The sequence below is a fragment of the Zea mays genome, chromosome 4 (genome assembly GCF_902167145.1).
Source record: "Zea mays cultivar B73 chromosome 4, Zm-B73-REFERENCE-NAM-5.0, whole genome shotgun sequence".
In the NCBI taxonomy this organism is placed as follows: Eukaryota; Viridiplantae; Streptophyta; class Magnoliopsida; order Poales; family Poaceae; genus Zea; species Zea mays.
Window position 1 is genome coordinate 170452638 of NC_050099.1, and position 72089 is coordinate 170524726.

A 72089-nucleotide genomic window follows, 5' to 3' on the forward strand; every position below is an offset into this window, starting at 1 on the left:
CGCCAAAGTTCTGAAGCCCGGAACATACAAGCTGGCCAACAATCAAGGCGAGATCTACGACAACGCCTGGAACATCAAACAGCTACGTCGCTTCTACCCTTAAGATGTTTCCAAGTTGTTCATATACCTCGCACCTACGCAAAGTTTAGTCGTCAAGGAAGGGTCGGCCTAGCCCCGGCAAAGCCCGACCCTCCCTCGGGGGCTAAAAGGGGAGAGACCCCCTCTGCATCGAATTTTTTCCTCGAAAAAGGATCTCTTTTTAGCAGGATTACTCTCGTGCTTCTTGACTACTTCGGAAAGCGGATCCTGAAAACGACGGAGTACACGTAAGCAGTCAAGGCTGACCGAGCCGAGGGACTCCTATGCCTCCGGGATACGGATACCTCACTCATCACCTTCTGCGATAAGTAACTCACGCTCGGATAAAGCGACTCCGTGGACCGAACAAGTCTTCACGCTCGAAGCTCTCCTGCCGAAGCAGTCCTTCAAGCTTTCTCGACTAAGTCGGGGACAGGGCCTCATGGACGGGTGAAAGTACGCGTAAGCGGCAAGGCCGACCGAGCCGAGGGATTCCCACGCCTCTGGGATACGGATACATCACTCGTCCCTTCCGCGAGAAGTAACTCTCGCTCACACAAACATCCCTGTTACCGACAGAGTCCAGATGCTCGAAACAAGAGGAAAAAAGACGCAGCTTCGCAAGCACGGCGAGGGTGTGTTTTCTGGCCTCGGCGGCCGCAGAAGGCACACGCTACAAGACGATCTGATCCTGCAGGCTCGGGTCTTCACGCTGAAGGGAGCCGTAGCACCCTCGGCATCGACGACGTCTTCAGCTATGTCCGACCCAGCCTCGGACGGCGGCGCGGTCCAGGGACCCCTCCGGGAGTCCGGCCCGAGCAGGCGGCCCGGCCGGTTACCCCTGGGGACTCGGCCAACCGGCTTCCAAGGGCGCCAGCCCGACCCGAGGCCTCGGCGGATCGACTTTGGCGTCGGCTCTGCTGACGGACAACACGGCTAGGCTTCGGCCAACCAGGTTCCCATTCTCGAGCCAACTCCGCCTCTGTTCATACTGATATCGCTACCCCTGGCCTCGGCTCATCGAAGGGCAGCCGAGGGGTCTCTTTAACTAAGCTGGAGGAGCCCCAGACAACAAGGCCGAACGGGCCGAGGGATTCCTACGCCTCCGGGATACGGATACCTCACTCGTCACCTTGACACGGGGCGACTCATGCTTGGTAAAGCGGTTCAGATAATCAACAGGCGAGACTTAGTGCTCGAAAATGAGGAAAAAACACGGCTCCGTGCCGAAATTACATACACGTTCAGGCCCCGACAGCCACAATGAACAAACACACTGGCATTCGAAGTGCCATTACGAACGGAACTCCGGTTCCCCCTCCGCAGGTACGAACAACCCCACTCCGAGGGGGAAGGCCTGCGGAGCAACGGAAGGCCGACGGACGGCGCGCCGTCACCTGCTCCAGCAGCGGCGACGACGACGACTTCTGCTCCGGGGGGTCGAACAGCGGCAGCACTGACCCTAGGGCGGATGCTGCTGCCAGGAGGCCCCCGCCCACGACAAAACTCGTGAGGCAAGGATGGACAGAAGGCCGTAGAGTTGGAGGTCAGTCCGTGGCCGGCCCCGACTATCGTGCCGGCGGAAGAACCTCTTCCAGCTGCCGTGGCGGACGCCGGCGCCGCGAGCGGCTCCGAAGCCACTCGCGTCTGAAGACCGGGCACGCTGCAGCTGCCAGCGCCACGGACAACAACCGCTCCTCCCCCCCATCACTGAGTGAAGGAGCGGGCCGCCGCCCACACGGGGGCTGACCTCAACTCGGCGCACTCCCCTCCCCAGCCCTGGTGATGAAAATCCTTGAGGCTGAGGGAGGGGCAGAGGCCGCAGCCCGACTCGCTTTCCCCCGCCATCAAGCCGGAGGTCACCATCTCGGGTGACCGCCGGTGGAGGGGAGCAGCCGGGCTGCATGATGAAAATCCTTGAAGCCGAACGATGGCTGAGAGGTACCAACTCCCATGGAGTTGCGTTCCTCCAACGAGGAGGCAGAAAAGCGGCGGGTACCCCCCATCCGGGGACTTGGAAGATGGAAAGACACGACGCATAAGGGAGGAAGAAGACATGGTTACCTTCTGAAAGGAGTCTCCCTCCTTTTAAAGGCAACTCTCCCTACGTGCGCCCCCAGACGCCGCGGGCTGAGTCTTCTCCAACACGCTCCAAGGCCCTCCCCTGCGACTCGGGGGCTGGGTCCCGCATGTCATGCAAACCAGCTCAGGGCAGAAGAAGCCAAACCGCCACGCGTGGTGCGAACGACTGTCCAGCGGTTACAAGCGACCCCCCACTTTTGCCCAGACCAACGGGCGGAAGGGGCGGGCAGCCATGCAGACGGCATGCAACCGCGCCAGGTGGACGCGCTTCTCCGATTTCTGACACGCCAGCTTGGAAGCCCAGGCCCACGCGTCAAGCAACCGGCGCGCCAGTTGCTGCATGCAAGCAACCGCACCGCCACTTGCGCCACCGTCGCGCCTCTTCGGTTGCAGAGCCTATGCCGCGACTCGAGGCGACCCAGCGGCGCTAGCCTGGCGCGTTGGTCAAAGCGACCGAAAGTGGGCCAGCAGTAATGGCGGTGGCAGGCGGGCGGGCGCAGCAGTCACGTCGTCAGCCAGGCTCACGTCTCATCCTGGGGCAGCAAGAGAGCCTCCTCCCACGGCGTGAAGACGGTGCGCCCGTGACCCGTTCCTCGAACGAATCGCGCACGCGCAACGGCCGCCTCGCCAACCACTCGCCCCGTCGCGTTAACTCCGCGGCGGGACACGCGGCGCCTCTGGCGGGAGAAGCGCGCGACGCTTCACCTTCGCCGTAATAACCGCGTCAAAAAGAGGTACGCCACGTCGTTCGATTTCGTTTCCTTTTCCTTTTTCCTCTTTCTCTATCTCTTGCAACAGGGACCGGGAAAGGGGGATACCCCGAAAAGGATCCTTTTCCGCGAAGGAACCGGGCTCCGAGCCCCCCCTACTGATCAGGGGTTCGAAGACTGGCCCTCCGAAGGGTTCAACAGTCGCCTCAGATCGCGTGGGCCCGACACCCACTACTGGTCAGGGGTTCGAAGGCCAGCCCCCCGAAGGGCTCCATGGCCGCCTCAGGCTACTCGGGCTCCGCGCCCATTACTGATCAGGGGTTCGAAGGCTGGCCCCCGAAGGGTTCACAGTCGCCTCAGACACCGAGCGAGGGATGACCAGGGGTACGTTCGATACATAACCAAGGCTCGGGCTGCGCTCCCGAGGTACCCCAGGACATTTCCGAGACCAGCGGGAACGATCTTGTAACGGAATCCCATCGGAGGGAGGCATCGAGCCCTCGGACCCCGTCGCCAGGGGACCGGGTCCGGCAAATCACCCGCAGGTACTTTTGGGCGTGCCTCTGGGCCCCTAGCCGACCCCCAACGAACGGGGCACGGACGCCCACTCGGATTACCCGCTTGCAGCTCACCGGAGACACCATGTTCGGTGCCCATCGAGGGTAACATGGCGCACTCTCCCCCTCCTCCTTGCGGAAAGGCGACGTAGGGGCGTATGTAAAAAGTCGAGTCTGTCCCTGATCGTCCTCTCGCCCTGTGCAGAGGCTCGGGGGCTGCTCTCGCAAAAACCGGCTCCGGCCAAACCGTTGACAGCGTCAACATACCAGCCCGAGAGCTTGGGCCCCGACCGTGCACCCGGGCTACAGCCAGTTCGCATGAGGGAACGACCAGACCAGCCGAAGCATTACGCAAGGTATTAAGACCTCGAAGGAGTGTAACCACTCCTCCGAGGCCTCGGGGGCTACACCCGGCGGGTGCGCTCGCGCGCACCCACCGGAACAAAATGCAACCGAGAAAGGCTGGTCCCCTTGCAAAAAAGTGCGACGAAAGCCTCCAAGCGAGTGCTAACACTCCCTTCGAGGCTCGGGGGCTACTGTCGGGGACCATAATTAGGGGTACCCTCAAGACGCCTAATTCTCAGCTGGTAACCCCCATCAGCATAAAGCTACAAAGGCCTGATGGGTACGATTAAGTCAGGGATCAGTCCACACGAGTGACTCGATCACGCTTCACCCGAGCCTAGCCTCGGCCAAGGGCAGCCGACCTCGAGAGACTTCCGTCTCGCCCGAGGCCCCCCTTTTTACGGCGGACACATCACCGGCTCGCCCGAGGCCTTGGCTTCGCTCAGAAGCGACCCTGACTAAATCGCCACACCGACTGACCGAGTTGCAGGAGCATTTAACGCAAAGGGTGAGTCAGACAGACAGTCAGGCCTTGCCAAAGGCGCCACGGCGAACTCCGCTCCGCCCGACCCCAGGGCTCGGACTCGGGCTAAGACCCGGAAGACGGCGAACTCCGCTCCGCCCGACCCCAGGGCTCGGACTCGGGCTAAGACCCGGAAGACGGCGAACTCCGCTCCGCCCGACCCCAGCGCTCGGACTCGGGCTAAGACCCGGAAGACGGCGAACTCCGCTCCGCCCGACCCCAGGGCTCGGACTCGGGCTAAGACCCGGAAGACGACGAAACTCCGCCTCGCCCGACCCCAGGGCTCGGACTCCGCCCTGGCCTCGGCCAAACGACCTCCGCTCCGCCCGACCCCAGGGCTCGGACTCGGGCTAAGACCCGGAAGACGGCGAACTCCGCTCCGCCCGACCCCAGGGCTCGGACTCGGGCTAAGACCCGGAAGACGACGAAACTCCGCCTCGCCCGACCCCAGGGCTCGGACTCCGCCCTGGCCTCGGCCAAACGACCTCCGCCTCGCCCGACCCCATGGCTCGGACTCGGCCTCGGCAACAGAAGACAGACTCAACCTCGGCTTCGGAGGAGCCCCCACGTCACCCCGCCTAGGGCACAGACCCGCCACGTCAACAGGAAGCGTCATCATCGTCCTACCCCGAATCGACTCGGGTCACGGAGAACAAGACCGGCGTCCCATCCGACCAGCTCCGCCGGATGGGCAATGATGGCGCTCCACAAGCTCTGTGACGACGGCGGCCCCCAGCTCTCTTACGGAAGCAGGGCGACGTCAGCAAGGACTCGACCGCTCCAACAGCTGTCCCTCCGCCAGGCTCCGTCGCACCTCCGACAGCCACGACATCACGCCAGCAAGGTGCCAAGACCTCTCCGGCTGCCACATTGGCATGTACCTAGGGCGCTAGCTTTCTCTCCGCTAGACACGTAGCACTCTGCTACACCCCCCATTGTACACCTGGATCCTCTCCTTACGACTATAAAAGGGAGGACCAGGGCCTTCTTAGAGAAGGTTGGCCGCGCGGGACCGAGGACGGGACAGGCGCTCTCTTGGGGCCGCTCGCTTCCCTCACCCGCGTGGACGCTTGTAACCCCCCTACTGCAAGCGCACCTGACCTGGGCGCGGGACGAACACGAAGGCCGCGGGACTTCCACCTCTCTCACGCTCGACTCCGGCCACCTCGCCTCTCCCCCCTTCGCGCTCGCCCACGCGCTCGACCCATCTGGGCTGGGGCACGCAGCACACTCACTCGTCGGCTTTGGGACCCCCCTGTCTCGAAACGCCGACAGCATGAAAATGAAACAACATTGCAGCAATAGGTACCTTGAGGTGAGACAACTGTGTTTCTAAAGAATCTTTAAATTATATCAACTACAAGTCCAAATCTTGGAATTTGTAAGCTTTTCTTCAAATCTGGTCTATATACAAAATTGAGGCAAAAAATCGCATCAAAATGAGAAAGAAAACAAATGGAGATCATATATATGCATAAACTCTTGAAATCAATCAATAAATTCAAAAACAAAACCTTCTCCATGTAGATCTCAAAAAACACCCGCCGCCGCTACATTGCTGTGACTGTTCTGGGAGATAGGGTTCTGGAACCCGAGGACGGCAAACTTTTGCATCCAGAATTGGTAGGCGAAGTTTCGACAAAAATTCAAGAATATGCAGAAAAGAGAAAGAAGGGCGAATTTAAGCCTCGGAGGGAGAATGACATACTAACTGCAGCACTAGGCAATCCTGAACACACTGGACGGGCTCGGGGAATCTCTTCTAAGATTTCCTAGAGAGAGGTGTTTCTAGAGTATGCGGCGTCATATAGGAAACACGAGAAGTCGAAAAGGACCCTTGAAGAGACTATTGATGAAAGAGTACAAAAGGCTATTAATGACGTGATGAAGAAAATGAAGAAAACAGAATGCATATCATGTGAACTCAAGGCAGGCCACATGAGTCCACCTGTAGTCCCTAGCAGCGTAGGATCTATGCAAGACTTCGTATCGAGCACCAAGTACCCTGTAGACGATATTGTTGAGGACAATCCTTGCTTTCTTCATATTCCAATCAATCGATCTGGGACAAAAACAAAACAAGCTGCTACTGGTTTGGTAAAACCAGGACTTGTTAACTACAAGGATAATCCTGTCCCACCACACTATACTGTGGTCCAAGTTCTAGAGATCACAGACAGTGGTTGTGAAGATTGGGAGATAGACTTTCCAGTTGAGGGGATCATAACTTTGCAGGAGGCAATGAACGAGTTGGTCCTTTGGCATCGACGCGACATCAAGTTGGGTGTTGAGCCGATCTTAAGCCGTCTATCGCGTCATAAGTCACCAACGCTGAATTCAACACCAATGCAACAGAAAGATAGTTCGATCATTCCATACCCCATGGTGCAGGAAAATATAGCACCAACCTCCACAAAAACCGTTGAAACAATCATATCACATCTTGCGAAGGAACTCGACGAGGGGACATAGACAAAATTGTTCCTCAGAATGTCGACGCAAACATCAAAAAGGAAGCAAAGGTTGACACCAATGTTGAAGGGCCAACTACTTCAAAGAAAATTCATCAGCAAATCGCCACTGACAATGTCAAGAAACCGGCAGAAGCAGTGACACGCTACCTGCAAAAATTGAAGAGAGTTATTGAAAGTCGCCTAGAGGGGGGGTGAATAGGGTGAAATTGAAATTTACAAAGTTAATCACAACTACAAGCCGAGTTAGCGTTAGAAATATAATCAAGTCCGCGAGAGAGGGTGCAAAACAAATCGCAAACGAATAAGGAGTGTGACACATGGATTTGTTTTACCGATGTTCGGTTCTTGCAAACCTACTCCCCATTGAGGTGGTCACAAAGACCGGGTCTCTTTCAACCCTTTCCCTCTCTCAAACGGTCCCTCGGACCGAGTGAGCTTTCTCTTCTCAAATCAACCGGGAACAAAATTTCCCCGCAAGGACCACCACACAATTGGTGTCTCTTGCCTCGGTTACAAGTGAGTATTGATCTCAAGAAAGAATGAGAAAGAAGAAAGTGATCCAAGCGCAAGAGCTCAAAAGAACACGACAAATCACTCTCACTAGTCACTAAAGCTTTTGTGGAATTGGGAGAGGATTTGATCACTTGGGTGTGTCTTGAATTGAATGTCTAGCTCTTGTAAGTGGTTGGAAGTGTGAAAACTTGGATGCAATGAATGGTGGGTGGCTGGGGGTATTTATAGCCCCAACCACCAAACTAGCCGTTTGGTGGGGCTGTCTATCGCATGGTGCACCGGACAGTCCGGTGCACACCGGACAGTGTCCGGTGCGCCAGCCACGTCACCAGGCCGTTGGGTTCTGACCGTTGGAGCTCTGACTTCTGGGCCCGCCTTGATGTCCGGTGGCGCACCGGACATGCACTGTAGAGTGTCCGGTGCGCCACTTCACGCGTGCCTGACTTCTGCGCGCACTGGCGCGCATTTAATGCTTTAGGTGACCGTTGGCGCGAAGTAGTCGTTGCTCCGCTGGCTCACCGGACAGTCTGGTGCACACCGGACATGTCCAGTGAATTATAGCGGAGCGAATTCCCGAAGCTGGCGAGTTCCTGAGGCGCTCTTCCTTGGAGCACCGGACACTGTCCGGTGTACACCGGACAGTCCGGTGAATTATAGCGGAGTGCCACTGGATTTTCCTCGAAGGTGAAGAGTTTGGCTTGAAGTCCCCTGGTGCACCGAACACTGTCCGGTGGCACACCGGACAGTCCGGTGCGCCAGACCAGGGCACACTTCGGTTATCCCTTTGCTCTTTTGTTGAACACAAATCTTGGTCTTTTTATTGGCTAAGTGTGAACCTTTAGCACCTGTATAACTTATACACTAGAGCAAACTAGTTAGTCCAATTATTTGTGTTGGGCAATTCAACCACCAAAATCAATTAGGAAATAGGTGTAAGCCTAATTCCCTTTCAATCTCCCCCTTTTTGGTGATTGATGCCAACACAAACCAAAGCAAATATAGAAGTGCATAATTGAACTAGTTTGCATAATGTAAGTGTAAAGGTTGCTTGGAATTGAGCCAATATAAATAATTATAAGATGTGCATGGATTGTTTCTTCATTTCTAACATTTTGGACCACTCTTGCACCACATGTTTTGTTTTTGCAAATTTTTTGTGAATCTTTTTCAAAGTTCTTTTGCAAATAGTCAAAGGCAAATGAATAAGATTTTGCAAAGCATTTTCAAGATTTGAAATTTTCTCCCCCTGTTTCAAATGCTTTTCCTTTGACTAAACAAAACTCCCCCTAAATGAAATCCTCCTCTTAGTGTTCAAGAGGGTTTTAGTTTATCAATTTTGAAAATTATTTTAAAATTAGGTGGTGGTGCGGTCCTTTTTGCTTTGGGCTAATACTCTCCCCCTTTGGCATGAATCGCCAAAAACGGAGTCATTAGGGCCCTTGAAGTACTCTTTTTCCCTTTGGTCATAAATAAATGAGTGAAGATCATACCAAAGACGGAGTCCTTTTCTCCCCCAAAGATGGAGAGTTGCTCGGAGTGACGGCGAAGGGTGAGTTACGGAGTGGAAGCCTTTGTCTTCGCCGAAGACTCCAGTTCCCTTTCAATACACCTATGACTTGGTTTGAAATAGACTTGAAAACACTTTAGTCATAGCATATATAAAAGAGACATGATCAAGGTATATGAATGAGCGATGTGTGCAAATCAACAAAAGAAGTTCCTAGAATCAAGAATATTTAGCTCATACCTAAGTTTGTTAAAAGTTTGTTCATCAAGTGGCTTGGTAAAGATATCGGCTAATTGATCCTTAGTATTGATGTATGAAATCTCGATATCTCCCTTTTGTTGGTGATCCCTTAAAAAGTGATACCGAATGGCTATGTGTTTAGTGCGGCTATGCTCAACGGGATTATCCGCCATGCGGATTGCACTCTCATTATCACATAGAAGAGGGACTTTGGTTAGTTCGTAACCATAGTCCCTAAGGGTTTGCCTCATCCAAAGTAGTTGCGCGCAACAATGGCCTGCGGCAATATACTCGGCCTCGGTGGTAGAAACAGCGACCGAATTTTTGCTTCTTTGAAGCCCAAGACACCAAGGATCTTCCCAAGAACTGGCAAGTCCCCGATGTGCTCTTTCTGTTAATTTTACACTCTGCCCAATCGGCATCCGAATAACCAATCAAATCAAATGTGGATCCCCTAGGATACCAAAGCCCAAACTTAGGAGTATAAACTAGATATCTCAAGATTCGTTTTACGGCCGTAAGGTGAGCTTCCTTAGGGTCGGCTTGGAATCTTGCACACATGCACACGGAAAGCATAATATCTGGTCGAGATGCACATAAATAGAGTAAAGATCCTATCATCGACCGGTATACCTTTTGATCGACGGATTTACCTCCTTCGTCGAGGTCGAGATGCCCATTGGTTCCCATGGGTGTCTTGATGGGTTTGGCATCCTTCATCCCAAACTTGCTTAGAATATCTTGAGTATACTTCGTTTGGCTTAGGAAGGTGCCCTCTTGGAGTTGCTTCACTTGAAATCCTAAGAAATACTTCAACTCCCCCATCATAGACATCTCGAATTTTTGTGTCATGATCCTACTAAATTCTTCACATGTAGACTCGTTAGTAGACCCAAATATAATATCATCAACGTAAATTTGGCATACAAACAAGTCATTTTCAAGAGTTTTAGTGAAGAGTGTAGGATCGGCCTTTCCGACTTTGAATCCATTAGTGATAAGGAAATCTCTAAGGCATTCATACCATGCTCTTGGGGCTTGCTTGAGCCCATAAAGCGCCTTAGAGAGTTTATAAACATGGTTAGGGTACTCACTATCTTCAAAGCCGGGAGGTTGCTCAACATAGACCTCTTCCTTGATTGGTCCATTGAGGAAGGCGCTTTTCACGTCCATTTGATAGAGCTTGAAGCCATGATAAGTAGCATAGGCCAATAATATACGAATTGACTCAAGCCTAGCTACGGGTGCATAGGTTTCACCGAAATCCAAACCTTCGACTTGGGAGTATCCTTTGGCCACAAGTCGTGCTTTGTTCCTTGTCACCACACCATGCTTATCTTGCTTGTTGCGGAAAACCCATTTGGTTCCTACAACATTTTGATTAGGACGTGGAACTAAATTCCATACCTCATTCCTAGTGAAGTTGTTGAGCTCCTCTTGCATCGCCACCACCCAATCCGAATCTTGAAGTGCTTCCTCTACCCTATGTGGCTCAATAGAGGAAACAAAAGAGTAATGCTCACAGAAATGTGCAACACGAGATCTAGTGGTTACCCCCTTATGAATGTCGCCGAGGATGGTGTCGACGGGGTGATCTCGTTGGATTGCTTGGTGGACTCTTGGGTGTGGCGGCCTTTGTTCTTCATCCTCCTTGTCTTGATCATTTGCATCTCCCCCTTGATCATTGCCGTCATCTTGAGGTGGCTCATTTGATTGATCTTCTCCTTCATCAACTTGAGCCTCATCCTCATTTTGAGTTGGCGGGGATGCTTCCGTGGAGGAGGATGGTTGATCTTGTGCATTTGGAGGTTCTTCGGATTCCTTAGGACACACATCCCCAATGGACATGTTCCTTAGCGTGATGCACGGAGCCTCTTCAATACCTATCTCATCAAGATCAACTTGCTCTACTTGAGAGCCGTTAGTCTCATCAAACACAACGTCACAAGAAACTTCAACTTGTCCGGAGGACTTGTTAAAGACTCTATATGCCCTTGTGTTTGAATCATATCCTAGTAAAAAGCCTTCTACTGTCTTAGGAGCAAATTTAGATTTTCTACCTCTTTTAACAAGAATAAATCATTTGCTACCAAAGACTCTAAAATATGAAATATTGGGCTTTTTACCGGTTAGGAGTTCATAAGATGTCTTCTTGAGGATTCGGTGTAGATATAACCGGTTGATGGCGTAGCAGGCGGTGTTGACCGCCTCGGCCCAAAACCGATCCGAAGTCTTATACTCATCAAGCATGGTTCTTGCCATGTCCAATAGAGTTCGATTCTTCCTCTCCACTACACCATTTTGTTGTGGGGTGTAGGGAGAAGAGAACTCATGCTTGATGCCCTCCTCCTCAAGGAAGCCTTCAATTTGAGAGTTCTTGAACTCCGTCCCGTTGTCGCTTCTAATTTTCTTGATCCTTAAGGCGAACTCATTTTGAGCCCGTCTCAAGAATCCCTTTAAGGTCTCTTGGGAATGAGATTTTTCCTGCAAAAAGAACACCCAAGTGAAGCGAGAATAATCATCCACAATAACTAGACAGTACTTACTCCTACCGATGCTTATGTAAGCTATCGGGCCGAATAGGTCCATGTGTAGGAGTTCCAGTGGCCTGTCAGTCGTCATGATGTTCTTATGTGGATGGTGGGAACCAACTTGCTTCCCTACTTGGCATGCGCTGCAAACCCTGTCTTTCTCAAAATGAACATTTATTAATCCTAAAATGTGTTCTCCCTTTAGAAGCTTATGAAGATTCTTCATCCCAACATGTGCTAGTCGGCGATGCCAGAGCCAACCCATGTTAGTCTTAGCAATTAAGCAAGTGTCGAGTCCAGCTCTATCAAAATCTACCAAGTATAGCTGACCCTCTAACACTCCCTTAAATGCTATTGAATCATCACTTCTTCTAAAGACAGTGACACCTACATCAGTAAAAAGACAGTTGTAGCCCATTTGACATAATTGAGAAACGGAAAGCAAATTGTAATCTAAAGAATCTACAAGAAAAACATTGGAAATGGAATGGTCAGGTGATATAGCAATTTTACCCAATCCTTTGACCAAACCTTGATTTCCATCCCCGAATGTAATCGCTCTTTGGGGATCTTGGTTTTTCTCGTAGGAGGAGAACATCTTCTTCTCCCCTGTCATGTGGTTTGTGCACCCGCTGTCGATTATCCAACTTGAGCCCCCGGATGCATAGACCTACAAAACATGTTTAGTTCTTGACTTTAGGTACCCAAATGGTTTTGGGTCATTTGGCATTAGATACAAGAACTTTTGGTACCCAAACACAAGTCTTTGATCCCTTGTGTTTGCCCCCAACATACTTGGCAACTACCTTGCCGGATTTGTTAGTTAAAACATAAGATGCATCAAAAGTCTTAAATGAAATGCTATGTTCATTTGATGCACTAGGAGTTTTCTTCTTAGGCAACTTAGCACGGGTTGGTTGCCTAGAACTAGATGTCTCACCCTTATACATAAATGCATGGTTAGGGCCAGAGTGAGACTTCCTAGAATGAATTCTCCTAATTTTGCTCTCAGGATAGCCGGCAGGGTATAAAATGTAACCCTCGTTATCCTGAGGCATGGGAGCCTTGCCCTTAACAAAGTTGGATAATTTCTTAGGAGGGGCATTAAGTTTGACATTGTCCCCCTTTTGGAAGTCAATGCCATCCTTGATGCCAGGGCGTCTCCCACTATAAAGCATGCTACGAGCAAATTTAAATTTTTCATTCTCTAAGTTATGCTCGGCAATTTTAGCATCTAATTTTGCTATATGATCATTTTGTTATTTAATTAAAGCCATGTGATCATGAATAGCATCAATGTTAACATCTCTACATCTAGTACAAATAGAAGTGTACTCAACGGTAGATGTAGAGGGTTTGCAAGATTTCAATTCTTCAACCTTAGCATGTAATATCTCATTTTTAGTTCTAAGGTCGGAAATTGTAGCGTTGCAAACATCTAATTCTTTAGCCTTAGCAAGCAATTTTTCATTTTCAATCTTAAGGCTAGCAAGAGACATGTTTAATTCTTCAATCTTAGCAAGCAAATCATCATTATCATTTCTAAGATTGGGAATTGAAATATTACAAGTAATAGAATCAACCTTAGCTAACAAATTAGAATTCTCATTTCTAAGGTTGTCTATAGTCTCATGGCAAGTGCTTAGCTCACTAGATAATTTTTCACATTTTTCAACTTCTAGAGCATAAGCATTTTTAACTTTAACATGCTTTTTGTTTTCCTTGATTAGGAAGTCCTCTTGGGAGTCCAAGAGGTCATCCTTCTCATGGATGACACTAATTAATTCATTTAATTTCTCTTTTTGTTGCATGTTTAAGTTGGCAAAAAGGGTACGCAAATTATCTTCCTCATCACTAGCATTATCATCACTAGAGGACTCATATCTAGTGGAGGATTTGGATATAACCTTCTTCTTTTTGCCGTCCTTTGCCATGAGGCACTTGTGGCCGACGTTGGGGAAGAGAAGTCCCTTGGTGACGGCGATGTTGGCGGCGTCCTCGTCGTCGGAGGAGTCGCTAGAGCTTTCGTCGGAGTCCCACTCGCAACAAACATGGGCATCGCCGCCCTTCTTTTTGTAGTATCTCTTCTTCTCCTTTCTTCTCCCCTTCTTGTCGTCGCCCCTGTCACTGTCACTAGATATAGGACATTTTGCAATAAAATGACCGGGCTTACCACATTTGTAGCACACTTTCTTGGAGCGGGGTTTGTAGTCTTTCCCCCTCCTTTGCTTGAGGATTTGGCAGAAGCTTTTGATGACAAGCGCCATTTCCTCGTTGTCGAGCTTGGAGGCGTCCATGGGTGTTCTACTCGGTGTAGACTCCTCCTTCTTCTCTTCTGTCGCTTTGAATGTGACCGGTTGAGCTTCGGACGTAGAGGGACCGTCAAGCTCGTTGATCTTCCGTGAGCCCTTGATCATGAATTCAAAGCTCACAAAATTCCCGATTACTTCCTCGGGGGGTCATTAGTGTATATCTTGGGTTGCCACGAATTAATTGTACTTGAGTAGGGTTAAGGAAAATAAGTGATCTTAGAATAACCTTAACCACCTCGTGGTCATCCCATTTCTTGCTCCCGAGGTTGCGCACTTGGTTCACCAAGGTTTTGAGCCGGTTGTACATATCTTGTGGCTCCTCCCCTTGGCGAAGACGGAAGCGACCGAGCTCCCCCTCGATCGTTTCCCGCTTGGTGGTCTTGGTGAGTTCATCACCCTCGTGCGCGGTCTTGAGCACGTTCCAAACTTCCTTGGCGCTTTTTAATCCTTGCACCTTGTTGTACTCCTCCCTACTTAGAGAGACGAGGAGTATGGTTGTGGCTTGGGAGTTGAAGTGCTCGATTTGGGCCACCTCGTCCTCATCATAATCCTCATCCCCTACGGATGGTACCTGTGCTCCAAACTCAACAACATTCCATATACTTTTGTGGAGTGAGGTTAGATGAAATTTCATTAAATCACTCCACCTAGCATAATCTTCACCGTCAAAGGTTGGCGGTTTGCCTAATGGAACAGAAAATAATGGAGTATGTCTAGAAGTGCGAGGGTAATGTAAGGGGATCTTACTAAACTTCTTGCGCTCATGGCACTTAGAAGTTATGGAGGGCGCGTCGGAGCCGGAGGTGGAAGGTGATGAAGTGTCGGTCTCATAGTAGACCACCTTCCTCATTTTCTTTTTCTTGTCGCCACTCCGATGCGACTTGTGGGAGGAGGCTTTCTTCTCCTTCCCTTTCTTTTTGTTGCGGGATTCTTCCGATGAAGCCTTCCCGTGGCTTGTAGCGGGCTTGTCGCCGGTCTCCATCTCCTTCTTGGCATGTTCTCCCGACATCACTTCGACCGGTTAGGCTCTAATAAAGTACCGGGCTCTGATACCAATTGAAAGTCGCCTAGAGGGGGGGTGAATAGGGCAAAACTGAAATTTACAAAGTTAATCACAACTACAAGCCGGGTTAGCGTTAGAAATATAATCAAGTCCACGAGAGAGGGTGCAAAACAAATCGCAAGCGAATAAGGAGTGTGACACGTGGATTTGTTTTACCGAGGTTCGGTTCTCGCAAACCTACTCCCCGTTGAGGTGGTCACAAAGACCGGGTCTCTTTCAACCCTTTCCCTCTCTCAAACGGTCCCTCGGACTGAGTGAGCTTTCTCTTCTCAAATCAACCGGGAACAAAATTTCCCCGCAAGGACCACCACACAATTGGTGTCTCTTGCCTCGGTTACAAGTGAGTATTGATCTCAAGAAAGAATGAGAAAGAAGAAAGCGATCCAAGCGCAAGAGCTCAAAAGAACACGACAAATCACTCTCACTAGTCACTAAAGCTTTTGTGGAATTGGGAGAGGATTTGATCACTTGGGTGTGTCTTGAATTGAATGTCTAGCTCTTGTAAGTGGTTGGAAGTGTGAAAACTTGGATGCAATGAATGGTGGGTGGTTGGGGGTATTTATAGCCCCAACCACCAAACTAGCCGTTTGGTGGGGTTGTCTGTCGCATGGTGCACCGGATAGTCCGGTGCACACCGGACAGTGTCTGGTGCGCCAGCCACGTCACCAAGCCGTTGAGTTCCGACCGTTGGAGCTCTGACTTCTGGGCTCGCCTTGATGTCCGGTGGCGCACCGGACATGCACTGTAGAGTGTCCGGTGCGCCACTTCGCGCATGCCTAACTTCTGCGCGCACTGGCGCGCATTTAATGCTTCAGGTGACCGTTGGCGCGAAGTAGTCGTTGCTCCGCTGGCTCACCGGACAGTCCGGTGCACACCGGACATGTCCGGTGAATTATAGCGGAGCGAATTCCCGAAGCTGGCGAGTTCCTGAGGCGCTCTTCCTTGGAGCACCGGACACTGTCCGGTGTACACCGGACAGTCTGGTGAATTATAGCGGAGTGCCACTGGGTTTTCCTCGAAGATGAAGAGTTTGGCTTGAAGTCCCCTGGTGCACCGGACACTGTCCGGTGGCACACCGGACAGTCCGGTGCGCCAGACCAGGGCACACTTCGGTTATCCCTTTGCTCTTTTGTTGAACACAAATCTTGGTCTTTTTATTGGCTAAGTGTGAACCTTTAGCACCTGTATAACTTATACACTAGAGCAAACTAGTTAGTCCAATTATTTGTGTTGGGCAATTCAACCACCAAAATCAATTAGGAAATAGGTGTAAGCCTAATTCCCTTTCAGTTATGGCAGATCAATCAAAAGCGGCATCAGCATCTCGTGGAGTACGCACACGGTCCCAAATAGACAATTTCTAAGTATGGGAAGAAGATGGAATGATTCATACTCGAGAATCATTACGTCTTAAAATCAATATCCTGATATACAAGAAGGAAGATGTTCCTCCTAAATTTGTGAATGGGAGGTCGTTCTTGACGATGGTGCAACTTTCTAAGTTGTTGACTCTGGAGATTAGAATGCATGAGTGGTACATGGTGGCTAGCAACAAATACAAACTCGAGGGCTTCACATTTGTTGTGCCAGAAGATGCATTTTGGATCAAAGATAATATAGATCCTGTGCGACATTTATTCTTTGATGATCTGTGGTCGTTGTACCACCGACAAAGGATGGAAACCAACTACTTAACCCTCTTTTGCTTGTAAGTACCTCTAAACTTTCATATTTGTTAGTTTTGTACACGCACACATAAACGAGAGTCTAACGATTAACACTTTTTACACGTAGGATGCAATACATGGATGATAAGAAGAAACAACTTAAGACAGGGTTTCTTGACCTGTTGATGATATCCCAAGCTCGCTACAAAGAAGTTGTTCGGAGACATGGAGAAGAATACAAAGACTTGGATGATGATGAATTTGAGAAACTCGTCAAACAGAATCAGAGAAAGAAAATGAAGGTAATGACGACATATATTGGACGAGCCATGTATAATCATGTACAATATGGCAAGGACTTAATAATAGCTCCGCACCACTTTAAGTAAGTTCTCGACATGGTTTTGAACTACAAATTATGGCAATCGTGATCTTAACATGTGTTTTCGTCTATGTCTATATAGTAACCACTACATTTGTATCATGATCTTTCCAAAGCATGGTAAAGTCGTGGTCTTCGACTCACTGAGAATGGAAAAGGATGTGTATAATGACTTCTTGAAGATTTCAGAGAAGTATGATTATTATTGCATACTTGTACTTATTACAACTTAACAAATGTATTCTTAATCTCACAATGTTATTCTTATATGTAGTGCATACCGTTTTTATTGGAAAGATCTTGGCAGCGAACATCCAGAGGACAAGCCTAATTTGTCAATATCATTATTTTCATATGCTGACAAACAACCTCCGGGTACTGTCCTGTGTGATTATTATGTATGTGAATGGTGTCGTGTCACCTTTCATTACATGGTCAATCGTGAGGATGTAAGTTCGCTATCATTGTCTATGTTACAATTTTTATGTTATATTGTTGCTCATCACATTACTCTTAGCACTGCTTGCTTTTTGCTTTCATTGCAGGTTCCTAAATACAAGATCAATGTTGAATGGTTAGAAAGAGATATGGTTTCCGTCGGCGTGGCTAAGGTTGTAAAAGACTTGCTTTACTTTATGCGCCGTGAAGTTCTTCATCAACAAGGTCTATTCTACAATACAAATGGAAATTTGCAACACTTCCCAGAACTAAGTTTGTACACGATATCACACAGTGTTTAGATCTTTAGTTTGGAACTTGAGATGTTCAGTTGTATATGGAACTTGAGATGTTGAGTTGTTGAGTTGTATATGGAACTTGATATGTGTATGAATCTGTGTATGGAACTTGATATGTGTATGAATCTATGTATGGAACTTGTTATGCAACATATATGTGTATGAATATGTGTATGAATATGTGTATGAATCTGTTATTAATTCTGTATATGAATCTAGAATCTGCATATGAATCTGGAATCTGTATATTGACATACAGTCGGACCTATATTTAAAACCGCCTGTGGTATGTGTCTAACACAAGCGGCTAGGATTAGAAACCGCCTGTGATGTGTGGCTAACACAAGCGGCTAGGATTAGAAACCGCCTGTGATGTATGTCTATCACAGGCGGTTCCTTTAGATAGAACCGCCTGTGATGTGTGTTTATCACAAGCGGTTTTTGATTGACCGCCTGTGATGTTGTTTTACATCACAGGCGGTGCACCACAAGCGGTTCCTGGAACCGCCTGTGTAGAGGCTAACTGGACCGCATGTATAGAGGTTTACTGTAGTAGTGAGAGAACATCGACGCCACAGTTTTTGAAATAGACATTTCTTTTAGAATACATCTTCAAATACATATCTTTTCAGGAGTGATCTCATCAAGATTGGATAGGGAAATAAAAATGGGTTGAGACAAAAGGAGGGGGCATGGGATGGGTGTAGTCTTTATTTATCTATCCCTATCTTCAATTCAATTATCCAAACATGGAATCAAATTATCCCACCCTTATTTCCCACTTCCCAAATTGAAGGCCATGTTGACCTAGAAAAATTTGGGCATAATCTGTTGTTAAGCTCTGCCAATGTATTGAAAAAAATGAGTTCCCTAAAAATATCAAAAGAGGATCGCATTTTGAATAAAATGAATGCAACTAAAACGGGCAACAAAAAAAAGGCTTAAACACGGGATCAAAATACTTGGAACAAGCTTTTGAAAATAAATATTGTCTGCTGGTGGCAACAAGTCGTTTTAAAACAATTGTAAAACGATATATAAAATGCTAACAGAAAACTAGATAGACCCACACAACATACAATTGTTTGTGCGTAACACAGCTAGGTTGGCCATGTTAGCCAGGACCAACTTTGGGGATGTCGTAGTGCTCGCTGAGCTTAGCCAGGTACTGGTTGAAGTCCTGCATGTGGTCCTTGTGTGACTTATTGGCGACTTTGGCCATCTTCTGCATGTCGATCTCCTGCTTCTGTTCCATGTAGCGGCGCTCTGCTGGTGTGAGATGGTCATAGTCAGGATGTGGTTTCCCTTCATCTCCATTCTTATCAGATTCAGTCTGAGATGACTCCTCACGTTGGTACTTCTTCTTCTTTTTCTTTACTCCACCATCTTTCACGTCTAGCGCTTTACCCTTCAGCTTTAGCCGTCCCCCAACGACGTTTTGGTATCCCAACATCTTGCTGTAACAAAGAAATCGAGTAAAGTTGTAGAGAGACTGCCGTTGAGCACGGGAGACGGAAGACATTGGGTCTGTTTGGTTCAGCTTTTTTCTGACCAGCTTTTCTGAGAATCTGGCTGTGGGGAGAATCTGGCTGTGTAGAGAATCTGAGTATTATTAGGATTACGTACGGAGGAAGATAAAGATGTCCATAGGACTCAGGATCTAGAAAGTGACGGATACCTACTATTGCAACGACTCAATCGATTATGTGTTTATTTTGATTTTGAATGGTTTTTATCCAAACGAATTTTATAGAAGCTGACTGAAAAGCTGAGCGTTTGGTAGTCCGTAGCAGCTTTTGGTGGCCAAAAGTTCCAAAAAGCTGAAATAAACAGGGGCATTGTATCGTAGAGAGACTGCGAACCGAAGTGATTGCACGATAAATATATATTACCTAGTCACACGGGATTGAAGCGTCCAGAGTAGGGATGGCAACGAGGAATTCCCCGTCGGGTTTTGGCTCCCCATCCCCGTCCCCGCGACGAAAAAACTTCCCCACGGGGATCCCCACGAACGCTTGCGGGGGACATTTCTTCCCCATCCCCGTTACCCGCGGGGATAAATCCCAATCGGGGATCCCCGTCCCCGCTTAAATTATAATTAGATCGTACTTCATTTGTTATTAATGTAAAACATTTTCGCTTATACACATTGTTAGATGCAAAAATCATTATGTGTACATTAAAATGAACGCATTTATATAACTAGTGATCTCTTGGCAAGATAATTATTTATTTTTATCATTAACTATTATATGAAAACGTCGTCACATGTAAGTTTAACGGGTCCCCGCGGGGAACGGGGATGGGGAATGCTTCCCCATCCCCATCCCCGTTTACCCGTCGGGGGAGAAATTTTCCCCGTTTACATCCCCGTGGGGGAAGAAATTTCCCCATCCCGTCCCCTAAGGGCACCTTTGGTAGCCGAGGATCCCAGGAGAATACCGACCCATTCCCTGCCTTCCAAACCCACGCGCTAAATTATCACAGAGCGAGAAAAAAATTATGTTTGGTGACCCAACTCCCCGGCCCAATCCGTGGGAGAGAACAGGGCTTTCGCCCCCGGCCTCACAAGGTCGGGAAGGGTTTCCTCGAGCTCACCCTCTCCACTCGTGCACCCGCCGCCACTTCCTTTCTCTCGCGCACCCGACGTCGCATCCTCTCTCGTGCAGTTGGGGCCAGCTGTTGGGCCGAGGTCGACGACGGGGTCGACCTCTCCGTGGAGACAGCCAAGGCGGCCGTGAGCCACGCCGCCACGAGCCACCACGAGCACGACGGCGAGCTCAGCGATCTGGAGTCGGATCTGGTGGGGCGGCAGAAGACTGGCTGCTCGTCGTCGCCGGCGGCAACAACGCCGGCTGCAGAGCTGATCGTGCCGCCAGCACAGCAGATCTAGCAATTCCAGGTGAAGAGAAGAGAGCCGATTTGTGCTTGCTAATCACTGGCGGAGACCTACAGTGCTACTTGCATGTGTGCGTTGCGTGCAGATCCAGCAATTCCAGGATTTTTGCCACACCATGTGTGCGTTGCGTGCTTCGAATGGATTGAAATCCAAATCCATTTCGTCTTGCCACTGCACTACACCTGCACGCCTACACCTGCACGCCCGGCCGAGCTCTTGACCGGTGGGGAACTTTAGTTTTGTTATGGTGCACAACCAATAGTTCTCTGTGTTGGTCTGCTTGTGGGTCTTTTCATTATTCATCAAGTTGCTACTTCTAGTTTTTGTTTGAACTCTTTAGGTTGTGTAACTCTTTAGTTTTGTTTGAACTCTTTAGTAAAATCTGCTATTTAGTTACCTCTGGTGTTATTTACTTACCTCTATTGTTTACTTGCTTAAATCTGCTATTTAGTTACTTCTGGTGTTATATACAAGCATGCTCAGAACTTCAAACAGGATTATTTATTATTCTTTCATGCCTAATTCCTGTATTTTAGTCACTATTTAGTATTTACATGTCCAATTCTTTCATGTCCTGAAACAGTTTTGATGTTCTTGTTTCTTAGCATTAAGTTCTTAGAAGATGAGGAATTGAATATATAGACATTTGTCTGAGTTTTTTTTTCTCATCAACAGGTGGTACAAAAGGGTTTTTCATCAACAAGTGGTCACCAAAAGAAGAACTGAAACATCAAGATGGTGTTTGCTTCTACGTTTTACCATTGAGGATATGATGGTAAACTGAAGTCATGTATTATGCTATGCATTCAGAAGATGATGCTAAACTGAATAAGCACATTAATCTGATTTTTCTATGCATTGAGACTATGTTTGTATTATTGTTATGCAATGCAATCTATGCACTAAAACGTTCAACTCTGTTTGATCTGGATGACATATTCAGAATTATAATACGTTGCTGCCAATTTGCAAAATTCTATTCAATTTGCTAGTGATGCATGGTGGGTAAATATTCAGGAGATGATCATGCTAGCTATTGGCTACTCCTTGGCTGCTGGCTTCTTGTAGCAAGGGAGGGCTATCCTTGGCTGCGGCTACCAAAGAGCAACAGGGGAGGCTAGCCCCATCGGGTGGTGCTCACCCAGGGATTCTAGGAAGCAGGGATTACACTCCCTGGGTGCTGACTCCCCTGGGCTCCCTTCCCCCAGCTGCCAAAGGAAGCCTAATAGAGGAATTCCCCACGGGGAATCGGGGATCGGGTCCCCATTGCCATCTCTAGTCCAGAGTCCGTGTCCGAGCTCCTGTTCCACGCGGTGTCCGTGTTCGTGTTCGAGTCCGAGCTCCTGTTCCAAGCGGTTTTTGGCCGTTGAGCAGAGCACTCGCCGCTGGGTCCTGGCGCGTTGTGCAGTTCAGTCTTGTGGTTGTGGGGAACAGTATTTGTCGGAGGCCCATCCTCGCGCGGTGCTCCCGTGCAAGGGCAGGTTCTCTCCTGCGGGCTGCGGTGCTGTGCGGCGGTCGCCAAACTCGTCGTGCTGCGGCGGTCGCCATCCTCGTCATGCTGCGGCGGTCGCCAAACTCGTCGTGCCTGCAGTCGGATTTGGCTCCACGGGTACGACTACGTCTCGCCCCTCACCCATCTGCTCCCTGCGGCCATGTGGAATCCCCTCCTCTTCCCTCTCCAAAAAATCTGCGACCGGTCTTCTCACCGTTGAGCACTCGCACAGCGCCGTCGTCCTGCTGCTGCTGTTCCAGGTCATCGTGTAGGTACCGCCAACCACCTATATCTGGCCTTCGACAGCGGATTTCATTTCCCCTCTCTCGATTCTATAGGGCCTAGCTGCGAGGGCTCCTGTTCCCTCTGGAATCCATCGCCGAGCAACCTCTAGCCAACGTATAGTTTCTCTGCTCCGATCTGCTCACCGATTGTTCACCTGCTCGGCAGCGCCTACCGATCCGCCGTCTATTTTTTGTGTGTGTCCTTTGTAGGGCTCTTCTGCTGCGGATCCGGCCAAAGCGCGGTAGTCTGGAACCTGTGTTGCTTTTTTCGTAGGTGAGCTGCCGGTTCGAGCGTCGTGGTTCTGGGTGTTCCATGTCGTCAATGCTCTGCTCCGTGCTTTGGCCATGCAGGTTTGTCGCCTATGAAAGTCACGAACCATGCTTTTGGGTTTCCCCGTCTTTGTTTCTATATGGTTGTCATTTTTGGCCTCGGTGTCTTCTATGTGGTTTCAATAAATTAATTGGTTTACTGGCGCTTTCACTCATCTTTGCCCGTGCTGAAAAATGATCTGATTTGCATCCGTGAATCTCTAATCAGGTTATGTGCAGATTCTTAGAAAACAGTGAAGTTGGAAATATTGGGAGAGTTATGTTGCCAATAGCAGATGCCTACACTCGGCGCAGTTGGCGGTGGGCACCGACGGCGGCAGTCCAAAGAGGTCGACGAAGCGGTGCCCCTGAAGCTGGAGAGCCGAGCTGCGTGCGCCACGAACCCTGGCTGCAGAATATAACGAGTTATTATCGAAGAAGCGAGGAGAGACACAATGGGATGAGTGGCGGCACTGTCATTGTCGCCGCTTCCTTCACCATGTACCATGTCACTTTGTCGAACACTGAGAAGGAGGTTGTTTTTTCTCAACGTAGAGAAGGCGATGCCTAGGTTCTAGAATAATATAGTAACATATAGGACCGAGTCGTTCATTCCTGTTATAGGAAAGAAAATGTGAAGCATCTTTGGCCATTGGAACGTGATCGTGCGGCCAGGAAAAAGATCCAAGCGCCGCCTCTCCCTCCCACAGCTATTGATCCAAACGCGCTCGGCCTCTGGAAGCATCGCGACGTCGACGTGCGGAGTTGCCGAGAGGCTATACAGGATAATGTCCACTCGATGTTCATCGTTTGGGTGCCAAAAAATAGCGACGTGGATACTCTAGCCGGCGAGCTTTGCTCCTGGCTGTAATATATAGGAATGTGGTATTAGGACTATGGGATTTTCGCTGAGGGCACAATTCTATGCAATTGTTATGGGTCCAGAACATATATCCATGCATGGACTGCATGGTTGCTAGGCACAGCCATGTCTGCTTGCCTTACTTTGGGCAGTGTCTGTATCATTGTTACATTATGCCATGACAAAGTGCCTTCTTTTTTTGGTTATGGATGGTGTTCGGATCGATGCTAAACTATGCCACAAAATACCTCTTTTTTTTGGTTTTGGATAGTTTCTCTACGTAGATGGATGTTGCATTTGGAAAGGGAGCAAAGTCTGAATTCTATCATTTTTTGGCCAATCCTTTGTATTGTTATGTAGTATTGGGACTATGAAATTGTCTCAAAGGGAACAATCGTATGAAATGGTTCTGAGTCCAGGACATATATCCATGCATGGACTGCTGAATGGTTGTTGGGCACAACCACATCTTCTTGCCTTACGTATGATGTAAAGTATTTCCCCTGATGATTGGAGGTTAGTGTGCTGATGCTTTCTTCCAGTTCTTTGCGTTTTTGGGGGAATTTCAAGGACTCAGTCAATAGCACTGAACTCTCATGATCATGGCCAATTCGTTGTGCATGTTTTACTTGGTGACATTCATTGGGATTCTGGATATGCTGCGTTTAGTTTATTTACTCATTTTATTTTTCTTTGTATATGAATGTTGCAACAAGGTCTGTTGCCCAGTGTCCACATCACTGCCAGATTGTGCCATGACAGAGTGCCTTCTTTTTTTTAACTATGAATGGTGTTCGAATCAATGCTAAATTGTTTCACAAAGTGCCTCCTTTTTTGGTTATGTATAGTTTCTCATGGTAGATAGATGTTGAATTTGGAGAGGAATTAAAGTCAGAATTCTATCATTTTTAGCCCGTGCTTTGTATTGTTATGTAGTATGCTGTCTCCAGCAACGTTCTCTATATTCATCCTCTATATCCGTCCTTTACAGTCTCCTCTAAAAGATTCAACCCTCTATATCTCCTTCCTCTCCAACAACGTCCTCTAAATCACGTCCTCTATACTCAAATATCTATATTAGAAACATTTTTTTATTTTTATTTTTTGTACATACGTATTTGTCATACTCTCAAATGTATTGTACATATTTTAGTTTTACTAAACCGGTTATTTAAAGTATTCAAATGGATAGAAGATCGTTTAGAGGAACTCTATATATAGAGAATCCAGCAGCGTCCTCTAAATTTAGAGAACCGTTTAGAGGACGCTGCTGGAGGGCGTAGAGGACCATTCGATCCTCTATATTTAGGGTACAGAACCCTTTAGGGTCCCTTGTTGGAGCTAGTGACTCTAAAACTGTCTCAAAGGGAACAGTATTCTGAAATGGTTCTGGGGCTCTGAACATATAGCGATGCATGGACAAAGCGGTTGCTGGGCACAACCACAGCTGCTTGCCTTACTTATGATGTAGATTATTTCTCTTGATGATTGGGGGTTAGTGTGCTGATGCTTTCTCCGAGCTCATTGTGTTTTTTTGCCTCCAAGTACTCAATAACAACCATGACCTCTCATCGTCATGGCCAGTTCGTTGGCCATGTTCTGCTTGGTGGCATCAACTGGAATTCTGGATATGCTGCATTTAGTGTATTTGTTTATTATGTTTTCCTTTGTATATGAATGCTGCAGCGAACTGCATTGGCCAGTGTTCAGAGCACTGCTACATTATGCCATGAGAAAATGCCTTGTTTTCTTGGTTATGGTTGAGCACCAAAATGAGGTGCGGACGGTCCGGCCCTGAGGCCGGACGGTCCGCGGTCCGGACGGTCCGCGCTTGTGGGCCGGACGGTCCGCGCACGCGCAGAGTAGATTAGGGTTCCGAGTTTTGTGCTATGTTTGTTAGCTATATCCGCGGAATTAGCTCGGAATCCGGTCGTGTAAAGGGTCCAGCCCCCCTCCTCTATAAAAAGAGAGGCCTACGGCCGATTTGTAATCAACAATCGAATCAATACAACTTCTATTCGCATTTATTTTCAGTACAATTAGGAGTAGTTCTAGTCTAGTTCTAGTTTAGCCTCTCGATCCCCAAATTCTCCGCCTCTCCTCGACTCTACGTCGATTAGAGGAGTCTAGGTCGGTCTACCCGAGCCTAGACACCACCTAGGATCTCTACTCCCCGACGGGGTCCCTCCCGGGAGCGAGATCCAGGCGCCGTCGACGATCTTCCGCCGTCCCTGCGTACGCGCGGACCGTCCGGCCCTAGGGCGCGGACCGTCCGGCCGTCAGGCAGGAGCCCTAGCCGCGCACCAGGCCGCGGACCGTCCGGCCCAGGCCGCGGACAGTCCGCCCTTGCGCAGAGAGCACCAACGCGCCTCGCACCAGGCCGCGGACCGTCCGGCCCCTTCGCGCGGACCGTCCGCCCCTGTGTAGAAGGCACCGCCACGGTTCTTGTTGAGTGTTTGGCGCTCCAAAAAGGCGTCAACATACTTTTTGGCGACTCTGCTGGGGAAGACAAATATAGACGCATCAAATCGGCCCGCAATGGCCGGTTCAAGAGATAGCTCTGATATTTCCCTAAGCAACATCATAGAGCCGACTTGGGAGACCTTGCCGGCTGACGAACAGCTCCAATTCGAGGAGCACAAGGAGCGTATGATCCAGGAGGCAAAAGCAAAATTCTTGGCCGACTTCAAAGTGGACAGGAACAACAAGGTCGTCCGACATCGGGCGACGGATCCGGCTTCGCTCCAACCCACACCAAATATCCCCAATGTAAGTAATACCAACGAGCTACAATCTCTTAGAAATTATGTAGAAGAGCAACGTGAGCAAATGCAGAACATCATAGGGGGTATGCAAAGCGATTTTAAAAGACTATTACGTGCATTTGATAAATCTAATATCGCAAATTTTCCTTCGCACGAGGTTGAGTTAGGGGGTAACACACGTAATACATCGGCTACAGGTTGTCACGACCAGTCACAACCCCTGTATGGGATGCTGATGGACACATACCCTGAGCAACCGCAAATCGGCAGTAAATCAGCCGATCTGCACATGCCCGGACCGTCCGCACGTGAGCGCGGACCGTCCGGGCCAGCAACAGTCGGGCCTATTTTTAATGAGTTACCTAGATATGCGCCCGAGCCACCACACACGACACAGAACCCAAACTACCCAGTCGGACGGTCCGCATACAACGACGGACGGTCCGCATATAACCACGGACGGTCCGGGTACGTATCCAGACAGTCCGCGCATGAGTCTTTTGAGGAGGATTATTATATGAATCCTCGCCCGTCCCAGCAACACTTCCCATCACACTATGCAATGCACCAGCCCATTAATTCAGGATCCAAAGCCCAGGAAAGCTTTCCGACCCCACCTAGAAGGCCGGAAAGAAACGATCAAACATATGAGCCATATAGAGCAAATGGAAATGCACCACGTAACTCAAACCAATGGGGGGAAAGACAACATGCTAATATCCAGCCAACCCCACCTATGTTTGACCAGAGAGCCGGTGGTCTCGCACCGGCTGCCATTGATATAGTAAGGGAAGAAATAGCCGGGGCGTTCCGAGATAAGCTCGGAGTAAGCATGGTCCCTGGGGGGCAATCATATCGGAAACCTTATGACAGCCGATTTGATCACCACCCATACCCACAGGGAACCAGGATACCCGAATTCACAAAATTTTCGGGTGATCAAGGAAAGAACACACGTGAACACATAGGCCAATTTTTAGCACAATTAGGAGAGTTGGCCGACACAGAGGCATTTCGCGTACGTTTATTTTCATTATCTTTAACAGGAACTGCGTTTGCATGGTACGCCACTTTACCTCCTAATTCCATTTCATCATGGGGGGATTTAGAACGAAAATTTCATGATCATTTTTTCTCCGGTGACTATGAGTTGGATTTGGTAGATTTAGCGTCGTTGCGACAGACAAAAGACGAATCGGTTAATGATTACATCCGGAGATTCCGAGATACAAGAAACCGATGCTTTCAAATTCATTTAGCAGAGAAACAACTAGTAGGATTAGCTTTTAATGGTCTGCGATATTATTTAAAAGAAAGATTAGAAGGCATCCAATTCTTTACACTAGCACAACTACACCAGAGAGCTTTGGCTTGTGAAAGCCGAAGCAAAGAAACTACTAAAACAATTCGTCACAACATACATGTAGTGGAATGCGACCAAAGTAGCTCAGAAGACGAATCAGCAGAGGTGTATGCTGCTGAAATGGTTTGGCCAAAGCAGGCCAAATCTTCGGCTTGTGCCTCCTTACAGCCGGTTCAAAAGAAACGGCAAGAGGAGGTTAAGTTTACATTTAATGTTGGTAAGTGTGATAGAATATTTGATGAATTACTCAAAAATGGCAACATTAAAATAAATCACACTGTTCCATCCGCCGACGAGCTAAAACGTCGTGCATATTGCAAGTGGCATAACTCATTTTCTCATGCCACTAATGATTGTAATGTATTCCGTCGACAGATTCAATCGGCCATTAACGAAGGACGATTGAAATTTCAGGAAATGCAGGTGGACACAGAGCCCTTTCCAATGAACATGATCGACTTTGAGGGCAAGAAAGTCCTGACTCGGCCAAACACAGCCGATGAAGGCAAAGGCAAAGAAATAGTCATCGGCGATGCAAGAGAGGCCGGTGGGAATCATAAAACTTCTTGCAGAAAAGTGGTGGCCGAGAAGACTCCTGATGGAGGGGAGACCTTGAAGGTGACCATCACAGCCTCTGGCACTAGGGGGCAAACACAGACAGGGAGACAGGCGCAAGAACCCATTTTGCGCATCGCGGACGGTCCGCCATCCAGACGCGGACGGTCCGACGCTTCTCCGGACGGTCCGACGAACTCCAGCGGACGGTCCGGCCGTGCTCAGGACCCGCAGCAACCACGTACCTTTAAACCACGACGACCCGAGATAGGTACGTGGAAAACAAATACATTTAAAGCAGTTGGTCGGCTGATCAAGCCTGGCCCGACTTTCGATCAATTGTTGTCTAAATACGTGAAAAAGAAGGTCGGTCCCAGTAACCGGCCACCAAAGCGACCCCGCTCACCCATTCATGAGCAACGTCAGGTCAAGCCGATTGGACCACCTCACCAATCGGAAGAAATGAAAGGTCCTATTGTACAATTGAGACCTAACATACCGACATGGACCCCTCCACCCCCTTATCCATCTATGCCATATCCATACACATACTTACCTCCACCATATGTCCCAAATCAAATGTGGGGCATGCCACCATATCCACTTGGGATGCCACAGTACCCCGCCTGGGGGGCACCCCAAACATCCGTTTTTGATAGGTTGGCGCCGCCAGTGCAAGACCGATTGAGCGCTGCTGAATCTGGTCATCAGGCACAGGCCCAACAAGATTGCCGGATTACTCGGCCTCCTAGGCCGACCAATCCGGCAGGGGGCCATATGCCTGTAGCAACTCAGAGAACAACGAAAAAGACATCATCAAAATAGGCACTGCAGATGTTGTCATACAGGGGGACAATAAAGGGCCGATGATTTTTGGTGAATCGGCCAACACAACCAAAAAAGATAACACAACCAAAAAGGATACGGCTATCGTCAAAACAGCCGATCCAAAATACTCTATGCCTCGATGGTGCCCGGCAAGGTTGACACGATCCCAAAAGAGAAAATTACAACGCCTAAGAGTGAAGGAGAGCCAGGAGAAAGAGGCGGAAAAGATATTCAATGACACGCATCCACTATACCCGCCACCGCAAAAGAAATGGAGACCAAAGGCCGTCGAGAAAAAACAAACGGCCACGGAAATAGAAAGTCAACCTGCACCAGGCGCGGACCGTCTGGCCTCTGCGCGCGGACCGTCCGTCCCTCACCAGGAAGCGTCTGGACAATCTGCACCAGGCGCGGACCGTCCGGCCCCTGCGCACGGACCGTCCGGCTTTCACCAGGAAGCGTCTGGACAACCTGCACCAGGCGCGGACCGTCCGGTCTTCGCGCGTGGACCGTCCGCCGTTCACCAGGAGGCCTCCAACGACACGACAACATCAATGGAGGAGGACGACCTGCTGGGAGAAGACCTGGTCGACTACGAGGCTTCTCCAGAACGCCCAGGTATGGATGTAAATATTATTACATTTTCTGCCGATTGTACTATTATCGGCGACGATGAACCTGTTGTTGCCCAGTTTGATTTTGGTCCTAAAGAAGCCGCCTTTACTAAACCAAAAGAATCGGTAAATCATTTAAAGCCGCTCTTCGTGCGCGGCCACATTGATGGGATACCGATTGCTAAGATGTTGGTAGATGGAGGGGCGGCTGTAAATCTAATGCCTTATTCATTATACAGAAAATTAGGTAAACAAGATGACGAACTTGTCAAGACCAACATGACCCTCAGCGGTGTTGGAACTGATAGTTCGATCAAAGCCAGGGGAGTCACGTCCGTTGAATTAACCATCGGGACTAAGACCCTTGCTGCTGCATTCTTCGTCGCTGATGTAGAAGGAAATTACAGTTTAATCCTAGGCAGAGATTGGATTCACGCCAATCAATGTATACCTTCTACATTACATCAAATGCTGATACAATGGGTAGGCGATGACATAGAACAAGTACATGCTGATGTATCGGCCTGCATCGCTGTGGCCGATGCCCCTGTACTCTGGACTTATGAGACTGCTACATGTCTCACAGGAGTAGACTTTTCTGATTATCAATTCATAAGTATAGATAAGAAAGGTTTCATTCCTGTAATGCTAGAGCCGATGGAGAATCGACTAAATCCTAAATAAAGCTAAATGATGAATACACACAAAGTTCATGAGTCTTTGGTCACGGACAGTTCGGCCGCCAAGGCCGGATGGTCTGGTCTTTCACAAAAGGGTTCGGACTTTAAGACCGAACATATATCACAGCAAAAGGACAGTATTACGGATGATCCGGTCCCCGAGACCGAAGAATCCGCCGTCACACAAAGATCTTCTAATTCCTCTGTGGGGAGCATGATAGAGGAATTCAGAGATCTTGATAAACTAGGACAGGGGTTTACATCGGCCGATCCTTTGGAGGAGATTGACATAGGAGATGGTAAAACTCCAAGGCCGACGTTTGTAAACAAGACCCTGGAGACCGATCCTAGAGATGAGATGATCGGTCTATTGAAGGAATATTCAGATTGCTTTGCTTGGAATTATACTGAGATGCCTGGATTAAGCCGAGAGATCGTAGAGCATCGGCTGCCTATTAAATCTGGTTTTAGATCTTTTAAGCAAAGAGCTAGAACATTTCGTCCAGATCTTCTCCCACGCATCAAGGACGAAATCCACCGGCTGCTAGAAGCTGATTTCATCAGACCTTGCAGATACGCAGAGTGGGTCTCCAATATTGTGCCGGTGGAGAAGAAGGAGTCAGGTAAACTTAGAGTATGCATTGATTTTCGCAATTTAAATAGAGCAACTCCTAAAGACGAATATCACATGCCCATAGCCGACACATTAATCAATAATGCATCAGGAAATAGAATTATTAGCTTCCTTGATGGTAATGCCGGATATAATCAGATTTTCATGGCCGAAGAAGATGCGTCTAAAACGGCCTTTATATGTCCAGGCTTCATTGGTTTATTTGAGTGGGTTGTCATGACATTTGGTTTGAAAAATGCTGGTGCTACTTATCAGAGGGCTATGAATTTGATCTTCCATGAATTGTTAGGAAACACTGTGGAAGTTTACATTGATGATATTGTAGTCAAATCGGCTGAGTTTAGTTCTCATATAGCTGATTTGCGCAAAGCCTTTGATAAAATGCGTCAGTATGGTTTGAAAATGAACCCACGTAAATGTGCTTTTGGAGTGTCGGCTGGTAAGTTTTTAGGGTTTGTCATACATGAACATGGTATAGAGATAGACCCTGACCGAATCAAGTCTATTCGGAATGTGGGACCTCCGACCTGTAAGGTCGAGGTACAGAGGTTTCTCGGCAAGGTGAATTATTTACGAAGGTTTATCTCTAACCTAGCCGGGAAGATTGATGCGTTCACCCCTATTCTTCGGCTTAAGAATGATGCCGAATTCGCTTGGGGGGCAGAACAGCAAGAAGCATTTGATCTTATCAAAAAATACTTATCTTCGGCCCCCGTATTAAAAGCACCACGAGCAGGAGTACCATTCCGATTATACATTGCAGCTGAGGATAAGGTCATTGGAGCTGTTCTGACATAAGAAACTGAGGGGAAGGAGCATGTGGTGACATATCTAAGCCGAAGGTTGGTGGATGCTGAAACAAGGTACACTTTTATTGAAAAGTTATGCTTGTGCTTGTTTTTTGCATGCACCAAATGTAGATGTTATTTACTGTCTAGTCATTGCACTGTTTCTGGTCAAGCCGATGTGATCAAATACATGTTGCATAACCCAATTATGAGTGGTAGAATTGGTAAGTGGGCTTATGCACTCATAGAATATGACTTGGCCTATGAACCATTGAAATCTATGAAAGGCCAAGTCATAGCGGATTTCATTGTAGAACATCGGGTTAATGATATTCATGAACTAGACATGTCATACCTCACTATTACTCCTTGGACTTTATATTTTGATGGATCGGTTTGCAATGAAGGGCAAGGAATTGGCATTGTGCTTGTTTCACCAAGTAATGTCTCCTTTGACTTCTCTAGCCGATTGAAAACTTATTGCACTAATAATCAAGCTGAATATGAGGCCCTCCTATTCGGCTTAGAACTTTTAAATGGTATGGGAGTAAAACATGTGAAGGTATTTGGTGATTCTCAGCTAGTTGTCCAACAAGTGTTAGAAGAGTATCAATGTTTTGATGGTACTCTAAATAGTTACCTTGAGAAATGTTGGAGCATAATTCATTCTTTTGACGAATTCAGTATTCGGCATATCTCTAGAGTTGAGAATCATAGAGCTAACGATTTGGCACAAGATGCATCAGGTTATCGGATAAAGAGAGGGAAGTTTCACAAAACTGAAAATCTGATAACCAGTGCAGAGCCAAATTCCCAGGTCGCGGACCGTCCGCATGATGGCGCCGGACCGTCCGGGGTTACCAGAAATGTTCTCTTAATCGATTCGGCTAACAATGAAGCCGATGCAAGAGATTGGAGGACACCTATACTTAATTATTTACGAAATCCCAATATCAAAACAGATAAGAACATTCGGCGAACAGCTTTCAAGTATGTTTTGATGAGTGACGAACTTTACCGCCGAACAGTCAACATCCTGCTTAAGTGCTTGGGCCCAGATGATGCTATATTAGCCATGGCCGAAGTACATGAAGGGATTTGTGGTACTCATCAATGAGCTCCAAAGATGAAGTGGTTGTTGCGAAGGTCCGGTTTTTATTGGCCTAGTATGATAGCTGATTGTTTCAAGTACTACAAGGGTTGCCAAGTGTGTCAAAAATTCGGCGACCTACAGTTGGTCCCTGCAGCCGAATTACATCCTATTATTAAGCCTTGGCCGTTCAGAGGATGGGGATTAGACTTTATTGGAGAAATTCATCCTTCATCATCGAAGGGGCATCGGTTTGTGTTAGTTGCCACTGACTACTTCACCAAATGGACTGAAGCCGTTGCTCTAAAGAACATGACACACAAGGAGGTAATCGAGTTTATAACTGAGCATATTATTCATAGATTCGGCATTCCCCAGACCTTAACTACAGATCAAGGTACTTCTTTTATGTCAAAGGAGGTACGTGAATTTGCTGAATTATACAAAATTAAGCTGTTTAATTCATCTCCATATTATGCTCAGGCCAATGGACAGGCCGAGTCTAGTAATAGGACATTGATTAATTTGATAAAAAAGAAGATATCTGATAATCCTAAACATTGGCATAAGATTTTGTCTGAAGCTTTATGGGCTCATAGGATATCTAAACATAGGGCTACTCAAGTGTCTCCTTTTGAGCTTGTCTATGGGCAGGAAGCAGTGTTGCCTGTGGAAATAAGTTTGAATGCTGTCAGGTTCGCCAGACAAAATGATTTAAATGCTACTGATTATTATAATTCAATGATGGATAATATTGATGAGGTGACCGACAAAAGGATGATAGCTTTGGGAGCAATAGAAAAGGACAAGATCATGGTAGCCAGGGCCTACAACAAGAAGGTCAAAGCAAAATCATTTCAAGTAGGGGACCTGGTGTGGAAGACTATTCTGCCTCTAAGGAATAAAGACCGGAAGTTCGGGAAATGGTCGCCAAGCTGGGAGGGTCCTTATAAAGTAAAACAAGTGATGTCTGGCAACACCTATTTGCTACAAACATTACAAGGCAAGGATTTGCCTAAGGCTTTGAATGGGCGTTTCCTCAAACAGTACCATCCTAGTATGTGGCAAGATGCCTAAGAGAACCGATGTAATCTCATCGAGATATTTGCTTTTGGTTTGCTCAGCTCCACCAAAAGGCAGGGGGGCATATGTTGAGCACCAAAATGAGGTGCGGACGGTCCGGCCCTGAGGCCGGACGGTCCGCGGTCCGGACGGTCCGCGCTTGTGGGCCGGACGGTCCGCGCACGCGCAGAGTAGATTAGGGTTCCGAGTTTTGTGCTATGTTTGTTAGCTATATCCGCGGAATTAGCTCGGAATCCGGTCGTGTAAAGGGTCCAGCCCCCCTCCTCTATAAAAAGAGAGGCCTACGGCCGATTTGTAATCAACAATCGAATCAATACAACTTCTATTCGCATTTATTTTCAGTACAATTAGGAGTAGTTCTAGTCTAGTTCTAGTTTAGCCTCTCGATCCCCAAATTCTCCGCCTCTCCTCGACTCTACGTCGATTAGAGGAGTCTAGGTCGGTCTACCCGAGCCTAGACACCACCTAGGATCTCTACTCCCCGACGGGGTCCCTCCCGGGAGCGAGATCCAGGCGCCGTTGGCGATCTTCCGCCGTCCCTGCGTACGCGCGGACCGTCCGGCCCCAGGGCGCGGACCGTCCGGCCGTCAGGAAGGAGCCCTAGCCGCGCACCAGGCCGCGGACCGTCCGGCCCCAGGCCGCGGACAGTCCGCCCTTGCGCAGAGAGCACCAACGCGCCTCGCACCAGGCCGCGGACCGTCCGGCCCCTTCGCGCGGACCGTCCGCCCCAGTGCAGAAGGCACCGCCACGGTTCTTGTTGAGTGTTTGGCGCTCCAAAAAGGCGTCAACAGTTATGGTTAGTGTTTGTGACTTTAGCTCTTGATAGATATACCACATTAACACATATTGTTCCCTTGCTTGTTTAGAGCCTTCTTATTGCATCATGCTTATCCATGATATGTTATCTATCTAATCTGTAGTTTTGCAATATAATGTCTTTTGATATTTTTGTATCTTCCCTAAAGTTTGCACCTTTTTAGAGAAATGAGGCTGATGTGCCCATGGATCGACGACCAAGCCTCTCAAAAAGGTTGCAGGCAAGAGGTTCGGTCGATATCGATAAACTTATCTATTTCTCTTAGTCCCATATTGTGTGAGGTACTAAATATAAGGCATGGAAACAACTTATGTGCAGGACTCGCCAATTCCCGAAGGAAACTACTAGAAAGCTTTCCATAGGTGGATACGATGAAGAGGATGGTGCTGATGCCTACACAGATGGTCCTGATATACCTTGGTAACTCCACTTACTTCCCAGCCCTTTAGAGATGATATAGCTATTTTTAGCCGGTTGTTTTATAGCACTGGTCTGTACCGCGGATCGATGTGTGAACAAATGAATTAGAACACCGCGCTTTGAAAGGGTAAAACTAAAGATTAAAACTAACCACTTAAACAACCATCATTATGATGGCTTCCTCCTGAACTAAGACCATTTTCCGTTCATATGCAATATGCTACAATCATAGGGTTATGTGCAGATTCTTAGAAAACAGTGAAGTTGGAAACATTGGGAGAGTTATGTTGCCAATAGCAGATGCCTACACTTGCATATCCAGTTAATTAATTAGGCTTTACTCTCTCATATGTTCACTGTGTACATACCGGTGATACCTACTGGCAGGTGAACCCTTCTACAGTACACCATAGCTACCTAGAATCATGTTTATCCATGTAGAAGCGTTGTTTTGCTGCTCACTTCCTTAGGGTCACCGGGTTTGAATGTTCTTCTTAAAATATAATTTTTAAGGTAGAATCAGCTAGTTCAAAACTATGAATTCTTTTGATATTGAAGAATACTGAATAGTTGTCTATACTCCTAAACATGAATGCGTACAACAATTTTCTTCGGTTAAATCATGTGTTAATCCTTTATAGAAAGTAACAATAGTATCAACACAACGTATGATGCATTAGAATGAGAACATGTTGTTTTATTCGTAGTGTGCTCATTGCCCTGGTTTAGGTCTTCCACCTCCACAGTCGCGCATGGGATCAGGCTCCTCACTGTTGTTGCTTTCGTTAACCCTACCTCCAAAGACTCTTGAAGTGTCCTAGAGGATCATGACACCATCGCTACTCATCTGAACAAAAAATATTCTCATCGTGCTCTAAAACACTCGTAATGTTACCTCTAAATTGTTGGTTTCCTAGAAGATTTTAGTGGAAGTGTAGTTGGTTCAGCTTGGGAACAAAAGTTGAAAAGAGAAGGTAGGTATCACTGGTGGGGAAATGTTAAATCTGTTTTAAAAAAACTGCACCTGCGCATCACCAATGATCCTCGAAGATTTTAGTGGAAGTGTAGTTGGTTCAGCTTGGGAACAAAAGTTGAAAAGAGAAGGTAGGTATCACTGGTGGGGACATGTTAAGCTGTTTAGAAAAACTGTACCTGCGCATCACCAATGATAGGCAATGAACCAACACATAAGGCAGTTTCCCCTTTTATTTCAAAGCATATATAGCTGCATGACACACCTATATTTTTAACAACAAGAGAACTGACCATGGTAGCACAGCTAAAGTAGCGACCAAATCATAGTAAAAATGCTTATTGTTAGGGTACACAGTCTGATTTGCACGGCTATGCAATTCCTTTTGGTATGTAGTCTGATTTGCAAATGAGCATGGGCAAAACAACAGTTCTGTCAGTGATATTGTGAATAGGTAAGCCATACCAGACAAATGACAAAATGTTTGAACGGCATTTATAATTAGCTGATCTAGTTTCCCATGAACAACTAAGTCATTTGCCACAGATAAATATGGTCCTGAGGTGAGTGATGGGCTAAATGGCCAGTTCAAATATGTAGATATCCCTATACAGTCTCTAAAATACATGACAAGTACGCTATCAGCGTGCCTTCAACTTCTAGGATCTTCAAAATCATCAAAACATTCTCCAGTTGCAGAAACTGTTTGAGCTTCTTCTGAATCATAAACTGTGATGCCCTTTTTTCAACTTCATTTGTCTTATTGTTTGCATAGTCTTATCGACCTAGGGATCTATGCTTCATGCTATAATAGTATGTCATACATGAAGTTTTCTTGGTGCTCAGAAGCTCACATATGTAAACATTATAGGTTCATGTGCAGTCTTCAGCTCTTCGTTGTGCATCTCTTATTGAAATGCCTGCTTCGAGTTACTTGCCAGTTTATTTTCCAGGAATCAACCAATAGCAAAAATGTTTATTTTTGTGTATCTGACATAAAGAACTTTTTTCCCTTCTGCAGATCCGATGAAGATGCCATCTAGACAAAAGATAAAGGATCTTTTGCTTTTGTGCTCCTAGAAATTATGCAGTTGATACTTTTTTTATCAACTTCTACCTTCCATCCTGGTTGATGAAACTTTGTGTTTTTGCGTCTGTTAAAACATTGTAGAGGACATGTTGGTCTACTTCTACCTTATCCTCTGTAGTTATGCTTGTCTTGTGTACCTGGAGCATCTTGTTGACCCCCTTGACTTTGGGCCTTCAGTGATAGTATCAGGACCCTAACATATCGACCGATTTTTTTTGCATTTTAAACCCTTGTATAAAAAATCACGTATAGACCTCTAACAATATTCTCGTTTTTTGGACCCTTTGCTCAGCGCCATTACCTACGGCGTCGATGTAATACTAATCGGCGCCATAGACCATGACGCTAAGGTATCAACTTCATTGGCATCTGGATGCTGCGCTGGCGCTTACGTGGCGTGACCTCGGCATCATAGATCATGGCGCCGAGGTATCAACCTTGCTCGTATAGCTGTCCATGTGTGCTCAGCTGCATAGGAAAGCAGCAATGATAGCCGGCTTTCGCTGCATCAGCAGCCTCGAGGCAATGGACAACATCATGACGTCTTCTGGACGTGCAACGCGAGGCAATAAGAGAAGTATTTATTTGATCGTCTAAATCAGAAAAGCGCATTAAAAGTATTTATTTGTTTTTGTGTCGATTCGCTTTCTACCGTCAAATATTTATTTTCTGGATCGGAAAAGTATTTATGTGATTTTTTAGAAATAATAGAACTATTTATTTTAGGACGTCAAGAGTATTCAAATAACTTTAAAAAGAGCCCTATAGTAGTATTGTAGCACCCAACGTAGATGGTAGTGTGTAGCCCTTACAGGACCTAGATCTAGCTACTCGATTTAAAGTGAGTAGCTAATACATAAGCATGTATTTCCTTCAAAAAAGCTCAGAGAACTGAAAGAGTGAGGCAGAGGAATTGCAGAGAACATGATGTGTGTACTTGTGCGTTTGTGTATGCGTGCTTGGAGCCATGCAAATTAACGCAATCTGCCCTCTGCCTCGCGTCGCACGTCTAGAAGACGTCATGTTGTTGTCCATTGTCTAGGGGCTGCTGTTGCACGCCATCGCCTATGTAAATGTCACAAACAACGAAAGTCGATCATTATTGCTGCTTTCCCATGCAGCTGAACATGAACGGACAGATATGCGAGCGAGGTTGATACCTCGGCGCCATGATCTATGGCGCCGAGGTCACGCCACGTAAGGGCCAACACAACAACCAGATGCCAAGGAGATTGATACCTCGGCGCCATGTTCTATGGCACCGATCAGTGTTACCTCGGCGCCATGTTCTATGGCACCGATCAGTGTTACCTCGGCGCCGTAGGTCATGACGCCGAGCAAAGGGTCCAAAAACGAGAATGTTTTTTAGAGGTCTAAACGTGATTTTTTCGTATAAGGGGCTAAAATTCAAAAAATTCGGACATATCGACAACCAGGTATGATGGCTGGTAGACGTGAAACATGACCGTGTGGTGTAACATATGAATGGACCGAATTGTTGAACCTTGTATGGAACATATGTTGTGGTCCTACTTTGGTATATGCAAATATGTATGATATCGGTTGTATTCCGTGTTTGTGAGAATAGACAAACATAACACCGTTGCGCGTGTGTCGCAAGAGGTTCCTGAATAGGAGGGCGCACAAAGCGCGCCTCCTGTTCTAGTAATAATAATATAGAGAGATATGTGACCTATGTTATATCATTCACTTTATTTTTCTAGAAAATATAGAAGAAAGCAAAAGTTTATATTTCAAGCCTCCAAGGGCTTCACATCTAGATACACAGGTATTAGTCGACCAGACAAATATCATTATCATATATGTTTCAGTTGAATCCATTGTCGAGACATTTTTTTGGCCACGTCTACTACGTTGCATAGAAGTTTTTCATTTTTGATCAAAATTAGCGGTTTTTACAGACTTGTGGATCCAAATTAAGGCTTAAACCAAATTTCAATCTTAATAACCTTCTCATCAATTTACGTTCAAACCAGGAGATACATTGAAGGGGAGAAGGTCCTTGTTTTTAATTGTGTTGTCTCGCTTTGATGTCTTTCAAGCATCAAAACGAGTGACCAACAATACATAGGGGTGGTAATGGATCGTGAACCAAATGCTTCTTTATAAAATAGTAGGGCCCTAAATAAATTTTAGTTCAAAAATGAATAGAAATAGGGTTTGATCCTAATCCGATCTGATCATTAAATTTTATAGTGTAAAATTTGGAGCACATTATCACCCCTAACAATACACCCATCTATGGTCTTAAAAGTTCTATGATTGCTTCATGTGCACATTCTAGATCATCTGTATTCAGATCATACTTAAATTGTGGCCATCATTAAAAAAAAGGTGCCTATCCTATAGGTTCACATTTTTCTTAATTATGTTTGAACTGAGATTTAGTGTTTAAGAAGGGATGCCAAGCTACTGGTGATCGATTGCCAAGTGATCTCAAGCAACTGGGAGTGCATGGTCGTAGTGAAATCTTCATCACCACGATACCTTCACCCCTCTTTATTATTCCACTTTTACATGCTCACCACTTTTCAACTATGATCAACCCAACTCCTTATGATTTGATCAGGAAGAAGAGCCACTTGCCAGTTTGGTAAAGGAGATCATGGGAGGTAGGAGGATTTTTTATCACGAATATGTATCTAGAGGAAGAAGCTCCAATAGAGAACACCGACATCATTGTTTTTGAAATAGACATTTCTTTTAGAATACCTCTTCGAATAGATATCTTTTAAAGAGTGATCTCATCAAGATTAGAGTAGGAATTAGTAACTATCATACATGACCACGAACTAGGCATACACTTTGGCATAAAGAGTGTGAATGGTTGTCATGACAAGGCATCATTTTACTACATCGTTTTACCTTGTGTATGTGTTACGTCTCTAGATTAATAAAAAAACACTAGTTCTTTTCTAATATTATATTTATATTTCATGCTTTAACATGTTATTAGTATTGTGTTTCTCTATGCACTTGCTCGAAAGAGAGGCACGGGCCATTCCATAGGAGATAATGCCAGGCGACGAAAGGGTTTTGTGTCGATTTGTTGCTTGTTCTGCATGAGGACATCAGCACTGACATCGCCAAATTATGATGTATTGCTGCTTATCACGCCCAATTAGCGAAGTCGACTCGACAGTTTAGCCAAGTTAGGCTAGGTGGGCAAGGATTTCCAACGGGTTCTCAAGTCCATGAGCGCTTGTTCCGATTCAGAGAAAATGGAAATAATATATACAAACTCAATAATAGTTCTTTGCATCAAACATCAATCAATTCGATTTGGTTCTGAATGCTTTAGGTGGGCCTCGATTCAGCCAACTTCTTGTTGCATCAGAAGTTGTACTTTCTACTTTTTAAGTACTCTAGCCTAGTGGATAATTTGTATGTGAACGTTTGGATGGGGATTGGATAGGGAAATAAAAATGGGTTGAGACAAAAGAAGAGGGCATGAGATGGGTGTAGTCTTTATTTATCTATCCCTATCTTCAATTCAATTATCCAAACATGGAATCAAATGATCCCATCCTTATTTCCCACTTCCTAAATTGAAGGCCATGTTGACTTGGAAAAATTTGGGCATAATCTGTTGTTAAGCTCTGCCACTGTATTGAAAGAAAATAAGTTCCCTAGAAATATTAAAAGCGAATCACATTTTGAATAAAATGAATGCAACTAAAAGGGGCAACAAAAAAAGGCTTAAACACGTGATCAGAATACATGGAACAAGCTTTTGACAATAAATATTATCTACTGGTGGCAACAAGTCGTTTTACAATATATGTAAAACGATACATAATATGCTAACAGAAAAGTAAATAGACCCACACATCATACAATTGTTTGTGCATAACACAGCCAGGTTAGCCAGGACCAACTTTGGGGATATCATAGTTCTCGCTGAGGTTAGCCAGGTATTGGTTGAAGTCCTGCATGCGGTCCTTGTACGACTTGTTTGCGACTTTGGCCATCTTCTTCATGTCGATCTTCTGCTTCTGTTCCATGTAGCGGCGCTCTGCTCGTGTGAGATGGTCATAGTCAGAATGTGGGTTCTTTTCGTCTCCATTCTTATCAGATTCAGTCTGAGACGACTCCTCACGCTGGTACTTCTTCTTCTTTTTCTTTACTCCACCATCCTTCACGTCCAACGCTTTACCCTTCAGCTGCAGCCGTCCTCCAACGACGTTTTGGTATTCCAACATTTTGATGTAACAAAGAAATTTAGTAAAATTGTAGAGAGACTGCTAGAGACTGCTGTTGAGCACGAGAGATGGAACCGCGAAATTTGTAAAGAGACTGCCGAACCGAACGGGATTGCAGGAGAAATATATATTACCAAGGCAAACGGGATTACATCGTTCAGAGTGTCCGTGTCTGAGTCCGAGCTCCTGTTCCACGCGGTGTCCGTGTTCGTGTCCGAGTCCGAGCTCCTGTTCCAAGCGGTTTTTGGCCGTTGAGCAGAGCACTCGCTGTTGAGCCGTCGCATCTGTGATGCTGCGGCGGTCGCCAAACTCGTCGTGCCTGCAGTCGGATTTGGCTCCACGGGTTCGCCTATGTCTCGCCCCTCACCCATCTGCTCCCTCCGCCTCCGGCCATGTGGAATCCCCTCCTCTTCCCTCTCCAAAAAATCTGCGACCGGTCTTCTCACCGTTGAGCACTCGCACAGCGCCGTCGTCCTGCTGCTGCTGTTCCAGGTCATCGTGTAGGTACCGCCAACCACCTATATCTGGCCTTCGACAGCGGATTTCATTTCCCCTCTCTCGGTTCTATAGGGCCTAGCTGCGAGGGGCTCCTGTTCCCTCTGGAATCCATCGCCGAGCAACCTCTAGCCAACGTATAGTTTCTCTGCTCCGATCTGCTCACCAATTGTTCACCTGCTCGGCAGCACCTACCGATCCACCGTCTTTTTTTTTGTCCTTTGTAGGGCTCTTCTGCTGCGGATCCGGCCAAAGCGCGGTAGTCTGGAACCAGTGTTGCTTTTTTCGTGTGCAACGTTCGTAGGTGAGCTGCCCGTTCGAGCGTCGTAGTTCTGTGTGTTCCATGTCGTCAATGCTCTGCTCAGTACTCTAGCCATGCAGATTTGTCGCTTACGAAAGTTACGAACCATTTTTATGGGTTTTCCGTCTTTGTTTTTTTTATGGTTGTCATATTTAGCCTAAGTGTCTTGTATATGGTTTCGTTCAATTTATTGGTTTACTGGCACTTTCACTCACCTTTGCCGGTGCTGAAAAATGGTCTGGTTTGCCTTCGTGAATCTCTAATCAGGTAGTGATACTTACATTGTGCTGACTGTATTACTCAACCATCTTCGTTGGTCATGTTCGACTTGGTGAATCGGCTGGAAATCTGAATATGCTGGTTTTATTTTTAGTGTTCATTTTGTTTTCCTTTGTATATAAATGTTTCAGAAAGTTGCATCGGCCAGTGTTTAGATGGCTGCTACATTATGCCAAGCAAAAGTCCCTGTTTTCTTTTGTGTTCTGGATAGCATTCGGAGCACTTTTGGATTTTGCCACAAAATGCCTCTTTTGTGTGTGTGTGGAGCGGGTTATGGATGGTTTCTTCTGGTAGATAGATGATTGATTTTGAAAGAAAATGGAGCCTCATTTCTATCTTTTCCCCATCCTATGTACTGTTACTTTTGCTCGCGCATTACGCGAGTGTTTAATCAATTAATCAATACGTGTGAATTTTTGCGAGCACCGTGTGGTTGCACGAATGTTTATTTAATATTCAATACATGTGAATTTTTGCGGGGCACCGTGTGTATGTGTAAGCAGCTACTAATCTGGTGGACTGAACTGATCCATTATAGGACATGCTCAGAAAGGGAAAGTTTAGACTTACAACTTTTTGCACGAGGGTAGGTAGGTTGCTAAGTCGAGCGAGCTCATGGTCGCAGGCTTGATAAAGAGGACCTAAGGCCAAAAAAGAGTGAAATTCGTAGGACTTTCGGTAGGTGGATGATACCCACGGCACATCATTAGCTTCAAACGAACTCTGCTACTTACCTCAAACTGTTGTTACATTGATTGCACGTAGAGCATTAGTGCCTTGTTGATCACCTGAACTGGCAACATTTTGGCAGAAGGATTCAGTAATCCTTGTGGCTAGTCAAGGGATTGATCAACTTCTACCGCTTCTTTTAAAAAAATCATGTTTAGCCTTTTGGACAACTTAATAGTATTTTTGGACCATTTGCTCGACACCATATGCCATAGCGCTGAGCAGGGGCGCATACAGGGGGCTACCTACTCGGTTCGTGGCTCGAGACGTGATATGTATATCTCTGCATGACTTGATTACATTTAGGTCAAAATATATTAAAACTCTAGTAGATTAAATAGACTGGCCTGGGGCATGATCAGATCCTGGATCCGCCCCTGGCACCGAGATCTCAACCATACTAACGTTTACGGGACACACTAGTGACTAATGTGATATATCTCAGCATCATAGATCTTGGTGCCAAGTGTGTGAGCACGGGTTTGTTTCGTTCTGCGCGCACATGTATGTAATGTAGCGTGCGGCACGCTGCTAGCCATGAGACTAGAGATGACAATGGAGAATTCTCCGTCGAGGGTTGAGCCCCCATACCCGTCCCTGCGAGGGAGAAGAATCCTCGTTCCCATCCCCGCGAAGTGTAACGGAGAGGATTTTCCCCCATCCCCGTCCCCGAGCGGGGGATTTTCTCCCCGCAGGAATCCCTGTACCCAATTATGCATGCAACTGAGAGATTATATCGAAACAAAAACTTGAAGTTGAAGGTTAGAATAAAACTACATGCAGTCCTCGAACAAAGTCATTTTCTCTGCACAACAAACTTAACTAAACAAACGCGACTCCTTTTTCTCTAGCTGAAATTACTGCTATGCTTACAATAGCGCTTGGGGCAAACCAAATATATAAGCACAGAACTACAACTTTTAGAAGAAAAAAACACTTTAGAATTCAAAGTTTCAAACTCACGTGCGGCTGCTCTGGCCTCCACGCATAAGTCAAGGCACCGAGACATATTATCTCGGCGTCGTGGTCTATGTCACTGAGCAAAGGGTTTAAAAACGTTATTATATCGTCTAGAGAGCTAAATATGATTTTTTTCTCTAAAAATGCTAAATTGCAAAAAAAAAACGGTCACCACATTTCTTGTGTTCTATAATTTTTTCTCGTTCAGTGAATGTTTCGGTTGGTCCCGTCGTTTTTCGTAAATTTTTTTCATGAAATTTTTTTGTCCTGTCTTTGATCTATATTTGTATTTTTTGCTAGCAAGTGTCACCGGAAGAATTTTAATAAGCTATTTACTCACTATAGCTATTCTAGATCTTTCTAACGCGGTGTCACGTAGAACAATTGATGTAGTGTGACGTACTCATGTTAGCTAAAACTGCTTAAGAGGTAAATTAGATGTTTTCAAATTTTTAGGAGAGCATAAAAATTTATTTTTTCAGTGGGTGAGAGTCATTGTAAACATATCTTTCCTAATTGTCAAATGCTTGTTTGGATACATAGGGATTAAATGGGGAAACCTTCAATCGTCATGCATCCAAATAAGTTCTAACTGTAGAGATTTTGATGAAAAATTATCTTTCTACAACTTCTTTAATTGTGTGTCTAAATATAGTTATTTTTATTTATAATTTTTTGTTAGCCAAATATAAAAAACAAGAACGACTCTATAAAATACAAATGAGATATAGAAAATCTGTTAGACAATAAAAAGATATAGAAAATTTTTATATAAAATTTCTATCTCTACTATATTAAAACATTAATTTCAACGGTGGTCATCTTTTTACAAATAACCCCTCACATCTATTTCGAATTAACCCGCAACCAACCTCCACGCCGGCCCACTGACTCTGCCGGGTCATTTGGTTAAATCAGCGTAAAATGTTAAAAAGTGGTTCAAGAGGTGGGGTTTGAACCCACAACCTGATAGAAGAAGGGCGAACGACACTGGGTGAAGCCATCTAACCAGTAGAACATCATGCTCAGATGTTTTTAATATTGAATATATATATATATATGTATATATGTATATACGATTATTTATAAAATAAAAAAATATAATTGTGTCGGGCCGGGCAAGCACTATGGGTCAAGCCTACTACCCAAACACGACATGGTGCTCGTGCCGGGCTGGCCCAAACACTACTAAATGGGCCGTGCCTCGGGCCGGCCCACCAAACACGGTTCATTTGGTCATCTATACCTCCACATCATAATGATGGTCCTTGACTCAATTGTCGTCACCTCATTCGCCATCCTGCTTCTTTTTTCTCTTCCCTCATGCCTTCGCCTTCGCGCCACCCTATTCTCGGCAGAGGGCGTGGGAGCATGTGCCTCCTCCCCGTATTCGTCCGACACCAGTCCCGACACCGACCTGCGCAGTGGCTATTGTACGTCCACGAGGATGTTTCACAGCATGCGTGCACCATCGTTTTCGTCATCGTCGGACGTCTCGTTCGCCTTCCCGACCTTCGCCCTGTTCTTCCTCCCTAATCTGCTGCGTCCGCCCACGGTCGTAGCCACGAGCCGACCGACGCTCGTCGACGTGTGTACGGGGCGAGTCGGTCTTGCTCTTAGCCTTTCTCCATGTGTGCCGCCGAGGAGGACACGGTGGCACCTGCAACGCTTTGGTTATCTTGGCGATGAGGAGTCCAGGTCTGAGATATTGGACAACCAAGGCCCATAGTGCGGCAGCAGTCGGCATATGCTACAAAGTTGGTGGTGTTGTTGTGTCGCCTCGGCGAGTCCAGGGCTAGGAAGGCACTCGCATTCTCTCGCCCTTCTTGGACTGACGCCTGGTGCGGGTGCCTCTCGGTTTGGAGCTGCTTCGGTTGGGCTTCTTTCTCGCTTGCGTGCTCTCTCCCTATATGTATCTAGCAGTATACTACTTATGTCGCCTCCAGGTGACAGGTCTTCGTCGTGTCCTTCTTTGGCAATTATTGGGGGCCTTCCTCTTCCGAAGGTCCTAAAAAACGTGACTAATATGTTTTTCAGTGTAACACAGACTGATACAGGAGGCTTCGACTTCAGGATGAAAGCATGCGTGATATGGAACAGGATGAACGGGCGCCGAAGCTGTGCCCGAAAAAGCATTGGCTTAGCACAACGACGAAGGTGGAAGATGGAACCGACCTAAAGGATAAAAGACTACTTAACCCTTGACAACTTATCTTATTGTTAGCAGTAAAAGTCGGGGGCATGAATGTAATCTTGTCCGGACTGCGTCCCGTGCCTATAAATAGATGAACAGTAACACTATACTGTTCAGGCTACACTGTAATAGCTCTCGCATCACTCTCACGTTCACACCTTCCAACAAGCCGAAGGTATCAATAAAATATGAATATTATGAGTATTTATTCATGGTTATGAAATGAGAATGTAAACAATTTATCGATTTATCATCATTATTTACATTCTTATGTGTTACATGTGTGTCGGAGAGGAAATCTCCAGCCGGGTGGCGGAGTGCACCCGCCCTAAATCCTAAGATGAGGAGAGGCCTAAGCGTTTTGCTTGTTAGTTGGAAACTGGGAGGAAACACAAGAACACACAAGGATTTAGAGTGGTTCGGGCCACCGGAGCGTAACACCCTACTCCACTGTGTGATGTATTGCTTGAGAGCTTGTATGAACTTGTGAGTGTCTGAGTGAGCCTAAGATTGGATCTGTCTTGTAACGCCGCATGCCTCCCCTTTTATAGCTGAAGGGGGCATGCACAAAGGTACTGAACCCCGATATGTGGGCCCAGAGACATAATGAATATAGCGCTTGGAGCTACAAATGTTCGCTGCTGGGGCAATCTTCTTGTGCCCTGACATCCGAGATCTGCATATCCTCGGCGTGCAGGGGAAGCTTCTTGTAGAAGGGGTGGTGAGCACAGTACGCCGCACGGCACGGGCGCACTGTTTGTCAACAGACTGGTCAGACGCGTCGTCTGCTGGATGACCCTGACACCGTCTGCTAGCGGATTGGACAGGACGCATTAAATGCTGAGAGGGCACGTCGTCCGTCAGCGTGGTGGCAGGCGGCGCGTCCTCTCCGCAATAAATGCAGAGGCTGCGCGGCCTTAGGGGCCTTTCGTCAGGCTCGGCCCGTTGGCTTATGTCACAGGCCACAAGCCACGCGGCAGCAGCGGGTCTCCGCCTGAGTGGGGAGTGTAGGGCAAGGCCGGGACACGTGCCAGAACCGGACCCTTACTCATGCTGAGGTCCTCCCCGTCCCGGGACCTTGCCAAGGCCCGGACCTTACTTGGAGGGACCTAGGGCCTACCCGAGGGACCCGACATGCCTTCTTGGGAGCTCCGGACTTGTACGTACAGGGGTCTGGTGTCCCTCTATGGAGGTCCGGACCCAATGATGCATCCTGGGATGTATTATCTTTCCTTGCCACGTGGTGCCCTTAGACCTGCCCATGTGGTGGGGTCGGGTGCCGTTCTCCGTGTGGTCTGGAGGCGTCGTACGTGTACAGCGTCTTCATGCTGTAGAAGAGGGTACCCCTGATTCAGGGTACCGACAATGTGCCCTTCATTTACATTTATTTATTGAAATGATGAAGGCATGTCCTTCGTGACCTTAGAAACTAAGCTAGCATTTTCACTTCTAAGGCTAGAAATTGAATCATGACAAATGCTAAGCTCTTTTGATAAGTTTTCACATTTTTCTACTTCCTGAGCATAAGCATTTTTTAATTTAATTTTTTTGTTTTCTTTAATTAGGAAGTCTTCTTGGCTGTCCAAGAGTTCATCCTTCTCATTAATTGCTTCAATTAATTCATTTAATTTTTCCTTTTGGTCCATGCTAAGGTTGGCAAAGAGAGACATTAGATTATCTTCACTATCACTAGAGCTACCCTCATCACTAGATGTTGTGTATTTAGGGGTGACTCTAGATTGTACCTTCTTCTTTTTGCCATCCTTAGCCATGAGACACTTGTGGCCGACGTTGGGGAAGAGGAGGCCCTTGTTGACGGCGATGTTGGTGGCGTCCTCTTCGGAGGAGGAGTCGGTGGAGCTCTCATCGGAGTCTCATTCCCGACATATGTGGACATCGCCACCCTTCTTCTTGTAGTACCTCTTCTTCTCCTTCTTCTTCCCCTTCTTGTCGTCGTCCCTGTCACTTTCACTAGAGATAGGACATTTAGCAATAAAGTGACCGGACTTACCACACCGGTAGCACACCTTCTTGGAGTGGGATTTGTAGTTCTTTCCCCTCCTTTGCTTGAGGATTTGGTGGAAGCTCTTGATGATGAGCGCCATCTCCTCGTTGTCAAGCTTGGAGGCATCGATTGGAAGCCTACTTGGTGTAGACTCCTTCTTCTCTTCCATCGCTTTGAATGCGACGGGTTGCACCTCGAGTGTGGAGGTGGCGCCTTGCTCCAAGTTGATGATGTGTTTGGAGTCTTTGATCATGTTCAATGGATTTTTTTTATATGCTGGTACATGTACATACACGTTGAAAAATAATCATAGAATAAATAATAAACAGTTTCGGTGATCAACTAAATAAAAAAGGGACTGAAGATAAGACGTAAAATAATGGAGTTGTAGTTACGTGATGACTTTGGGATCTTTCTATCCATCCCATGCATGCATGAATATGGTTATTTATCTACAAAGGTTGGCCGCATGCACTGTGATCCAAAATATTCGTGTGATTATTTGACCATAACAACCTGAGCAACGCCAATCATTTAAATTAAAAGGCATCCACGTACATGTATGGAGTCCTTATCTAATTAACAGGCACGTGCAAGGGATAGAGGACTTATCCTTACGTGAAGTTCATCCGTTTGCCAGCTGCCTATAAAAAGGAGACCATCGCAGATCCACGGGGGCATCAACGAGGTAGCTGCAACTGACGCCGCCGGCCAGAGAGATCGGCCAGAAGAGAAGACACGCAAAAAAGGGGGTGCAGCGCCAGGAAAGAAAAGGGCCTCGCCGCCGACCGCCATCCGTCGTGATCTGAGAGAACAGGAAGCAGCCGTCAGGAGACGCGACCAGAGAGAAGCCACCGGAGGAGAGTGCCAACCGCCATCAGGAAGTCATCGCTCCTAGCATTCACGTCGTTCAGCCAGAGAAGTCATCCACACGCAGCAACACACATTCCCAGCCATCATCAGAGAGCATTCCCAGCCATCATCAGAGAAAAGAAGGCAGTAAAAGGAAGCTAACAGAGGAAGACGCCAGGAGGTTGCTGAAGACGCCCAAATACAAGTCAGAATAAAGCACCAAAGCAGCAGCCAATGCTTGCGAGACAATCAACATCCATCCATATGGCATTCACGACATCCATGGGTGAGAAACATTTTTAATCTATTTTCTATTATCTAATCGCAGGGGGTAAAGGACAGAACGTGACGAGCTACCTGATCGCACCCAGTCCATCAGCCACCTCACCTTCATCACTGTCGGTGCGTCCACCTTACCACTACCGCGAGCTGCGCTATCAATAGTTACCAAGGTTCCCTGGAAGCGCCGTTCCACGACACACGCGCCTGCATCAGCATCGACAGCATCGTCCCAGCATCCATCGGCTCACCATCGATACGTTCTGGTGATCTGATTCACATGGGCTCCTTACCGTGACTTTGCCCCTGTATGGCAGACTCCGGCATCGACACCGACTCGTCACTCGGCGGATGACCTGCCTTCAAGTGACCATCATGTGTCGCCTAGTTGTAGCGGGCGACCATGGCAGTGTTGTCCCTGACGATTGCGTTCCAGCCACCTAAGAGAACCAGAAGCACGACCGTCAAGAGATATAGGCTCGAGTAGCCGAGCTACAGAGAGGTGTTTGGCCAGGGGGCGTGCGTCCATGCACGTACATGGCCATATATGTCTAATACTACCTCGACTTCATCACCGTTAGTTGAAGAAGCTACCCACAAGCACCTAATATTAACAAAGTATGATGAAGTGTTGGCAATTTATTAGAAAACTTATCATTATTATTCCGACGACACGGTTTGTGTGAACGAGACCAAACACATCATTGCTCGACACCGACGAGGCGAAGGCAATACATACGTTCATGCTGATGAAAACTGGCGGACATACGACTGGGCACCGACGAGGCGAAAGTCATCCCCTTCATCAACAACATCCCGTTTACCAATCAATGTGACAATGGCGTAGTCATGATCATGTTTTTTTGGCAATTTTAAAAGGCACTCACATCATACACCGTGCACTCATTCTGGAGATACGACGACCACTATGTGCAGCTTAATCGGAGGTGTTCTACATATTGTACTCTGTAGATGTAATTAACCGGGTGAGCCTCTCTCGCGTAAGGCCCCGGGAATCAGCGAACTACACATTCTCCAAGTCAGAAGCTTGTCGAAGCCATGACGTAGAAGACAACGGAAGACAAGACCAAGCGAACTATGTATTTTGTAAAAATCCGATGATTAATGAAATATATGGTTCATGACTGCTACACTTGTCCTCGTTCGCTCGATTCTTTTTTTATTTATTTCTTTTGTTCTCGCGAACAAAATGGCACGCCCGGTGGGACATGATTCTCCTCCCATCTTTGTTGCGCTACAGTGGTCGTCATACAATTTCTCTTCTAGGCCTAGCTATTCAATAGCAATGGCTGATGCTTGTCATCAGAACTCTTGTCACCAGAACTCTAAGAGTTCAGCGACAACAAATATTTATGTTGCATGCACATGGTAACATGTACTAGCAGCTTGCATGATAGACTCTGCACCTGAGTCACATAAAATAAATGATTTAATAGACACGGTGAAATGAGCTTGTCTAATGGTCATTATAGATTTACATGTTTTATATTGTTGAAGCATGTTCGAATACACATAAAGTTGAATGGCGTGCTAACAAAAGGATCCCTGCTTGCAGGAGAGACTTTTCCCACCATCTCCGCTCAAGAAGCCACCAAGTTTGGTGCAACAACACAATTGTTTCAGTTTGGGACAAATCCACCAGTCGCGGTGATCAAGTACGAGGGCAAGACGTACTACCACATCACCAAAGACCCAGCCAAGCCTGACACTGGAAAGCATGCATCCATGAAGGCGAAGAAACAGAGATGCGAGGTGATCACTAAAGCTCACGATCTTCTCAAGAGCAATGAAAGGCTTCATGCCAAGAAGTCTGAGCAGGTTCTTAATGGCCTCCACAACGTGACCTACAAGCTCTCCATATCCATGCATAAAGCTCGGTCTAGTGGCAACGCTAATACTGCACGCAACTACAGAAGGAAGAGAAGTCAAGTTAAGGGGTTGTGTGCAGCCCTAACAAATCGTGTTATTCAGGATACGAGAAGTGAAGAGGAACCACATGGCTCTATTTATTTAGATCCTGTGGAGACACCCTACGTATTGTCTGTAAAGGCAGAACGTCCTCATGAGCTGAAGCAGCTCATTAGAGATGCAATCATGAATGAGTTCTGGACACACACCATGAAACGTCCGGCTCATTTTCCTGGTTGCAAGCCACTACCACTTTTACAATCTACAATGCTAGTCTCGGTTAATCACATTACAACCGATGATAATACCAAAAATAGGTTTGCAACATTGCCTAATGAGGTTCTAGCACCTCATTCTGATGATCTTCAACGCCAATTCCAACAGTTGCAAGCTCAGATGATGCAGCTTCAACAACAATTACAAGGGCGTGAGGAAGGCACACATGCTGGGGGCAGGCCTAGTTATTCTCATGTGAATGAACATGCGAGGAGCAGACCTATTCATTCTCATGAAAATGAACATTATACCCATGGCGGGGGCAGGCCTAGCCGTCCTTATGAGAATTACACACGAGCCGGGGGCGGGTCTATGCACCGAACTCGGGACCGTTATCATGAAGAGCCAGAGTCATCTCGCCAAACTAATATGAGGCAACATATCTCGGGTTATCGTCCTCAATATGATCAAAGAACTTTGGCTCCAAGAAGAGGTTCTCATCAATACTTCAAGACTAGGCATGCATCATCGTCATCTCATGTCTGCAAGCAAGCACGTCAAGAATGGCGACCCATGTCGCCAAGGCAGGAGCAGCATCATGGTGAACCCACAATTACATTTGCTTCACGAGGACAAGAGGGCCAATACCGCCGCCTCAACGACCTATAAGTGCACCCACTCAGATTGCAACTACATCAAGCTCTCAACAGAATAGGTCATTGCTACCAACACCATCAATCCAACCTATCGCTGCATATGTTCCATCAATAAACAAACGCAAGCGTGAAAATCGTCGAAATAATCGACGTATTTTGTACCAAGAGCTTCAAGAATTGGTGCTCAACAATGTGCGAGTGAAAGTGCGACCAGAAGGTCAAGTCCACCCGTTCTATGATAAAATTATGTTGCGTCTCTCCCCTGCCTTGAAGCAGAATGAAAGATATAGGTATCTAGTGGAACGCCTGGTACCCAAGCCTAAGAAATTACAAGAGAATACGCAAACAATCACACCCGAGCAGGGGGTTGGTTTTCTTAAACCCGAGGCAGCCGTAATGGAGGTCGATACTAAAAATTCTATAAAGGAAAAATCAGAAGCTTTGACTCCTCCAAAGGAGATTGAGCAAACAAAGGCACAACAGGTGACATCATTACAAGACCTTGAGCGAAAGGGTAAAGAGATATTGCAAAACACTGAAGATGGTGACCATCATATGAAAGATGCTGATAATATGAAGGGTGTTGACAATGATGTTGCTTTATGTGGCACTCTTTCGGCACTCTCAGAACAAAGTGATGACCCCAAATGGGCACCACCACAAGTAACACATGAGTTTTCTTATCCGTCGGATGAGGAAATAGTTCCCAACCCTAAGGCAAGCTATTCCAAGAGGGGACTTCTTCCTAATCTAGGAAAGGTCCGTAAGTGGTTCAGTGGGTCTAATGATCAAGATGATGAGAGTGATATGAAGGCTTCAACAGCACCATGCCTCCCTATTACATCAAAAAATTCAACAGCTAGTGGGAGATCACGAGGTGGGCTATCACCACATCATTACATAAATGTGGAGTCACGTCTGCCACAAGATAATCCCTCATTGGAGATTATTGCGCAAAGAGAGGGTGTTAGCACTCGTCTTAAGATGATTGCATCACAGAAAATAGCATGTACCTCACCACATGTTAATAATGAAAGTGTTGAAGAAGAGGAATCAGATGGAGATTCTAGTACATCACTGGAAGAATGTCCTGGTTCTCCTCACTATTCTGAACTCGCACATTCTATAGTATCGGATGATGACACTGAAGAAGGCAATTTATATGATGCACCAGCTAATGTAATCATTACTGGAGATAAAGATAAAGAAAAAGACTCCGGCGCCGGTGTTTCAGGGGCAAAGAATGATATGGAGCAGATGTTGTTCACTCAGCAAAAATAAATTGATGCTCTGACGGCACAAGTAGGTCAGCTAGTTGAGCTTTTCAAGAATGTCACGGGTGATGTGTCCAATAAAGTTATTGACCCGCAAATGGAAGATCAAGAAGGGGATGAAAATTGGCATGAAACAGGAAAAGGTCATGAACGATTCATGTTCCAAAAGCAACAAGCACCACCACCATTACACACATTGAAGGATTATCATGATATCATTAATGACTTGGTTGATAAGAAGATGAAGCAAATATCAATTGAGCAAAGCCCTCAAGTTTCTAAAAGTGAGCTTGAAAAGCCATATGAAGCATGGCATGATTTAGTGCCCTTCCCATCAGGGTGGCACCCACCAAAGTTTCGTCTATTTGATGGCACTGGTGATGCAAGAGAGCATTTGGCGTATGTCACACCCGGTTTTAGAAGGCAAACCGAATGCGAACCATGTACGTGCCAGGATCAGTTATTCACGTACACAGCAGTTACATAATATGGACATCATCACACAGTGCTCAAAATAGTATTAATAAGGGAAATAGTCGATTACATCATACGTCTGAGACGTCCATATAGTTCTTACAATAAATCAAAGTGCGGAAAAGAAACGTAGATAACGCGGCTTTCACAGGCAGCCGACTGGGGGGTTGCCGCTAACCCACACCTAGAACTCGTCGTAGTCTTGGAACTCCTGGAAGTCTCCTTCCACAGCTTCATCTTCGCCTGAGCAGTGGTTGCAATGCTGACAACCTGGGGGGGGGGGTTTGGTGTGTAGAGCAAGGGTGAGTACACATCAACATACTCAGCAAGTATCCTGTTTGGCTGTAGTGGACTAGCTTTATGTGGGGATAAGTCAAGCAGTTGCTTTTAGTTGGTCAGGTTATTACTTACTAGTAGAAAGCCAGGTTTTAACATTAACCCAAGTTATTAGCCCAATGTATCCTTTCCAAACGGAAAGAATACCACTTACCAATACCATAATCGTAATCAGAACCATCAATCTCATTGTCACCTGTACCAAAGTATCTCTGATCAAGTATCACTAATCTCTGGAGCTCCCTTGGCCGCTCATAACCGCGAGCACGGCTGATATATCAGTTTCATAACACTCTGCAGAGGTTGTGCACTTTACCCACAAGCCGTGATTCCCTCTCTGGCCCGGGCTTGCAAGACCCTTATTCACTCCCGAGGTGAATGGCCAAGGATTCACTACGAAGCCTTTACAAAGATTCCCCGGGGCTGTAGCCACCCGTTAGGTTTCCTAAATGTACCGCACTCCTCCCCAAGGGACAAATCAACCTTGGCAGAGCGAGCCGCATACACCGAGCCCCATTGACGGCACGACGGCGAAGCGAACTACACCCCGGATCCTCTAATTATTCAGCTAAGGGCACCCCATTCCACCCTCATGGTTGCACTGTTTTCCCGGGCGGTCATCCATTGAACAGGTCCTTACGGAGAGGCACTCGAGAAACCGCTCGAGTCCCCTTAAATGCCACAAGTATAATCATAAATAAGAACGGGAAAACAGCGTATCATAGATAACCACATCATGTTCATTGATTAAAGTTGAGCAATAGCATCAAACTAAGCAGTAATAATCCGACCCAAATAGGTAAACAAGGACATGGATAACAAAAAGCTAGTCAATCCTTAGGTATAAATGTGTGATGCGGGAGGTGAATTAAAGAATGATTAGGACAGAGATAGGTCAAAGGACACTTGCCTCCACCAACCGACTGCTGCTCAGGGGCTTCTCCTGCGAATTCCTCGGGCTCTTCGACCGGATCGTTCTCTATGCGAGCGCAAACATACATACATCCATCCACATATTTAATACAAAAGAACAGTACACCATACAAGGGAACAAATAAAGCGAATATGCATCAAGTATGACATTTGACATTGCATTTGTTATGGTTAGAAAGAAACGGGAAAGGGTCTCGCAGGGGGTTAAATCTTATGCACTAACGATCAATTACAATTGGTTCTTAACAAAAGAATTCTGTTACATATACACTAATGGAAACCTAATCATTTTAAGTTGATCAACATTGCACGAGATAAACAATTAACTACATGAATCAACCAGCATAACGGAATTTTAAATTAAACTTCCTATTTCAATAACATGAACAATGATTAACCTACCTAAAATAAAGTAACTAGGATCACAGAAAGTAAATAAAATAAAATAAAAATAAAAAAAATAAAAGAAAAAACAGAGGGGGGGGGCGGTTGAACCGGCCCTAGGGCGGTTGAACCGGCCGGGGCTGGGCGGCTGAGCTGGGCGGCCAGGGCGGCTGAGCCGGCCCTGCGCAGGGGGACGCGGCCAGGGGCGTGCGGCTGGGTGCGGCCGGGCGGGCTGGGGCGCGGCCAAGGCTGGCCAGCGGCCGGCTGGGCGGCCAGGCGGGGGCTAGGGCGCGTGGCCAGGGGCGGCCGTGGCCGGCTGGGGCCAGGGCGGCGCGGCAGCGGCCGGCTGGGGGCGCGGCCAAGGCGGCCAGGCCAGGGCGGCCAGGCGGCCGGGCTGCCGAGGAGAGAGGAGGGGGAGGGGAGAGAGGGAGGAGGGAGAGAGGGAGGAGGGGGGCTCACCGGCGAGGGGCGGCCGACGGCGAGGGCGGCGGCCGGCGCTAGGGCAGGGGGGTAGGGGCGGCGGCGGCTTAGGGTGGGGGAGAGAAAATGAGAGAAAATGAGAGGGAGGGAGAGAGAATTGGGGAAAAAGGGGAGATGGGGGGGGGCGGTTGGGCCTTTTTGGGCCCAAAAGGGGGCGCAAGGGGCGGCTGGGCCGGCCGGGGTCGGCCCACGGCGCGGGAGAGAGAGAAAAAGAGGAGAGAGAAAAAGAAAGAAAAGATCTTCTCCTCATTTTCGAAATCCGATCTTTCTACATGAATGCATTTGCACTTTCAAAGCAATCAAAAGAAATGCAAGGTTCGGCATGGTGCATCAAACAACATAAAGTATTTAGGGTTTTTCTTACACGGGAATTCCAAACCGAATCCCGCTAGCTTTGGAAAAAGTCAAGGTCTAGCGAGGGCAAAAAGAAAAAGAAAAGGTAACGCCCGAATTTGGCGAGTGAAGAAAAGAAAAAATTCAACTGCAAAATTCGGGGCGTTACAAACCTATCCCCCTTAAAAGAATCTCGCCCTCGAGATTCAGGGCTGGCTAGCAAAGAGCTCTGGATACTTGGCCACTAGATCATCTTCACGCTCCCAGGTTGCTTCTTCCTCAGAGTGGTGATTCCATCTGACTTTGCACATTCTGATGGTCTTCCTTCGGGTGACTCTGTCTGCAATCTCAAGGATCTGAGCTGGCTTCTCAACATAGGTCAAGTCCTCCTGGACCTCAAGACCTTCCACTGGCAACTGCTCTTCTGGCACACGCAAGCACTTCTTCAACTGAGACACATGAAAGACATCATGCACAGCAGGCAAATTCTCTGGCAGGCTGAGCTGATAAGCCACTTCTCCACGCTTTGAGAGGATCTGGTACGGACCAATGTAGCGGGGTGCTAGCTTGCCCTTCACTCCGAATCTTCTGACTCCTCTGATCGGTGACACTTTCAGATAGACAAAGTCTCCGACTTCAAAACTCAGCTCTCTTCTTCTTGTGTCTGCATAGCTTCGCTGCCTCGATTGCGCTATCTTCAGATTCTCTCGGACCATCTTGATGTTCTCTTCGGCTTCAAGCAGAATGTCTGGCCCAAACACTTGCTTCTCTCCAGGCTGATCCCATTGCAACGGAGTTCTACAACTCCTTCCATAAAGCGCCTGAAACGGTGACATCTTCAAACTGGCCTGGTAACTGTTGTTATAGGAAAACTCTGCATAAGGCAATCGCTTGTCCCATCCGGACTGATCTTGCAACGCACAGGCTCTCAACATATCTTCGAGAATTTGATTGGTCCTTTCAGTCTGGCCATCTGTCTGCGGGTGATAAGCTGAACTGAAATTCAGATGTGTGCCCAAGGCTTCATGCAACTGCTGCCAGAAATGAGAGGTGAACTGCGTTCCTCTGTCTGACACTATCTTCTTTGGCACACCATGAAGACAAACGATCCGAGACATATACAACTCTGCCAATACTGCACTGTTGTAGCTGGTCTTGACAGGTATGAAGTGGGCTGACTTGGTCAAACGGTCCACCACTACCCAAATAGAATCGTAGCCGGCTCGAGTGCGAGGCAATCCGACTATGAAATCCATACCAATTTCATCCCATTTCCACTGAGGGATCTGCAACGGTTGCAACAATCCAGCTGGTCTCTGGTGCTCTGCCTTAATTCTTCGACAACTATCGCACTTAGCCACATGCTCTGCGATTTCCCTCTTCATTCCGTACCACCAGAATTTCTTCTTCAGATCCTGATACATCTTCTCACTACCAGGGTGAATCGAATAGGCTGTCTCATGAGCTTCCTTGAGGATCAACTCTCGAATAGACTGGACATTGGGAACACATAAGCGGTCTTTGAACCATATCACGCCTTCAGCATCTTCTCGAAAATCTTTGCCTCTGCCATCTAGAATCAATCGCCGAATCTCACTGATCTTTTCATCATTCTTCTGCGCTTCTTTGATTTCTCGCTCCAAGGTAGGTTCCAATTCAACTGTGACTCCTCGCGAATTGTTCAGAAACCCGAGACTCAACCTGTCGAACTCCTTGGCCAACTCATAAGGCATCGGATGAGCGACCATCAGATTGACTTGACTCCTTCTGCTCAAAGCATCTGCCACTACGTTTGCTTTGCCTGGATGGTAATGAATCTCCAACTCATAGTCTTTGATCAGCTCTAACCATCTTCGTTGCCTCATGTTCAGCTCTGTCTGAGTGAATATGTACTTCAGACTCTTGTGATCTGTGTAAACATCGCATTTCTGTCCATACAGATAGTGCCTCCATGTCTTCAGTGCGTGAACCACTGCTGCCAACTCTAGATCATGGATTGGGTAATTCTTCTCATGAACCTTCAACTGTCGGGACGAGTAAGCCACAACTCTTCCCTCTTGCATCAATACGCATCCCAAACCTGTGTAACAAGCATCACAATACACCGAGAAGGGCTTGTGCACATCAGGCAAGACTAGGACAGGCGAGGTAGTCAACTTCTCTTTCAGCGCTTCAAAGGCCTCTTGACATTTTTGGGTCCATTTGAACTCAACCTTGTTGCCTAGCAACGCTGTCATTGGCTTCGCAATCTTCGAAAACCCTTCAATGAATCGCCGATAGTATCCGGCCATTCCAATGAAGCTCTTGATTCCTCGAGCATCCGTTGGCGCTTTCCAGTTCAGAATGTCTGCCACTTTCTTCGGATCCACAGCCAATCCTTCCTTGTTGATTATGTGACCCAAGAACAGGACTTCGCTGATCCAGAACTCACACTTGCTCAACTTTGCGTACAACTGGTGCTCTCGCAATCTCTGCAATACCATCCTCAAATGATCTGCGTGCTCTTCTTCGCTTTGGGAATAAATCAGAATGTCATCAATGAATACCACCACAAACTTATCAAGGTAATCCATGAATACACTGTTCATCAGATTCATGAAGAACGCTGGTGCATTGGTCAAACCAAAAGACATCACTGTGAACTCATACAAACCATACTTGGTAATGAATGCCGTCTTCGGAATGTCCGAAGGTCGGATCCTGAGCTGATGATAACCTGACCTCAGATCAATCTTGGAGAACACACTGGCTCCTCTCAACTGGTCGAACAGATCTTCTATTCTGGGCAAGGGATACTTGTTCTTGATCGTGACCTCATTCAAAGCTCGATAATCGATGCACATCCTCTTGGTGCCATCTTTCTTTTCCACAAATAAGACAGGGGCGGCCCAAGGCGAGGTGCTTGGCCGAATGTAACCTTTCTCTGACAGCTCATCAATCTGCTCCTTAAGCTCAACCAACTCTGGTCCAGATATTCTGTAAGCTCTCTTAAAGATGGGGGCGGTTCCAGGAAGAAGCTCTATGGCAAACTCAACTTTCCGCTCTGGTGGCATACCCGGTAAATCCTTTGGAAACACATCTGGGAATTCAGACACAACCTTGATACTCTCAATTGGATCTGCTTCACTGCTATCGACAGCCATCTGATAACAACTTCCTTTCTTCGGCTCAGGTGGGACTAACTCGGTCACCACTTCCTTTCCTAGTGGGGACACCAACTTGATTGTCCTTTTATCACAACTGATAACTGCCTGATACTTATCTAACCAATTCATCCCTAGGATGACATCTATTCCCTGAGTACCCATTACTATAAGGTTGGCGGGAAACGCTATCCCCCTTATTTCCACACTTATATTTAAACAAATGCTATCAGCTCGAATTCTACCACCAGCGGAGTCAATTTGAATGGGGGTTGACATGGTAGTAGTTGGAAGATTATGTGCTTCTACCCATGATGCAGTAATGAAAGAATGCGTTGCTCCAGTATCAAATAACACTTCTGCAATATGGGAGTCGACTGGGAACATACCTACTATCATGCCGGGGGTCTCCTGAACTGCTTCAGCCTCCAAGTGATTCAATCTTCCATGATTATAGCGCTGTTGAGGGCGGTTGCCTGCTCCAGGCTGAGACACATTCTGCTTTGCTGGGGCATTGGGGCCTGACTGCTGCTGGGCTGCCTTCTTCGGACATTGCATCACCCAATGGCCCTGCTCTCCACAGTGGAAACATGCCCTGTTTCCAACCTGAGCTGGTGCTGCCTGACTGTTCTGCTGGTTTGCTGGGGCAGGAAGACGGGGTGCTTGCTGATTCTGCCTTTGAAACTGACCTCCTGACTGATTGCTCTGACGGTTCTGGTACTGATGCTGAGGATACTGCCTTTGGAACTGCTGATGCTGCTGACGCTGCTGAGGTGGACGCTGGTTCTGCCTGAACTGCTGAGGTTGATTGCCTGAAAAATGAGGGCGGCTGCTGCTTCCAGGCTGGGGTCCACTGATCTTGCGCTTACGATCTTCCATCTCCTTACGCTTCCTTTCTGTCATGATCGCTCTATCAATCAGGTGCTGGAATGTCGGGAAGGTGTGATTCATCAGTTGATACTGCAGGGGGTCGACCAAGCCTCTCAGAAAACGGTATTGTCGCTTGGCGTCAGTGTTGACATCTTCAGGAGCATAGCGAGACAATTGCAGAAACCTGTCTCGGTACTCACTGACAGATGATGACCCTTGCTTAAGGGCCAGGAACTCCTCCTTCTTCACTGTCATCAGACCTGCAGGCACGTGGTACTGACGAAAGCTACCTCTGAATTCTTCCCAGGTGATGGTGTCGGGGTTGGCATGGGTGGCGAGGTAAGACTCCCACCATGATTGGGCTGCTCCTCTCAACAGACGGGGACCATACAAGACTTTCTCCCTGTCATCACACTGAGCGGTATGCAACTCCCGCTCCACAGTGCGCAGCCAATCTTCAGCATCCATGGGGTCAGAAGAGTGAGCGAAAGTTGGGGGATGACCTCTCATGAATTCAGCACGCTTGTCTCTGGGCATCTGAGGCATCTGAGGCTGGGGTGGTGCTTGCTGCTGTTGCTGCTGCTGCTGCTGCTGAATGGCGGCCAAGGTCTGACCGATGGCTTGAACTGCCTGAGTCTGCATCAGAAACATCTGCTCGATCGACATCGGGGGCGGGGGTGGCAGCTGCTGCTGCTGGGGCGCCTCATCTTGTTGACCGGCTTGCTCCTGCTGAGCACGCCTTCCTCCTCTGCGCCTGTTCTCTGACATCTGCAGAATGCAACCACACATCAGAACCGATCTGGCAAATCTTGCAGCATAAGAAAAGAGTATAGAATTCTTCAACAGCACTGAGCAGGTGAGCATCTTCACTGATCTCCAACACAGACCACACTGCTTCTCAGATCAAGAGGAAAGTGGAATAAAAGGTTTCCCAACTATATAACTAACTCCATTAACATAATATGTAAACCAAAATGCAGGGGATACCCACACTCTGGTAACAGTCATTACAAAGATCCAAACCAAACATAGTTCATCATGACAAACATAAATGCACAGGATATAGCAAACTACCCTGTCTAACTAAGACTAACTAAGACCGAGATTAACGCTAAGACTGAAGCTTCTATGCATATATTTCGTATTAATTACAAGATCCAACTCTAGCGATCTATGGTTCTAGATTTATCTTGGTCTTGCAGTCGGGATTGCCATAAGGCTGGTGTCCACGCTGAGGTGAGCGGTACGGGTGCTGAGTCCCGACGGGAGCGGGGGAACCACCATCCAGATGACGACGTTACGCGCGCTCAGCCCGCAGCAGGGCGATCTCAGCACGAGCCCTACTCAGCTCGTCTAATGCATGGTCCAGCTCCGTGTTTAGCACGGCGGCTAGGTTGACGGTGCTGCTCAACCTAGGATTGCCCTCACCGACAGGTGAGACAATCACGCCTCCTGTGCTGCCAGATGGACGGCGGGGGTAATACTTCAGGTCAAGACCGTCAGCTGCCCCACCGAAAACCGAGCAGTAGTGCGAAAGCGCACGCCGTGCAGCATCTTGCATGGCTGCCTCAGCTGAGTCCCGTTCAGAGATAGAATAGTGCTCTGAGCAGGCCTCTGCACCCTGGAGACTGTCCTCCGGGCAGCGCACCAAGCAAGTCGCCTCCCAGCGGTCCGGGTAGACCCCGCGACTATGCTGGTAGACCACACAGCGATACTCGACGGACCAAGTATGCCGGTCAAATGCCCGACGTAGCAGGGTGTCGAGCGCATCGTGGAAGTGACACCCGCGAGCAGCGTCGCGAGTGATGGGTCAAGCAACCCATCCTTCCGGCTCAGGGTTAGCAGAGAAGTCGATGTCGTGGCTCGAGCTGTCGTCGCCATCTCCGTCGTCTGGGTCTCCTCCAGCAGCTACTCCAGAAGCTGGGGCGCCCAGTGGTGGTGCAGGGGGCGCCTCCAGAGGAAGCACAGGAGAGCAGCTCCTCACAGACTCTATCTCCTGGTGGAGCGAGAAGGAAGAGCTCTGCTGCTCCTGTCGTCGACGTTCCTGCTCCTCACGCAGGCGGTGGTGTAGTCTCTCCAAGTGGCTAGACTGTCCGGCCACGGGACGGCGAAGCGGACGCTCAGCAAGGCGGGAGGGTAAGAAGGGGATGACGGACTTTCGTGCAGTGTGTCTAAGTCGAGCCATCTACAAAAGACATCGCAAGCAAAAGGGTGAGAACAGAATTAATATGACCAGCAAGTAATAAGTAAATGAAGGATCAGAATGAAACACAATTTTTTAGCAAGGTATAATATATAGTAGAACATAGGTTTGGTCGGTAGGACCAACTTTTGAAGAGATATCAAAGTCAAGGTAGGGACAGAGGTCTATAATCCTTAGAACGACCATTCTACTCTAGGTTAGCGGTCCTACAGTCAGCACGGCTTTGATACCACTTATGTCACACCCGGTTTTAGAAGGCAAACCGAATGCGAACCATGTACGTGCCAGGATCAGTTATTCACGTACACAGCAGTTACATAATATGGACATCATCACACAGTGCTCAAAATAGTATTAATAAGGGAAATAGTCGATTACATCATACGTCTGAGACGTCCATATAGTTCTTACAATAATTCAAAGTGCGGAAAAGAAACGTAGATAACGCGGCCTTCACAGGCAGCCGACTGGGGGGTTGCCGCTAACCCACACCTAGAACTCGTCGTAGTCTTGGAACTCCTAGAAGTCTCCTTCCACAGCTTCATCTTCGCCTGAGCAGTGGTTGCAATGCTGACAACCTGGGGGGGGGGTTTGGTGTGTAGAGCAAGGGTGAGTACACATCAACATACTCAGCAAGTATCCTGTTTGGCTGTAGTGGACTAGCTTTATGTGGGGATAAGTCAAGCAGTTGCTTTTAGTTGGTCAGGTTATTACTTACTAGTAGAAAGCCAGGTTTTAACATTAACCCAAGTTATTAGCCCAATGTATCCTTTCCAAACGGAAAGAATACCACTTACCAATACCATAATCGTAATCAGAACCATCAATCTCATTGTCACCTGTACCAAAGTATCTCTGATCAAGTATCACTAATCTCTGGAGCTCCCTTGGCCGCTCATAACCGCGAGCACGACTGATATATCAGTTTCATAACACTCTGCAGAGGTTGTGCACTTTACCCACAAGCCGTGATTCCCTCTCTGGCCCGGGCTTGCAAGACCCTTATTCACTCCCGAGGTGAATGGCCAAGGATTCACTACGAAGCCTTTACAAAGATTCCCCGGGGCTGTAGCCACCCGTTAGGTTTCCTAAATGTACCGCACTCCTCCCCAAGGGACAAATCAACCTTGGCAGAGCGAGCCGCATACACCGAGCCCCATTGACGGCACGACGGCGAAGCGAACTACGCCCCGGATCCTCTAATTATTCAGCTAAGGGCACCCCATTCCACCCTCATGGTTGCACTGTTTTCCCGGGCGGTCATCCATTGAACAGGTCCTTACGGAGAGGCACTCGAGAAACCGCTCGAGTCCCCTTAAATGCCACAAGTATAATCATAAATAAGAACGGGAAAACAACGTATCATAGATAACCACATCATGTTCATTGATTAAAGTTGAGCAATAGCATCAAACTAAGAAGTAATAATCCGACCCAAATAGGTAAACAAGGACATGGATAACAAAAAGCTAGTCAATCCTTAGGTATAAATGTGTGATGCGGGAGGTGAATTAAAGAATGATTAGGACAGAGATAGGTCAAAGGACACTTGCCTCCACCAACCGACTGCTGCTCAGGGGCTTCTCCTGCGAATTCCTCGGGCTCTTCGACCGGATCGTTCTCTATGCGAGCGCAAACATACATACATCCATCCACATATTTAATACAAAAGAACAGTACACCATACAAGGGAACAAATAAAGCGAATATGCATCAAGTATGACATTTGACATTGCATTTGTTATGGTTAGAAAGAAACGGGAAAGGGTCTCGCAGGGGGTTAAATCTTATGCACTAACGATCAATTACAATTGGTTCTTAACAAAAGAATTCTGTTACATATACACTAATGGAAACCTAATCATTTTAAGTTGATCAACATTGCACGAGATAAACAATTAACTACATGAATCAACTAGCATAACGGAATTTTAAATTAAACTTCCTATTTCAATAACATGAAAAATGATTAACCTACCTAAAATAAAGTAACTAGGATCACAGAAAGTAAATAAAATAAAATAAAAATAAAAAAAATAAAAGAAAAAACAGAGGGGGGGGGGGCGGTTGAACCGGCCCTAGGGCGGTTGAACCGGCCGGGGCTGGGCGGCTGAGCTGGGCGGCCAGGGCGGCTGAGCCGGCCCTGCGCAGGGGGACGCGGCCAGGGGCGCGCGGCTGGGCGCGGCCGGGCGGGCTGGGGCGCGGCCAAGGCTGGCCAGCGGCCGGCTGGGCGGCCAGGCGGGGGCTGGGGCGCGCGGCCAGGGGCGGCCGTGGCCGGCTGGGGCCAGGGCGGCGCGGCAGCGGCCGGCTGGGGGCGCGGCCAAGGCGGCCAGGCCAGGGCGGCCAGGCGGCCGGGCTGCCGAGGAGAGAGGAGGGGGAGGGGAGAGAGAGGGAGGAGGGAGAGAGGGAGGAGGGGGGGCTCACCGGCGAGGGGCGGCCGACGGCGAGGGCGGCGGCCGGCGCTAGGGCAGGGGGGTAGGGGCGGCGGCGGCTTAGGGTGGGGGAGAGAAAATGAGAGAAAATGAGAGGGAGGGAGAGAGAATTGGGGAAAAAGGGGAGGTGGGGGGGGGCGGTTGGGCCTTTTTGGGCCCAAAAGGGGGCGCAAGGGGCGGCTGGGCTGGCCGGGGTCGGCCCACGGCGCGGGAGAGAGAGAAAAAGAGGAGAGAGAAAAAGAAAGAAAAGATCTTCTCCTCATTTTCGAAATCCGATCTTTCTACATGAATGCATTTGCACTTTCAAAGCAATCAAAAGAAATGCAAGGTTCGGCATGGTGCATCAAACAACATAAAGTATTTAGGGTTTTTCTTACACGGGAATTCCAAACCGAATCCCGCTAGCTTTGGAAAAAGTCAAGGTCTAGCGAGGGCAAAAAGAAAAAGAAAAGGTAACGCCCGAATTTGGCGAGTGAAGAAAAGAAAAAATTCAACTGCAAAATTCGGGGCGTTACAGCGTACTTTGAAGCCATGTGTGGAGACACATCCCGCACTCCATCTCTTCTATTACGACAGTTCTCTGGTTCATTGACCGGGCCAGCCTTTCATTGGTACAGTCGCTTGCCGGTTGGCTCCATACCTGACTGGAAAACCATGAAAGAATTGTTTAAATCCCACTTTGTGTCCATGAAGAAGGACTTCTCCATCGTCGAGCTGCTTCAAGTCAAGCAAAAGCGAGATGAGAAAATTGACGACTACATACTTCGCTTCCGCAATAGCTATGTTCGCCTTGCAAGAGAAATGCACCCTCAAGAAGCTGTTAGTATGTGTATACATGGCATGCAACAACATTGGTCGCTAGAGGTGTCTCGACGCGAACCTAGAGATTTCAGCTCCCTCAGTTCGGCAGTGGCCGCAACAAAGCTAGAGTTTGAGAAGTCTCCTCAAATTATGGAGCTTTATAAGAATGCCGGCCTCTCAGACAACACAAAGAGGTTCAATGCTATAATGAAGCCTAACAATAATAATAATAAACTGAAAATGGTTGAGACAAATACAACAAGGGTTGGTTCATCAATTCCGCAAGGCAATGTACCTATTTTAGGCACTAGAAATGAAGCTCCAGGAAGCCGACAGCGTCCTTCAATGCAAGAATTACTCAAGAAGCAATATGTGTTCAAGCGGTCAATGATTAAAGGTTTCTTCAATCAGGTGTTGGAACATGATCACATTAAATTGCCAGATCCTAAGAGACCTGATCAAGTCGGGATGACAAACAACCCTCTCTATTGTCCATACCATCGTTATGTTGGACACATTATTGAGGATTGTGTGGCTTTTAAAGAGTGGCTCCAACGAGCAATTGACGAGAAGAGGTTGGGACTCCAACCTGATGCTGTAAATCCAGATTATCATGCCACTAACATGGTGAGCTTTAGATCAACATCAAAGAGTTCTGTGGAAAAGGAAGATTGGGTTCCGTTGACACAACTAGAACATGAGTTTGCTAGCATGCAACTTACTCATGACATTCCAAAGGTTGACACTAACCAATGGCATGTCATGAAGCATCATATACCTCCATTAAGAGGGTATCAACATCATGAAGCAAGATTAGTTCCACCTTACTGTAAGCATGTCGTGTCACATAGGCAGCATGACCCAAGTCAGCGTCGTCTACCACAAAGGTTTGTGCCACTATCTGAGGGGGATGAGCAATTCCCGTGACTTGCCCGAAGGTCACCAACTCTAGCACAATTCATGCCCAAAAGCTGGGGGCAGGCATCCCACTCCACAGTGCAAGAAAGAGAACCTACAAGAGAAGAGTGCAACGTGATCCTCCAACATAGCGACAACACAGGTAGTAGCTCTGATGAAGGGTTAACCATTCGTGAACAAGAGATATTTCAAGCTGAGGCTTCTTCAACAAGTGCTAATAAACTAGAAGTAGACATGAATCTACGAAGTGGCAAAGCCTTGCCAGAACTCCAAAATCTACGCAAGAAGTCTAAAGAAAAAGATGTTTGCCTGAAGGAAAACTTACCGCAAGTTGATACAAGGAATGCACCAATGAATGATGGAGATGCTGCACTCAAGGTTGATTATAATGTGGTTGCACACCTCAAGCGTATACCAGCACTGTTAAGTGTGTATGATGCCCTCTTATTGGTTCCTGAACTTCGCCAAGCACTTATTGAGGCATTGCAAAAACCAGAAGTTTATGAAATAGACATGGCAAAGCACAACTTGTTATGTAACTCGATAGGAGCCAACCAACTTACATTTTCTGAAGAGGATAAAGTACTAGAATACGATGATCACAATCGCCCGCTATACATAGAAGGAAACATTGCTTCAGCGCATCTGCGGCGTGTACTTATTGACCCTGGCTCTGCAGTAAATATCTTGCTGGTCCGTAGCCTAACCCGGGCTGGATACACTTTGGATGACCTTGACCCCACTGAAGTGGTGATTTGTGGATTCAACAATCAAGGGACTTCTGCCCTCGGCTCCATCACTGTGAAGGTGCAAATGTCCTCATTTAGCTTCAAGGCACGGTTCTTCGTCATTGATTCAAATACATCATATTCAGCCCTCTTGGGTAGACCTTGGATACATAAGTACCATGTAGTCCCCTCAACTTTACATCAGTGTTTAAAGTTATTGGATAATAAAGGAGAGCAACATCGAATAGCGGCTAATCCAATGCCTTACAATATTCATGAGTCGCATCATGCCGATGCGAAGTATTATTTTTCAAGCGGAGAATCATATGACCAGCAAGGACGAGTGACACCTCCCGCTGACGTTATCATCACCCCTGGCTCTACTTCATCATCAGAGTTAAGAGCGTTTCTATCCCACCATTCTGCCAGGCGGAGTAGTAAGGGCAAAGAACAACAAAGGCGACGTGGAACACCGTCGGCCGCCGCTAGCAAATCTGCTTCATCAAGTGGCTCTAGAGTATTGGCACCCTCTCCTGCCTCTACTTCAATGCCATTTTCATTAGGAGGAGCAGAACCGCCTCCTTCTACTCCCCTTCTGTTGAGGTCTGTTCCTACGGAACCCAAAGAAAATTATGGGATGCTTATCTTAGTGTCATCTCCGCCTAATAATATGATGTCTCCAAACATTACAAGTGCTCAAGGAGGTCCTAAGCTTCCTGCACAAGAGGCTGATCTTCCACCTCCAATTATATTACAATCAAAGAATTTAGAACAAAAAAGCACAACCCTGCCTAAAGGAAGTGTTCGAAGGAGAGTGGAAGAATTTGAGAAATCAGTAGAGGCTAAGATCAAACAACCTCCATCCATGTATACATCTATAGCGACGCCGCTAGAAGTATGGGTTATTCAAGAACCAAAGAGTTATGCTTATCCCACCATTTTCTATAAAGCTCCACAGGTATTACCTTATGATTCTATCATTAGGTTACCTACATTTAACAGTCATGCTGACAAGGCACTAAGTACTATTAGAGCCGATCCAAGGTTGGTTCATTTGTTAGAAAAATCTGGGATTAAACTTCAACGCAATTTTAGGCTTCCATCACCGCCTGCCATTTGTGAAGAATGGTGGGATGAGGCAGAAAGATTAATTAGAAAAAGGAATAAAAAGGGGAGAAACATAACTCAATCAAAGTATGGCCTGGGTTATAGTCATGATGACTCAAGTGAAAATGAAGATGATGAAGTCAATGACCCACGACGAGTGACATGTCATATGACCTTCGAGGGTGCTTCCTCTTATGAAGAATAAGATAAGGCTTATAAAATGCCATACTGGTCCCGATCAATTCACACAATAGCAAATGCTTGTCAAGGAATGGGAAATGAGCAGTATGTCTTATCACGAGTTGAAGAAGTTCTCACTATAGGAGAACAGGGAGAAGTCGTCGATGCTGCCCCTGCCCCTCAACAATTAGAAGATGGGGTTCAACTCACTATTGATGAATTAGTTGAGATCAACTTAGGGGCTGAGGATGATCCACGTCCCACGTTTGTAAGCGCAAGCCTTACACCTGAGGAGCGAGAAAGTTACCGAGAATTTCTTATGGAATTTCATGATTGTTTTGCTTGGTCATATAAAGAAATGCCCGGGCTTGACCCTCGAGTTGCCACACACAAGCTTTCTATTGATCCTAAGTTTCGACCAGTGAAGCAACAACCACGTCGCTTTCGTCCTGAGCTGCAGGACAATATCATTGCAGAAGTAGAAAAGTTGATCACTGCCGGGTTTATCAAAGAAGTGCAATACCCACGATGGCTTGCAAACATTGTCCCCGTAATAAAGAAAAATGGACAAGTACGAGTATGTGTTGATTTTCGTGACTTGAATCGTGCTTGCCCCAAAGATGACTTTCCTATTCCCATCACTGAGATGGTGGTTGATGCTACAACAGGATATGGTGTTCTATCCTTCATGGATGGGTCGTCTGGCTATAATCAAATCAAAATGAATGAGGATGATGCAATAGATACTGCATTCCGCACCCCTAAAGGGAATTTTTATTACACAGTCATGCCGTTTGGCTTGAAGAATGCGGGTGCCACATATCAACGAGCAATGACTGTTGTGCTTGATAATCTTATCCATCACTCTGTAGAATGCTACATTGATGACATAGTGGTGAAGACAAAAAAATGTCAAAGACATCAGGATGATCTTCGTGTTGTCTTCGACAGACTCCGAAAGCATCAGTTAAAGATGAACCCTTTAAAATGCGCCTTTGCTGTTAAATCAGGTGTGTTTTTAGGTTTCGTCGTCCATCATCGAGGTATTGAAATAGAGCCAAAGAAAATTAAGGCAATACAGATAATGCCTCCTCCTAAAAATTTAAGTGGCTTCAAATCTTTGCAGGGTCATTTGGCGTACATACGACGCTTTATATCTAATCTCTCTGGGCGTACTCAACCATTCACGAGATTAATGAGGAAAGGTGTGCCATTCCATTGGGATGAGCAATGCCAAAATGCGCTTGATAGTCTAAAGAGGTACTTACTTAATCCTCCAGTATTGGCTGCACCTGTAAAAGGTCGCCCACTTATTTTATATATTGCCACACAGCCAGCCTCAATCGGCGCGCTTCTCGCACAACATAACGATGAAGGGAAGGAGGTGGCTTGTTACTACTTGAGTCGTACCTTTGTGGCAGCTGAGAATAATTACTCTCCAATAGAGAAGTTGTGCTTGGCCCTAGTCTTTTCCTTAAAGAAGTTGCGACACTATATGTTGGCACATCCAATACAGCTCGTGGCAAGAGCAGACCCTGTAAGGTATGTGCTAAATCAACCGGCCCTCATGGGACGCCTTGGTAAATGGGCAGTAATCATGATGGAATTTGACATTACTTATGTGCCGCAAAAAGCAATTAAAGGTCAAGCCTTAGCTGATTTTCTTGCTGCTCATCCCGTGCCAGATGATTCGCCGTTGGTGATAGACTTGCCCGACGAGGATGTTTTTACCAACGACATAGAGTCACCATGGGAGCTTTATTTTGATGGAGCGTCTCGTATAGAGACTGGTCCTGATGGTTCTCAAAGGAGAAGGGCTGGTGCAGGGATAGTATTCAAGACACCACAAGGTGAAACAATTTATCATTCCTTCTCTCTGATGAAGGAGGAATGCTCGAATAATGAAGCAGAGTATGAAGCCCTCATATGTGGTCTCTTGCTTGCACTTTCTATGGACATTCTACATTTGCTAGCATATGGTGACTCACAGCTTGTTGTTCGACAAGTTAGTAATATTTATGAGGTACGTAAGCCTGGGTTGGTGCCTTATTACAAAGCAACACGAGGGCTCATGGAAAAATTTGATAATATTCATATCTCTCACATTACGCGAGGTAAAAATTCTTCAGCTGATGCTTTAGCTAAACTTGCAGCTGCGCTGGTGCTCCCAGATGGGAAGCCCGCTCAAATAAAAATTGAAGAAAGGTGGCTTCTACCAGCCGTCTTAGAATTAGTCCCACAAGAATATGAAGTCAACCATATTCTCGTTATGGTTGTTGATGAAAGTGATTGGCGTAAACCATTCTTGGATTATTTTAATCATGGCATTCTCCCAAAAGATCTTGTGGAAAGGTGTCGTTTACAACAATGTCTGCCTATTTATACCTACAAGGCTGGGGTATTGTACCGACGGTCTTTTGGTCAAGAAATTCTTTCACGATGTGTGTCAAGGGAAGAAGCCAATAAGATATTACAAGAAATGCATAAGGGTGTGTGTGGTGGACACCAAAGTGGAGCTAAAATGTATCACAGCATCAGGCTGATAGGTTACTTTTGGCCTGGAATTATGGCAGACTGTCTCAAGATCGCCAAGTCTTGTCATAGTTGTCAAGTGCATGATAATTTTAAACATCTACTGTCAGTACCTCTTCATCCTACAGTTCCTTCATGGCCATTTGACACTCGGGGAATTGATGTTATCGGTGCCATCGAGCCTCCATCTGCCAGGGGGCACCATTTCATTCTAGCTGCAACCGATTACTTCTCTAAGTGGGCTGAAGCTATACCATTGAGAGAAGTCAAGTCGGATAATGTCATTAACTTTCTAGAGCGGCATATTATATATCGCTTCGGAGTGCCACGACGCATCACTTCTGATAATGGAAAGGCTTTCAAATCAAACAAGATACAAAGATTCATTGCCAAGTATAATATAACGTGGAACTATACCACAGGTTATTATCCTCAAGCAAATGGTCTAGCAGAAGCATTTAACAAAACACTTGGAAAAATACTAAAGAAGACAGTCATCAAGAATCGAAGAGATTGGCATGATCGTCTATTTGAAGCTTTATGGGCATATCGAGTCTCTGTGCGTACACCAACACA

The 72089-nt window shown here is 46.9% G+C and overlaps 2 protein-coding genes and 2 long non-coding RNA genes across 4 annotated transcripts; 2 read left to right on the forward strand and 2 right to left on the reverse strand.

The window, feature by feature from the left end:
* Positions 1-18835: 18835 nt before the first annotated feature.
* On the reverse strand, positions 18836-19174 carry LOC109945584 (protein FAM32A). Its single transcript, XM_020551904.1, has one exon. The coding sequence runs from the start codon at positions 19172-19174 to the stop codon at positions 18836-18838; it is 339 nt and encodes a 112-aa protein (XP_020407493.1).
* A 948-nt stretch (positions 19175-20122) lies between these two features.
* On the forward strand, positions 20123-21585 carry LOC103654046 (uncharacterized). Its single transcript, XR_565880.4, has 2 exons — positions 20123-20623; positions 21296-21585. It is a non-coding gene; the product is annotated as an uncharacterized lncRNA (long non-coding RNA).
* A 13172-nt stretch (positions 21586-34757) lies between these two features.
* Positions 34758-37547, forward strand: LOC103654047 (uncharacterized). Its single transcript, XR_565881.4, has 3 exons — positions 34758-35011; positions 35103-35204; positions 37199-37547. It is a non-coding gene; the product is annotated as an uncharacterized lncRNA (long non-coding RNA).
* Positions 37548-41151: 3604 nt separating this feature from the next.
* On the reverse strand, positions 41152-41490 carry LOC118476973 (protein FAM32A-like). The gene has a single exon (XM_035967396.1). It carries the CDS (start codon positions 41488-41490, stop codon positions 41152-41154), a length of 339 nt encoding a protein of 112 aa, XP_035823289.1.
* Between the last annotated feature and the right edge of the window lie 30599 nt (positions 41491-72089).

Excerpts from the sequence above, each read along its gene's own strand:
- LOC109945584 (XM_020551904.1), bottom strand. The coding sequence starts at position 19,174 with ATGTTGGGATACCAAAACGTCGTTGGGGGACGGCTAAAGCTGAAGGGT.
- LOC118476973 (XM_035967396.1), bottom strand. The coding sequence starts at position 41,490 with ATGTTGGAATACCAAAACGTCGTTGGAGGACGGCTGCAGCTGAAGGGT.